Source organism: Colobus angolensis, unplaced genomic scaffold, assembly GCF_000951035.1.
Source record: "Colobus angolensis palliatus isolate OR3802 unplaced genomic scaffold, Cang.pa_1.0 Scaffold92, whole genome shotgun sequence".
Lineage (NCBI taxonomy): Eukaryota > Metazoa > Chordata > Mammalia > Primates > Cercopithecidae > Colobus > Colobus angolensis.
The window spans coordinates 3851402-3923490 of NW_012123154.1; positions in this window are offsets into that span (position 1 = coordinate 3851402).

Sequence of the window (72089 nt, forward strand, 5' to 3'; positions counted from 1 at the left end):
CACTAAGTTTTGACAAAGATGTGTATAAACAAGAATCCTTGTATACTGAGGATGTAAATTAGTACATCATTGTGGAAAACAGTATAAAGATTTTTCAAAAAGTTAAACATATAACCACCATATGATTCATCAATCCCTCTACTGGCCATATAGCCAAAGGACATGAAATCATTATGTTAGAGAGATACCTGCACTCCTGTGTTCATTACATAATTATTTACAATAGCCAAGATATGGGATCAACTTAAGTGTCTACCAACAGATGAATGGGTAAAGAAAATGTGCTATAAACACACAATGGAGTACTGTTCAGTCCTAAACAAAGAAGAAAGTCCTGTCATTTGGGACAGCATAAATAGACCTGGAAGACGTTATGTGAAGTGAAAGAAGTCAGGTACAGAAAGAGAAATATTGCATGATGTCACTTACATGCGGAGTCTAAACAATGTCAAACTCATAGAAGCAGGCAGTAGAATAGCTGTTATTAGGGGCTTTGGGGAGGATGAGTAAGACTAGGGAGATGTTGGTCAAAAAATATAAAATTTCAGACAGAAAGAATAAGGTCAAGAGATCTACTGTACAACATGGTGACTATAGTTAATAACAATGTATACTTGAAAATTGCCAAGAGTAGATTTCAAGTGTCCTCACCACACACATACAAATGATAAGTATGTGAGATAATACATATGTTAATTATACTGATTTAGCTATTCCACAATGTAGACATATATGAAAACATTATATTGCACACCATAAATATACACAATATTTGTCAATAAAAATTACATATAAGGATAAAATAAAAAATAAAAAACTTAAAAGTGTGAAGACAAAATTAAGAATTAGAATGATACAGTACACTATGCAAAATTTTAAACACAAAAGTATTACATGATTTTGAATACATACATATATAAGTAGTAAAAATATAAAAATAAGGCCATGAAAGATACACAATAACCTTAGGGTAGTGGTTAGGGAAGGTAATGCACTGCCTAAATACCATTTAACGTATACATGGTGATGATATTTTTTTGTTGGAATTTATCTGATAAATCTTTATCATTTAATTTTCAAACATTTTGTCATTGTGAAATTGTGTCACTCGTAAATGGTATATAGATAGATTTTGTTGTATTTTAAACAAATGTAATAATTTCTATCAAACAAAAAGCCCGAAACCCCTAGACATCAGAACTCTTCTTCAGGGTGACCTCAGCTGCACAGCTGCTCGTGGAGCTGCCTGAGAAGACTGCCAGGAGCCAGATGTGTGTCCCTGGGACTATTTCCTGGGGCAAGAAGGGTATTATCTCATGATGTTCTCCATCCCGAAGACACTGATAGGGAGTGGGTTCATGAAACTTCCACCACATAATGCTTTACATAAGACATACTTGGTAAAAAGTAAATGGAGTAAGAGACATCTATTAGAATCTTATTTATTTAATCATAGCACATGTAATTTAATACAGATCAAATCATGGCCTTCTAGAATTGAACACATCTTTTTCCATAATGTGGAAAGAATAATACATAGCATTATTTAACCTCACATTTATTAATTCAGCATGTGTTTACTTAATACTTATTGAGTGCAAGACACTGCTAGGCACTAAGTAATGTAGTACTGACTTGATTTTGATCTTCAGGATTTTACATCTCTTCAGAGTTGATAAAGTTACACAAATATCTTATATGTCACCTTACATTTGTACAGCGCTGTTGAAGTCATTAAGTGCTTTTTCACATACTATTCTACTTAATCCTCATCATGCTCTGAGATACTTTTTATTTTCCAAGAAAAGCACACATCAGATAAATCACATGGATAGCAAATAGCCAAGAGATTTAAGCCCATGTTGATCTGTCTTCAAATCTCAATGTCCAGTCCCATCAGGCTGCAAGACATCCCCTTTGTAGTGACACTAGATGGCTCACTAGTCCCTGAATAGCCCATTATCTGCTTTCTCTTCATTTTTGTGCTTTGCAGCCCTCTGGGCTTACAATCTCCCTACAATACCTATCTCTTAGGCCTCCTTCAAGCCCTGTGAAAAGCACTCAGATCTCATCAGTGAGAATCAGGTGCTATACTCTCTAATTTTCAACAGCTTTCTGGGTATTTCTCCTAGGTTACTGATTGAATTTCAAGGAGAAGCAAATAAACTTTTATTCAGCATAACTAAGTTTTGGACACACAGTAATGCTGTGAAGTATTATTATCATGTTAAAAGTAATTTAGGGCAGTAATTTAAGATACAAGTTCTAGAAACTGGCTTCACGTGTTCCAGTCCTGAATCCATTTACTAGCCAAGTTATGTTGTGAGATGATAAAAACACTCAACTTCAAGGACTTTTGAAAGGATTATATTAAATATTGCAAAGGACAGATGCATAGTAAATGCTCAAGACATGTTAACTATTATTAGTTAACATATAAAGAGACTGATGCTAAATAAATTTATTTAACCCTCCTAAGGCTAGTAGGGTAATAAGTGGTAGAGACTGGATTGAAAACAGATCAAACTCCAAAGCCTATGTTCCTTTCTTGAGATCAATAGTATCCAAGCTTTAAAATCACATCTTTATATCAGTAGGAAAAAAAGGGCAGGCACTCCTAATATTAATTAAAAGTTTTATCTGTAATACTAAGATAATACATTATGTACATTAATAACACAGAAAGGAATATAAAATGTAAATATAATACTGGTTATATTTACACTTTATTTGCTCCAGATTATTCTCTTTGAAAGGCTGCCTCTTTGTGAGGGCTTGTCTAATTCTAGTTGGTAGCCCTAACCATAGTGTATAATATAATATTTTGCCTATAGTAGATGCTCAATAAATGTGCATAAGAGTGGGTATAAGGTTTTACTCTATGCTGGAAAAAAATAAAACTTAGTCACTGCTGTCACATACTGACATATTTGAATGTAAATGTGTTCAAAAGTGGCATCCTTGAACTGATTTTTAATATATCTGCTGGTTTCAGCTGCTAAAGGTCGAGCTTCAGTCATCTTCCTCAGAGCATTAGTTAAAAGAGAGAGTTTGCTATAGAGTGTGAACAGCTGGCATCCCAAAAGGGCCATTTGCAAGGAGAAGGAGAAAGGTCCTCAAAGGCATACACATCCCATTCAAACTTGTTTGCTTAATTCTCCTATCTGTAATTCCACAGAAAACAAATGCCACTACTGTCTCTTTAAAAACACTAGATCTGCTGGGGAATTTAAGGTTGTTTAATAAGCATGACGCTCATTTTTTTCTGATAAATGCAGTGAACTGTAGGTATAGATCTTCAACCTGGAGGGGATTGCCTATGGACTGGAGGGAAGCGTGTGTTTTATTTCCTTCTCCACCAGATGAGAGGGTATAAAAGCAGTCACCTGTCAACCCACTCCAGCAATGAAATTCAGCAGCCTATTGTCCCAATCACTGCTCTCAATCACTCTAAACGGTCTCCAGAGACAATCATTATTATAGGACATGTTCCTAAGAGTAGATAAATGGAACTCCACCTGCCAGCCTGCATAGGGAAAGATGGACATTCTTGGCCAAAAATATGAAAGGGCCTGGAGCTTTATTGACATTTACATCAAAAATAGTTAGCAATGAAAGCAGCTGTTGTGGCGTGCTTTCACCACGACGTGTTTGGAATATGCTGTGAATTGAAATACAGACCTCCTGACAAGCAATTTACCTTCTGTCAGTCTCCATGTGCTTGCAGCATTACTGGGTACTCGCTGTGATAGGCCACTTAAAGCTGCACATGTGTACAGTTTGGATGAAAGATTAACTACAATTTGAGGCAGGAAGTAACGAATTGTGGAGTGTCATTCATAATGGCCTACATTGTCATCTGCAGGGTGACACCATAGCAAGAAGGTGCCTCTGTTGTGTTTGCCTTATGGAATCAGATGTCATTCATTCTAATGAAGATCTGACTACAATTCTAATAAGCAGAGAGCAAGACAGCTCAGGACTGGAAGCATTAATCTGCCTTGTTTGTTGACATTACAGCTATTACTAAAATACCATTATGCAAGAAATTCTTTCAGAAGCCATTCAATGGGGGCAATTGTAATATAATGTATAACAGCCTGGAACAAAGGATGTGCCAGGAGTTAATTTCTGTATTTATTCTTCTTAGTTGATTCAGTACATTGAATTTCCCCCCTTATAAAATTTCTACTTGATGAAATATTATGATGTCTCTTGAGTAAAGTACTGATTGCTTTGTGTAAGATAGAATTCCTGTCTCTTCAATGCAAAGTTCTATATATTCCAAGTTTTGGTGGGAATTTCAGTGATGTAGCACTTATTATGACTGATGATTAAATACTTAGCTGCTCTTTTCCTAAAACTGTTGCCCCGAGCCGTGCTATCTGCAGCTCTAGAAACAATATTTAGGTGCATGATTTAGTCATATAAAGCGACTAAGTAACTGAAGTTGTTTTCCCTCCTTTGGCTAAGGAGTTCGTCGTTTTCAATTTGATAAGCTTCTCAACAGCGTAAGGTCAATGAGCCACTGCCAAAGGTGCTGTTTTAGTAATTTCTACAGAAATCAAACTCCTATGAGTCATTCATTACACATTTATTTTAAAAGGAAGACAGAGGGTTTCATTTCCCTCCCTAAGTTTGAGAGCTGCTCTCTGGTTCTTTTCTCTCTTATTAACATTTGATTCTTTGAGTTCCTCAGGGTAGTAGCTGATGAGGATGTGATTCACAACAGTTTAGTTTTTCATAACTCAGGTAGAAGGAAGGTGTTTAGTACAATGATGTTTCAAATATCCAACGCTTTTGCTCTTAAGATTGTGTATCCATGACTCCTGCAGTTGGTGGTCAATCCTTGAACCATCCAGGTATAGCTCATTCTATCCTTTTCACCCTCATTCACCACTAGAATCACATGCTGTATTTATACTTCTGCTTCAGATACAAGTGTGGTCTAAAGCCTTAGTAAGCTTGGGAATCTAAGCTTCCAACATGCTTCTGCTAGCCAAACTGCTCTAGGAATCTAAAACTACCAGCAAAGCAAGTTTTCTACCCCCTGCTTTGTTTAAAACAAACAAACAAAAAATGGTTATTATCACTGATCCCTGATGGATGCTGAAAGAACTAGCTAAACCTACTTTAGAAACATATTCCTGTTAATAACACTTCCAAATATATTCCTATGAGTAAAAAGATACACCACGCATTTCAGAGATCATAGATTCCAGAATCATTTGTTGTGATTGGCTCTTGGGCATTTGGCGGCTAATGCTGGCTCAGCACGGAAAATTTATGTGAGCTGAGTTCTAACAGGCCTGTGTGTGTTAAAGCAGAGGCAAGTCTGCGGATGACTTTTTCTTTCAGTGAAACTGCCTTAATTGAGTCTTTTTGTGTCTTCCAGCCAACAAATAGCTAAAGGAAATCACCAGCAGCTGTCTAGCTCCTGGCAGAGGTGGGCTTTGAGGCAGTCATGCAAATTAGTATGTTCCTACAGCCCCTCCCAAAACACAAAGGGACAGCAAACATCAAAGTTTCTATTAGTGAGTTACTTTTGCATCTCTACAAACTTAAGCCTCTTTCTAATTCCTATTGCTGCTGTTAACAATTTACCCCAAACTTGGTGGCTTAAAACACACATTTATTATGGTTCTGCAGGTCATAAGTGCAAAATGGGTCTTACCTGCCTAAAATCAAGTTGTCAGCAAAATTTCATTTCTTCTGCAGGCTCCAGGGCAGAATCTCTTACTTGCCTTTTCCAGCTTCTATAAGCTGCCTATGTTCCATGGCTTGTGGCCCCTTTCTCCCAGCAGTGTTCTCTAACTCTGACCCTCTTGCCTCTTTCTTTCCTTAATAGGATTCCCGTGATTGCTTTGGGCCCACCTGGATAACTTCCCATCCCCAAATCTTTTACATAATCACATCTGCAAAGTGCCTTTCACGTGTGAGGCGACATAGTCACAGGTTCCAGGGATGAGGACATGGAAGTCTTTGAGGGGCCATTATTCTGCTTGCTATACCTGCTTTATATAAATCCTTTCTGTGTTCACTGCCGTGTGTTTTTTTCCCCTTGCCACCTTCAGAGGTAGTCATGGCAGGCAAGACTATCACTTCCACTTGGTGAGTGAGGAACCAAAGGCTTGGAAACGTGGGTGATTTGCCCGACTCCACACAGGTGCCTGACGCAGAATCAGACACCTGGGATTGTAAAAAGAGAGTGAAATCACTTTTTAAAACTCTCTTCCTTTTATATTTTTATACCTGTATAAACAGAACTGGGCTGCTACAAGGCATGAAGGGAGGACTTGGCTCCCCTGGATGACATTGTGCTCTAGCCCAGGCTCTTTCCTATGCCAGCCTCTTGAGGCTCTGCTTTCTTTGGGCTTAACAGAGATTAAGTTCTCATTTCCTTTCTCAAACCTCCTGTCTGCTGGTCCTTTTAGGCCCATCCTCCCAGAAGCACCCTTACTCTTAAAGAATACTTCAGTTCATATCAATAAATATCATAAAAACAAACATTATTTATGGGGTTAGGTTGAGCTTTTGGAAGACTGGAGATCAATAAATGGCCATGAAATGACAATGCCCATAGTGCAGTAGTGGGACCTGGATTCAAATGGCAACAAATTCTTTTTAATCCAGGTGACCTTTTCCAGTTTACTTTGTGCTTCTCTGAACCTCAACATCCTTATCTTAATGATTGATTAGGATGACATATGATAGTACCATGCTAGTGTCCACCTAAATAACCAACAGAGAAAAAAGTTCTCTAAAAGAAGGAGATATTTATTTGGATTAAAGTATTGTAATGGGAATATGTATGCCATAGTAAACTATGGGTATATTCTGGGAGGCAAAGGAAGACAAAGGTTTTTATGAGAAAACTTTAAGGAGAATTACATGATTGTTTAAATAGTTATTATCCTTGGCTACAAAAATCATTAACAAGAGTGATGCCAGTCTGAGATTAGACATGCAGTTGCTGGGCAGATGTCCTTGCAGAAGTATTTTTTTGTGTAAGATTGTGATGGCCTTTGTTCAATGTTGTGGGTTTTTTACAATCTTTTGCAATAATTTTGTTATCAGTCATACAAGCATAAGGACCTTCTTTTCGTGGCCTTCCTGGCTCTATTTGCCAGGGTTTTCTTAATAGTAGTGGCACCATTTTGATTCTGACAACTTGCACCGTGGTATGTGGAATGTTTCATATATGTTCATTGCCTCCCCTTTTCCCTTATTGTCCTAAAAGAAAAAGAGAGCAGCTGAATTATGAACTCAATAGGGACATTTGCACATTAATAAAATATCACTTAATTAATATTAAGTGATATTTAACACCAAGAATAAAACTAAAAACTTGAAATCTCTAGCAATATGGCAAGTGCAGAGGTGTTTCTAAGTGAGCACCTTTTGGCTATTTGTCAAATCTCATATTTGGGTGTAGACACCAGATTGCAGGGAATTATAGTCATTCTAATAAATTACACAGGAGATTACTGCAGATATGTGATAAAAATGACAAGCTAATACAAATCTCTTTTCTTAACACAAGAGAATTAAGAGGATATGACAAACAGTAAACCAAAAGCCCTTGGCTATCTGCTTCATTCCACCAAAACCTCATTCATTTATGATTTGCCCATTCTTTCATTTATTTGCAATTTCTTGAACATTTACTTTGTGCCACCTACATGAACCTAGTAATGCCATGACCAATAAAACTTAGTAGTTTTCCAACATGGCATAGACAAGCAATAACAATGGATGCAAACGATTGCTATAATAAAAATATACTAAGATGTTTTGGAAGCAAAGTGGAAGGTCATCCATTCCAGTCATTGAGAGGAGTCAGAGATGTCTTCCTGGGAAGGAAATATCTGATGTGAGAGCTGAATAGAATGTAGAAATTACCCAGGTAAGGAAAGAGAAGAACTAGGGTACTCCAGGCAAAACCAGAGCATTCAAAAGCTTGAAGAAGAGAGCACATGACATATTTGAGAACGGCAATATGTTCTTATGGCAAGAGCAGTTCTTAAAACTCTAGGAACCTTGCCGTCCTTCTCTGCCTCCCCAACCCCAATAACACTTTAGAATGGCAAATGTGGACCTCCAGAGATTCACACCGTGTATAGTCCCCCAAGGAGGACACATAACTGTTTTTCTTTCAGAGAAGATTCCCCAAATGCTTTCCAACTAATCTATAAATATTTCTCCCCTCAGAAGCATTGACCACTTTCCCACACTTCTGTACCATATTTTGAGGAAAACGGCCTCATGCTTCAGTCCCTACCAGAGTGCCTACAATCTAATTCTATAAGAGTAGAAAACATGGATTGAAAAATAAGCGGGCGGGCCCCTATATAGCTACATGAAATTAAGCAGAGAGCGCTCCAGCTCTTTGCTTTTGGTCCCACAGGCTTGGAAATGCTTGTGGCTATACATCTACCAAGTGGACACTGTTTTGGGAGTCATCCAGAAAACTGCCCCTTACCTCCCTGTCACCATCTATACTTTCACTGTAACAGAAGTAAGTTACCAACTTCTATAAGACAGTCAGGTAAGAGGCAGGAATTTGTGTTTTTTTAATTAAAAATATTTAATTAAAAATAAAGTTTATGTATATGTGAGATATACAACATGATCATTTATATACATGTCCTTAGTGTAATCATGATTACCACAATCAAATTAATTAACATACCTATCACCACTAATGCTGTACATTAGATCTTCAGAAGTATTCATCTGTTTTTGTGGCATATTTTTCTTCTAACATGTTAAAACTAAAGCCTACATTTTGCAACTTGAGTATGATTCCTTTTGTTGATATGTCAGTGAAATAAAATAAATAACTCATGCCTATTTTTATACAGTGGTTCTTGGTAGGTGAAAGACCTTATATTTTTAATTCTAGGGTCTCTGAAATAGGTCATCTATTCGGATTCTTTTTTTTTACTCTAATTTATTTATTCTAAAAATCCATATTTTCCCCTCATTTTATCATCTCTGCAATCTGGATGACTCTTAAAATCAGTCTTCTCACAGTTGTCTGACAGGTAGCATTTGTGGCCTAGGTTTGTGAAAATCTTCCATTAACCACTTTACATAAAATTTCTTTTAAACCACCATTGAAGCACGTTCAATTAAAGAAAATAGAGGTATGTCACCTTGCAAATTAAATCCAAAGAAATTATAGTCTAAAATTTACCCTCCCCAATTTTGTATTGGCTCAGTCTCAGCTAAATGGTTCTGGATGCTTGATCTTCAAGATCTTATTTTCTTTTTTATTCCCAGAACTATTTATCATAAAACTGAAAGCTTGTACCCTTTGATCAACATCTTTCCATATCCCCATCCCCCAGACCTTAGTAATTACCATTGTGCTATCTGCTTCTATGAGTTTGACCTTTTTAGATTTCACATATAAGTGAGATCATACAATATACTTTCTTTTTTATGTGTGGCTTATTTCACTTAGCATAACATCCTGCATGTTCATTCATGCTGTTGCAAATGGCAAGACTTCCTTCTTTTTATGGCTGCATAATAGTCCATCATTTATATATAACAAGGAATTAGGTGTTGCACATCCTCTATTTTCACCCCAGAGAAGTATTCCCGACACACAGATAGAAACAGATCAAGATGCCAGGTAGTGGTACATGCTGGGGATTTTGAGTCTTTCATGTGCTGAATGATCAAAAGCAAGATAAATAGGAAGCCTCTTTCCTTAATTTCAGGTAGCCTTATGATCTGTCCGTTGAGAGCTTAAGAGCCAACAGAAGGGAATACAACAAGGTCTCCCCTCAATGCAGCAGAGCCATGTTAGATAAAAGTGTGGTGAACTCTAGGAGTTAAGTGACCTAGAGGCTGAGCATATAACTCTGCTTCTTAACTGTGGACCAGAGAACTGGGTTAACAAATTCCCAACAGACAGAGAATAAAACCACTGCAAACCTAGCTAATCAATTCCTTGTTGGTAAAGATTAGATCTATATCACTATCCCCTGTATGAATGAAAATGGAAAAATTAAACACACACACACGCAATCAAATGAAATAAACAGACCAAAGGCAAGGGGTTGAAAATAACTCGACAGAACAAAGAGAATGGAAAGACTCAGAGAAAGAAGAGAACTCTGAATGTGATTTACTACAGCTATAAGAAAAAATCACAAAGCAGAAATCAGAAAAAATAAATGGTTTCTTGATGAAGTGTTAAAAAAAAAAAAAGGAAGGGGGTTAGGGCAAGGAATGAGCAAAACTAATATATTAAAAGACAGTTAAGAGCTGGAGTCCCCAACCCCTGGGCCGTGGCCTGTTAGAAACCGGGCCGCACAGCAGGAGGTGAGCAGTAGGCAAGCAAGGAAAATGTCATCTTTGTTTACAGCCACTTCCCATTGCTCATGTTACCACCTGAGCTCCGCCTCCTGTCAGATCAGCGGTGGCATTAGATTCTCATAGGAGCATGAACCCTATTGTGAATGGCACATGCAAGGGATCTAGGTTGTGTGATCCTTAAGGGAATCTAATACCTGGTGGTGATCTGTCACTTTCTCCCATCACCTCCAGATGGGACTGTCTAATTGCAGGAAAACAAGCCTAGGCTCCCACTGATACTGCATTACGGTGAGTTGTAAAATTATTTTATTATATATAACAATGTGATAATAATAGAAATAAAGCACACAATAAATGCAATGCACTGGATTCATCCCCCAGACCACTCCAGCCTCCCCAGTCCATGCAAAAATTGTCTTCTATGAAACTGGTTCCTGGTGCAAAAAGGTTGGGGACTGCTGGTTAAGAGAATATCAGACTATTACAATGTGTATTTTCATCTGGATTCTCCTTTTACTAACAAATAAATTGTTCAGTAAAATGGATTTTGACCTCAGGGTTGGGAGCTGCAGTTGTAATACCCACAAAAGAAAAGGAGAGTCATCAGCTGTGTGAAGCATTGAGGTGGGGCCCAGCTTTCTGCATATTCAAGAGGTACAAAAAACAAACAAACAAACAAACAAAACCCTGGTCTTTGAATAAGGAGCAGGAAACACCACTAGAAATTTGGGAAATGGTAAGGGAGCTGGCTAATTCGGAGGGTGGAGTTGGGATGTGTTAAAAACAAAGTAAATAAAAAATAATACTCTAAAACAATATAAGAACACAGGTGTGGGATAATTATCTAAAGGACAAATAGAAATGTTGATTAACTTTTCAGTTTTCTTGCTATGCATGTTAAAATGTAATGGTCAATTCTAAGAGAATGGAAAGGTAATGTACAGCTTCCAAAGAAGAGCCAACTGCTTAGTAGAGGAAAATAAATAGAATATAGGTAATCCCACAAGTCTAGTAGTGGGCAGGAAAAAACAAAGCAGAGATAAACCATGGTTAGTAGAAACTTAAAAAAAAAAAAAGATATGAGTAAATGTCCCTTAAAAGCACAGACTCAGAAATATGAAAAAAAAAAAAAAAACCCAATCCAGCAGTAAATTGTTACAATATGTATGAAACATAAATCAGTACATGGAATGTTTGGAAGCAAAGGGATTAAATAAGATATTTCAGGCAAATTACTAAACAAAAGGAAACTGATGAGTTGATAATAGCAGAAGTCATAGCATTTAACATGATATGATAAAATAAATATTCCACCAAGTGAATATGACAATCATAACCTGCATTCATTGCAATCTTGTCTCCTATATACAAAGATAAAGTTGTCAAAATAATGAGAAATCAGCAAATCTGCAATCATAGTGGTAAATTTTCCAAGAGCCAAATTAGTAAGGATATATATTTAAACAGCAAAAACAAGTTTAATCCAACTGCAAACTAAAAATTAATTCTAAGTCACCCAACCAACTGAACACAAACCCTCTTGGGCCAAGGGGACCCCAGAGAAACCTGAAAAACAGAGTTCCCTTGGCCATGACAGGAAGGAGGGTTTAGGCGCCACTAACCGACATTAATGTTAAAATAAAGATCATAAGACAGACAAAACCAACTCTGTAGCAATGAGATACCAAATTATAGATAGGACCTAATGCTGTGGAAAGCAAGGGTTATGTCATGCCCTACAAATCATCAGATCTCTCTAAACAGTTTTTTTTCCCCAGTATAATAAGGCTAGCGTTCCATCATAAGATCGTTGAACAGGTTTTTTTTCTTTCTTTTATTATTATTAACCCAGTATAATATGGCTCACTTTCCAACCTGACTCTGATATTCCATCACATGACAGATACTAGGGCTCTTTGTCTTAAGCATCCCTTTCTTCTGACTTCAAGTCTTTAGACGAAGCTTAACTTTTCCAGTCATTTACCAACTGAAGAACCCCTAAAACCCACCTATGGCTTGTAAGCATCTGCTTTGAGATATCTCAGCTTCTCAAACCAATGTATATCTTCTGTGTATTGATTTATGACTTTATCTGGAATTCCTGTCTCCTTGAAGTGTATAAAATCAAACTATAACAAAACCACCTTAAATTTTTATTTCTATTTTCTCAGGACCTCTAGAGACTATGTATCTCCAGGCCATAGTGACTCATATTGACTTAGAATAAATCTTTTACAAATATTTTACAGAGTTTTGGCCGGGCACTGTGGCTCAAGCATGTAATCCCAGCACTTTGGGAAGCCAAGGAGGGTGGATCACGAGGTCAGGAGATCGAGACCATCCTGGCCAACATGGTGAAACCCCAGCTCTACTAAAAATACAAAAATTAGCTGGACATGGTGGCGTATGCCTATAATCCTAGCTACTCGGGAGACTGAGGCAGGAGAATCACTTGATCCAGGGAGTCAGAGGTTGCAGTGAGCCGGGATGGCGCCACTGCACTCCAGCCTGATGATAGAGAGAGACTCTGTCTAAAACAACAACAACAACAACAACAACAACAAAATTTTAACAGAGTTTGATCTTTCCATTAACACAATGGATTATTCTAAAGATGTTGTTAGCCTTTCTCTACAAAACAATTTTTTTTTTAATAGCCCAGGCATGGTGGCAAGTGCCTATAATGACAGTTACTCGGGAGACTGAGGAGGAAGGATGCTTAAGTTCAGGAGTTTAAGGTTACAGTGGACTGTGATCACACCACTGCACTCTGGCCTGAACAACAGAGTGAGACTCTCTCTCAGATATAAAGAAAGAAAGACACTGTTGCATTCCTAAAATAGAGATAATTTTCTTTTTTTTTTTTTTTTCAGCAGAATTGGAATAATTACAAAAAATTGGCCTGGTATATGGCTCCAAAAGGATGCCTAAAAATTATAAAAGGCTGGAAGTCAATAATGAAAGTATGTTCTCCACAATCATCTATTTGGAAAATAAAGCAAATCGGTATGATTCCGAGTTAAAAGGGAAATTTCTATTACAATAGAAATTTCAAAATATTCATGTTAGATAGTTACGAAGGAAGATAAAATGATTTCATTGCCAGGTGTGGTGACTCAAGCCTGTAATATCAGCAGTTTGGGAGACTGAGATGAGAGGATCTCTTGAAGCCAGGAGTTTGAGACCAGCCTGGGCAATGCAGCAAGACCCTGTCTCGACAAAATAGAAATAAAAATTTAAAAATTAGCTGAGTGTGGTTGTGCACAACTGTAGCCTCAGCTACTATGGAGGCTAAGGCAGAAGGATCACATGAGCCCAGGAGGTCGAGGTGCGGTGAGCTATGATTGCACCACTGCATTCCAGCCTGGGCAAAAGAGAGAGAACTCATCTCCCAAAAAAAAAAAAAAAAAAAAACTATTTCAGCCAGGCGCTGGGGCTCACGCCTGTAATCCTAACACTTTGGGAGGCCAAGGCAGGCGGATCACAAAGTCAAGAGATTGAGACCATCCTGGTCAACATGGTGAAACCCCATCTTTACTAAAAATACAAAAATTAGCTGGGTGTGATAGTAGATGTCTGTAATCCCAGCTACTTGGGAGGCTGAGGCAAGAGAATTGCTTGAACCTGGGACATGGAGGTTGCAGTGAGCCAAGATTGCACCACTGCACTCCAGCCTGGCAACAGAGTGAGACTCTATCTCAAAAGAAAGAAAGAAAAAATACTATTTCCTTGTACGTGGTTATTTTATGAGTCTAGTGCTTTCCTGAGTTTTAGTTGGTTTTGAGTCTCAGTGTTTCCTCATGTGTCCAGACCCTCCAGCCTGGTTGTTCTGTTCTCCAACCCCTCCATGCAGTAAGGAAGCGCTGAGGACTGTTCTCTTTGCAGGTCCCATCATCATTTGTCCCACTCAGCAGAGGATCATGCTGTGTGTGCCCAGATTTTTGTTCAGCAGCCAACTCCAGGACCCTGGGATTCTCTGGAGCTCTTTCTCCTCACTCCTCCCACCAACTCTCTGGTCGTCTGCTTCACAGATTCCAGCTCTCTGAATGTTCCCTAACCCCAGTCTCTGTCTCGCCTACTCAGTCAATGTTATGTGGGATCCCTGCCCTGCACACTAAGTCAGGAAATTGCCTTTGGACAGAAAGCCAGGAAACTATTCTTAGAGACCACAGCCCTGCACAGCTGTTGTGAACTGTCTGAAAATGGTTTTACATATTTTTGTCCAGTTTTTAGTTATTTCCAACAGGAAGACTGGATTTGTCTGAGTTACTCCCTCATGGCCAGAAGCAGAAATGAGAACCACATAATTTTTAGCATTGTTCCCCCATTCACTATGTGAACGTGAAAAGGCCCCTCTTGTGATCTGTATTATTCAGGGTTCTCCAGAGGAACTTGATCTGGAGATCCATGATCAGCCATCTGCAAACTGAAAAACCAGGAAAACCAGTGGTGTCATGTGAAGGCCTGAGAGCCAAAGGACTGAAGATGTAGATTCCAGTCCAGGTCTTAAGATCTGAGAATCTGGAGTACTGAGAACAGAAAATCAATGACCTACTTCAAGCAGTCAAGCCAAGTGTGAATTCAACCTTCTTTCTCCTTTTTATTCTATTGAGGTCCTCAATGGATTGGAGGATGCCCACTCACATTGAGAAAGGCCATCTGCTTTACTCCATCCTCAAATCCAAATGCTAATCTCTTCAGGAAACACATTCACAGACACACTCAGAAATCATGTTTAACCAGCTCCCATAGCCCATTCAAGTTGACACATGAAATCAACCAACTTGGTTTCCAAACACATCTTCTTAGACTATACCTAATCTCTCCATATAAAAATAATGAGGCCATAATTCTACCTAACATGATACAACTATCCTTCATCCAACCAAACACACTAACCCTTTCCCCAGAAAATAAGGTAAAGTTCATTCAGATAAGTCTGAATGCTTCTCCCCCAAATTTCTCTGTCACCAGTTTTCCAATCATGTTGCTTTCAAGTCCCTGATCATACAGTCAAACCATTGGCCTCCTGACTTTCTAAGTAAAATGAATAACCAGGCTCACTGCTCAGAGTCCTGCCTATGGAGAGGATTTCCCTTCACTGCTGTCCTTTAGGGATGTCTTAGACAGGGTCTGTAGTGCTGCAGTTCTCCACTTTCAGGTGGTGCCCACACATTAGGCAGGACAATCTGTAAACCAGGTGGTTTTCTATCAACTTATTTTAAGAAACTCTCCATGAGGCCATAGGTGGAGGCTGGGAAAGAAAAGGTGGTTTAGCAGAAGTGAGGACCATGAGCATTTGGGCCACTTCTTCATGAAACATTTGTGCCTTCAGAACCTGCCCAGGCTAATATGTGTGCCACTTCCATTTGATGATGCAGTGCTGCTGCACACACCCAACTTTACGGCTTGGTGGGTCAGATAACACTAAGCTCATGATAGGAAGCTGAATGGCAACCTGATGGCCCAAAGTTAAGCATTCGATCTCTACTAAGGTCCAGCAGCAGAGCAAATGTTGTCTCTCAAAAGAAGAATAGTGATCTGCAGAGAATGGCAGGGCTTTGCTCCAAAATCCTGAGGGCCTGCACGGCAATTCACCTATAGAGCCTTCCTGTAGGCCACTAAACAGCATCATTAACTGACATCACTACTTCAAGGATCAGTGGATTCACTGGATCACATGGCCCAAGTGGCAGAGCAGCTCGCACAGCAGCCTAGACCTGTTGCAGAGCCTGTTCCTGTTGTACTGCCCACTGAACACTAGCAGATGTTTTAGTCACTTCATAAATGGATTAGATAAACACATCCAAATGAGAAAAGTGTTGCCTCCAAAATCCAGAGATCCATGAGTCATTATGCCTTTTTCTTTATTGTAGAAAGGGCCAGATGCAACAAGTTATCCTTTACCTTAGAAAAGTTATCTCAGCATGCCCCACACCAGTGGACCCCTAGACATTTCACTGAGACAAGAGGCTCCTGAAATTTTGTCAGATTTATTTTTCACCCTCTAGCTCATTAATGTCTTAACAATAATCTATAATAATTCCTACTTCTTGCTCCATAGGTTCACTCAGCATAATGTCATCTATGTAATGGATGAGTGTGATGTCTTGTGGAAGGGAAAGGCAATCAAAATCCCTGAAAACGTAATTATGACATAGTATTGGAGAGTTCATATGCCCCTAAGATAGGACAGTGAAGGTTATTGCTGGTCTTGCCAGCTAAGAGCAAACTGACTCTGGTGGGTCTTATTGACAAGTATAGAAAAAAGGCATTTGCTTGATCAATAGCTGCATAACAGGTACCAGGAGATGTGTTAATTTGCATAAGCAATGAAACCACATCTAGTACAGCAGCTGCAATTAGGGTCACCATCTTGTAAAGCTTATGGTAACCCACTCTCATTCTTTAAGGCCCATCTTTTCTCTGCACAGGACAAACAGGTGAGTTGAATGGAGGTGTGGTGGAAATAATCATCTCCATATCCTTTAAGTCTTTGATGCTGGTAATAATCTCTGCAGTCTCCCTGGGAATGCAGTGTTACTTTTGGTTAACTATTTTCCCAAGTAGTTCTAGTGACTTCCACTTGGGATTTCTCACAAAATGCTGAGTTTATTCCAATTACTCATTTCAGAACTGGGGAATTAACCATAAGATGCATGTGGGGACTCACTGGGCCCACTGTAAAAGGGAATTTAGCTAAATCTTCACTATCACTTGACCTCCATAAGCCACTATTCAATCAGGTAGACCACAGTAATGTTTTAGATATCCTGGAATTAGTGTCAGTTCAGAGACAGTATCTGCTAGTCCTTGAAAGTTCTGATTATTTCTTTTTACTCAATGCACAGTTACCCTGATAAAGGCTATAGGTCTCTTTGGGAAAGGTTGGGACAAATATTAATAGTATATTTTTTGGTGCTATAGCAAGATCATTCCTTAAGGAGATCCAACCTTTCCATTATTCAAAGGATTCTGGGTCTATAAAGTGGTTCAAGTCTGGAAATTTATTGGGGGAATATTACTCTCTGCTTTTATTACACAGATTAGACTTTTGCTCACTTGACCTAGAATATTTCTGGTTATATAGATCAAAAAAGAATTTAGTAAGCTTCCTATGCACTTAATTTCTAGAAACACCATAAACATGTAACCAGTGCTGTAGGCCTGCAAGAGTCAGATTATTTTAATTTCTGTCCTGACTCTGCTGTCCATTATGATAACCAAATCCACCTGACTTTGGTAGCTGAGTGCTGCTACTTGGCCCTTGCCACCCCATGATCCAGTTTCTCCAACTCCATTTAAGTTTCTCAATTCAGTGCCTGCAGTTCCTATTGTACTGTCTGGCCTATAGGGAAGAGTGATCACAGAACTCTTCAGGGATGCTAGGACTCTGCTCACAAATTTATTTCTCATGGTATTGGTGATGGACATTTCTTCTGGATCCTTGCAGCATGGATTAATAGGTCTTAAATGACAAATACCACTCTAACATTCCAATCTAAAAGTCTTTAAATCCCTTCTACATTAGACACAGGCAGATTTGGTATTTCCGATTTGCTCACTGTGGGCCACCTTTCGGTCCATGTTTCAGCCAAACAATTAGAAGGCCAACTGTTAGAACCCTTTCTAGCTTCCCAAGCTTCAATATTAAATGAAGAACCTCTGCTTAGTGGGCTCATATCAATAAATTCAGTTTCATCCATCTTTATGTGATTCTCACCATTATCCCACACTGTTAGCATCCATTTCCACATATATACCCCAAATTTCTGTCTGTATAAATTAGAAAATCAAGTAATTCTTTTGGAGTATAACACATCTCCTCATGGGTCATACATTGTGCCTCACCTTTAGGGACCGGCTAGAACTTGAGCCTTCTTATAGGTCTAGAAGCAAAAAGGGGTGCTGTGGATGGATCTTGAGGGGGAATCACCATTGTCTTGCATGACAACTGCCACTGGAAAGGACATTATAGTTTCCTTAGGCAATGTAGGGTTAAACCTCTCACAGAGGTGGAAAGACCAACACCACTGGGTGTGGGAAGACCTCTTCCACTAGCAAAGAAGATGAATCAGAATTTAAGGGCTCAATATCCCCACCTTCATCGGGGTCTTCCCACATGTCTCCAACCCAGTTTGCAGCATCCCATTCTTTCCTAATCAATACTCTAACAGTAGACACTCTGTAAGGCTGTAAGTTCAACTCATATTATAATTCAGCCAGTTGCAGAATAAGATTCTCTATATTTGATTTTCAGTAATCTCAGCCCTGCAACTACTGGGGATAAACGTCTCCTTTAGGGCCCACATGGAAACCTTCTGGGAATTCGTATGGTGCTTGAGGTATAAATTCAAATTTCTGAGCTCATCCTTTCTTTCATCACTTTATCCAACAATATTAGGGGCTACTGAGCAATGTTATTACATCCCTTGGTTAGGAACTATTTTGCATGTTTCTGTTACCAGTTCACATAATGACCTATCAGTGCTCACTTTACTACTACAAAATAGAATCAGTAGCATCTTTAAATCTAATCAGATCAGGCAATTGCAGAAACCTCAGAATCAATTTAGAAAACCCATTCTTAAAATTCTGTTCTTTAGAAGCACGGAACCACTTTTGGTATCAAATTCTGAATTAGTCATGCTTCTCTAGAAAAATAAAAAATATATATCTATATGTAATTATTGTGATGATGAAGTATTGGATTACGATTACAGAGGTTGAAAGGGTCCACAATCTGCAGTCTGTAAGTTGGTGACACAGGAAGGTCAGTGTTCAAGTTTAAAGGTCTGAGAGGTCTGAGAAGTGGAGGGGGAATGGTATTAATTCCAGTCTCAGTCTGAAGGTCTGAGAACCAGGGGTGCTGAGGATAGAGGATCAATGTGCCAGTTCAGGTAGTCAGACAGAGAGAGAATTCAGTCTGCCTCCACCTTTTCATTCTATTCAGGCCCTCAATGGATTGGATGATGACCACACACATTGGAGAAGGCCATCTGCTTTACTCTACCCACCAATTCAAATGCTAAGTTTATTCAGAAATATCCTCAAATATACACCCAGAAATAATGTTTACCTAGATATATGGGTATCTCATGGCCCAGTCAAGTTGACACATAAAATTAACCGTCACATGATAATTTTCTTTTTCTTTCTTTCTTGTTTTTCCCCCATGGTTTCAAGACAACTCGAAATTTGATTTCTAATTAAACTCTAAACTATAAATTCAAGATGACAGAAATATTTAAAATGAAAAACTAAACAAGCTGAAAATAAGAGATAATGTCATTCAACTCATTTAAGATGAGTATGAAGTGTGCCAACACCCACATAACCCCAAATACCTTACTTCTATCACTACGAAGCAAAAAGAAATTCTAGGAGACTGAGGCACTGGGTGGCCCCATAATTCCTTTACCCTACTCTTTCCCCAAAAGTCATATGTGGCAAATTCAATTGATACTTGCAAATGATAATCTCCATTGATTGTGCTCACAATTATCTTTTCCTGTAGTCACAGGACTACCTCAACCAAGTTACTACAATTTACATAGCTGAGCTCCTATTGTGCCTCAGTTTTTTTGTTATTACTATTCAACTCTTCCATTTGGGGACATGTACAATTTGGCTTTTCCCATGCTGGGGCAGTGATCTATAAATGGAGTATAAGTGACCTAGAAACCCTTGTCATGGGCTACTAGATGCTATTCTACTATCCCCACGTTCCTGCACAAATGCAGGTTTTCTCATGGGTGCTCCATAACTCCTCCCCTTCACTTCTCTCAATCATCCCTACTTACTCCCATAGCCCCTGAAAGATAAAACATTTCATTATAAGAAAAACTCCCTTGAAACTCCTTTCCCTCCCCTCTGATTTCCATTGAATAAATGAATGGAAATTCATTATTCAATGAATAATGGGGGATCCTTCCTTTGCTGCTGCCTAACATATTACACAGCTGATCAGTTAGCAAATGTGCTAATGGTTCCCCTCCCAGATAGATCAGGCCTTTCCTCTTGGAGATTTATTACATGGTCAGTGTATTAGATAAGAAAATTTCTGTGCTGATGAAGGAGTATGTGTCCTTAGCCTTCTGGCTAAATCTTAAGCTTATGGTCCCATCCCTATAAACTTTATAAATTTTTAACTTCCCTATTTAAAGTATATAAACTTCCCTGAACTTTATTCAGGGAAGAAAGTAGGGGGAGAAGATAAAATAAATCCAGCTTGTAGCAAATTCAGCATGAGTTCAGCCTGTTCTCTGACCTGCTTCCTCATAGCTGTTTAGTGCTGATTACCTCAGAATCATATAGATCCTGTTAAAAGTTCCCCCTAACTGCTCCATAGATAACAACTTGAACATTACAGAATGCTAAGTTTTTCATCTGAGATATTCTTTCAGGCTCTGCATACCTGTGAAACTACTGATGTCAGTTGGTCTGAAGGACCCCATGAGAAGCTAACTCACCAAAGAATGCAATTATCACATCCTGCTGATTTCATACCCCTTACACCAACCCCAATGACCCCAATTTTCAATCCCTTCACCTCCTAGAATTTTCTTAGAAGCCCCAGACCAGAACTTTTCAGGAAGATAGATTTGAGAGTCTCCTCCTATCTCCTCACTCCATGCCCTAAGATCATTAAACTCTTTCTCTGCTGTAAAACCTGCTGTCTCGGTGTAATTGATCTGTTACTGCTCAGTGGACATATGAGCCTGTTGGTGTGATATCACTCCTCTCATCTATTAGTTTCATGAAAATCATTTGAAGTAAGCAATAAGCATAAGCATAATTGTACCAATGAAAAGGTAAATAGGTAAAGAGAGAAGCTAAATGCTTAAGATATTTTTGGTTGAGTTTATGATAGCTTATATTACAAGTTTAGCCCAAACTTGGTATCAGTGAAAATTTTCTGTTTTGCTTGCTTATATTATATTTTGTTTTATTTTAGTTGGGTAAGTAGCATTTTGTATATTTTAGGTTGAAGATGATTTAAATACTAATAATTGTTATTTGTTGAATTTTAAGAAATTATCTGGGCTGGGCACAGTGGTTCACACCTCAATTCTAGCACTTTAGGAGGCCAAGGTGGGAGGATCACTTGAGGGTGGGAGTCCAAGACTAGCCTGGGCAGCATAGTGGGATCCCATCTCTACCAAATAATTTTTTTTAATAATAAATAAAAAATAGGAAATTATCTGAAATCATTTTCTTACATTTTTTAACTAAAAGATTCAATTTGAACATACTATTCTCTGTGCCCTTATGTTAGTTTCAAATTTTATGACAAAATCAAAACAATATGCAGTCTATATTTATCCACTCTTCATGGCATAACATGGAAAAATAGATTATGCAGATAGAATATTTTAAAATATAATAGCTACCAAGATTTTTAAAAGACAATAATTTACTTATTTATGAAAATGGAAAATAGAATCTTCTAAACTATACAGTTTTTCTGTTATGAGACTCCCAAAGAAACTCTGTAATAACATTTGCAAATGTTTCCATAAGAAGGAAAGTTTATGAAATGTGTTTAAATATTTACGGAATGTTAAAAATGAGGCATTAATTGGCAAACAACTTAATTAAAATGCTTTCTCAAGTAATTAGCAACAAATACTTCCCTATCTGTTTTGCATGCCATTTGTCTTGTTGTGTTTGTTAAGCCTGCCTGTCAGTCAAACTTTGCTTCAGGTAATTTTTTAGCTCTGTGGGGAAAATCTTCAAAAATTACATCTGAATTTAAAATATTTTGATTATCATTTTTATCTAACAAATTCTCGTTTTCACTTCATCTTCTATACGTCCCGGTAAACCACCACCTTGGGAATTTAGGGCCTGAAGATGAAATTTTGCATCAAGGCATTAGTGAGTTTCCACAAACACTCTCCAGAGAACAAACTGAATCAATCTAGAATCAACAAACAGTGCAGTTAATTAATGAGAACACCATAAGGGAGCTTTTTTAAACAATGTTGACGGCTGCTGCCTCAGGACCAATAGCACCAGAAGTTATTGCTGGTTTGAAAGAAGTGACTCTTAGGGTTCCCCCAAGGCACCTTTTGCTTACATTAGCTGTTTACTGCAACTTTTCCTTTTATTTGCACCCTAGGGGAAGTATACTTATTTCCTAAATTACTTTTTAAGTGATGCTTATTTCTGCCAGTAGCCTGAGGTACAGAGTGAAGGTACCACAGAGTAAACAAAAACAGAAACCAAGTCTGAAAGAGTACTGAGAAAGTCTGCAGAAAAAGATACTGGTTATTTTCCAAGCCACTAGTCCTGAGATGGCACGTGAAGCACGGAGGCTTCTCCCCAAGCCTGGTCTAACTAAGAGGGCAAGGCTGTTTAGGGAGTTTCAGTGGGGTGATGCTGTCAGGTGTGAATTATTAGAAAGATATAAATATTTACTTTGGGCAAGAAACCTCTTTAAAACTAAGACAACTAGAAATACTGGACCTTACAATAAAGTTTTGCTGCATCTCGGTATTAATATTTAGAGGCATTGATCCACGAAACAGCTGTTCCCAAAATGGAAGCTCCATAAAGACAAGCCCTTGTCTTTCCTTTACTGACTCTCCCCAGATCCCAAAACAGTGCCTGGCACACATGGTAGGCACTCAAGAAATACTGTTGAATGAATGATTGAATGACAGGACTGAAGTGAATGGAAATTGGTAAAATAAAATCTTAAATCTTCCAGTACTTCCACCAGTAACTGAGAGGCACCTGAAGAAATCAATAGTTTTTTTTTGAAATTCATTGTTTTTCTAGTTATGTATCATCAATATCTAATGCATGGGACAAGAAATACGACTTATACATTTCAGTTATTTGATAAGTATTTATAGAACACCTACTTGGTGTCATACATCATGCTAGACTTGGAGATCTAACAGCAATTAAAAGACAGACCCAGTTCCTGCCCTGAGTTTGTAATCTGATGGAGAAATCAGATCTTAGTCTATTAATTATACCAATACATAATTTTTAAAATGTGAAAAGTGTCTTGAAAACAATACTGGGTTCTATAAAAGCATAGAAAAAGGTTCAGAGGATATAAGTGGCCATATAAGGCCATTTTCTTTTGTGAAGAAAATATTTTAAATACAAGAAGAACAAATTAAGAAAGATGTAAAATTTAGGGGTTTACAAACTAAGATATTTATCTCAGCATCTTTTCTTGTGAATTAAAATCTCATCCAAACCTCTGAAATACAGAGTTTGTCAAGATGTCAGCTTCTTCAAACTATGTGTGCAGTTCCAAAACTTTCAAAACTTGTACTCCCACATAAGACTATTTTAGTAGAACAAGTAGGCATTAAATTCAGTGTCTTAATTCTCTTTCTTATAATTAAGATTTTTAAGTATCTTAGCAAGAGGAGAAGATTAATCATTTAATGAATAATAAAATATAGTTTCTAAATGTTTTGGTTGCAAAAAATGTGGCTTTGTATTAATAGCAATAATATAATAGAGAAATGGATATGTCAACTGCTTTCTCTGGACCAAGAACTATGCTATATTCTTATATTTATTTTTAATATTCAATTATATTTTAACATTTTTATTAAACTGTCAAATTTGGGTTTCCTTTCTACTCAAGAGTCCTGTTCTCAACTGCTCATTTTAGTTTTTTACCTGAGAATCGATAAGATGAAATATTACAAATCATGCTGGTGAACACTTTTTAAAATTTAAGGTAGCACTTGCCTCTCCTTTTATTTTTATTTATCACTATGTGCCCAATACAAAAACAGAGCTGTACATAAAGTTGCTCCATTGTTGAAAGTGGTAAATGAATAAATGAATAAGTCAGATATTTGGAAATACCTTGATTTTTATTGTTTGAGTATGTATATGCATGCTGGGAGATGGGGTAGAGGAAGATAGACTGTGAGTACCCTCGTGCATAATTCTTCCCAGCTCCTTTATTATAGGTTATATAGGTTATTTGCCACCTAATAAAATTAAATTTTATCTGATAAAAGTTGCCACAGTTTGTTAAGAGGTATATTTTTTAGATTCATGGAGCCATGAAGGTTGGACAAAACAAAAAGAGAAAAACAAGAGCAACTTGGAATTCTAGGCATGGTGGACCCAGTTGAATGTTAGGGAGCCTATGTGATACGACAGCAAACTTCTGATAGTACAGTGTGCATATGGGGGAGGGAGGAAAGTGGCTTTACATAAGTTACTCTATTTTATTCCACCTTTTATGCTTCAATTTGGAAATACTCAAGGGCTTATGTCTTGGTAAATGTGATTCTTCTCTTCACTTTGATATTCACATATCCTCCTAATCTCTTCCACAAATTTGGGAATTTCCAATAATAAGGCAAGTTGCCTAAACTAATGTGACATTGGGGTCACACCTGAATCAAATCAAACAAAAATGGTAAGAACTAGAAAGTCACAGATCTCCATAGAATAATTTATGTATTAAAGTAAGTGTTTTGGGAGATGAAAACTCACCTACTTTGTCCCCAAGGAGTTTGATGTGTACCATTCAATGGTCACAAAATTGAAACCCATAGATAAACAGTAAGTGTACCACAGAGATGGAGACCTTTAGGGGAAGGAGGAAAGGTTGAGGCATTTGTAAAATAAATTTTAAGGTTATAATATCTAGGAAATGCATTCAATGAGATATTGACTGAAACATGCATTAAGATACTAAAGATGATAGAATTGCATAAAATGAAGACTGTAAAATAATAGAAAGGATACAAAATGTATTAATAAAAATATCCAGTGCTTTAGGAGGCTATGGCTGGAGGATGACTTGAGGCCAGGAGTTTCGAGACTAGTCTGGGCAACATAGGGAGACCTCATCTCTTCAAAAACAAAAGAAATTAGCTGTGCATGGTGGTGGGTACTCATAGTCCTTGCTACTTGGGAGGATGAGGCTAGAGGATCACTTGAACCCAGGGGTTCTAGGAGTTTGAGATTACAGTGGGCTGTGATTGCACCACTGCATTCCAGCCTGAGTAACAGAGCAAGGCATCTTGTATCAAAGAGAGAGAGAGAAAGAGAGAGAGGAAGGAAGGAAGGATGGAAGGAAGAAAGAAAGGAAGGAAGGAAGGAAGAAAGGAAAGAAGCTCTGGCTCCATTTATGCAAACCAGTTATTCTTTGGCAAAGGGAAAAATTAATGTAAGACTGGGGAGCAATAAAAATGGACAAGAAGCAACTATGCTTCAACAACACATGATAAGTAATCTTTTTGTGAAACTAGTAATGAGTAAACAGGACCCTTGCTTCACGTCACAAATCGCAGATCAAAGGATTAAGTAGTTGTAGATGCTTAAATAGACTAATTGGGTTTCAGTCACAGTATATCTTGGTACATAATATTCAGTCTAAAAAAATAATAAAACAATATCAGATACCAGAGATTATTAAAAGACAAAAACAGAAGTTTTTAATGCAATAATCATGATCTTTACAAAAAGAAGGTAAGTTTTGATAGCATGTGCAAATATTAGTGGATCAAGAACACTTAATTTTTTTTTTTTTTTTTTTGAGATGGAGTCTCTTTCTGTTGTCAGGTTGGAGTGCAGTGGTGCATTCTTGGCTCACTGCAACTTCCAGCTCCCTGGTTCAAGCTATTCTCCTGCCTCAGCCTCCTGAGTAGATGGGATTACAGGCATGCACCACCATGCCCAGCTAATTTTTATATTTTTAGTAGAGACGGGGTTTAACCATGTTGGCCAGGATGGTCTCGATCTCCTGACCACCCGCCTCAGCTTCCCAAAGTGCTGGTATTACAGGCGTGAGCCACCGCTCCTGGCCAAGAACCCTTAATCTTAACATAGAAGTTCCTTAGGAAGCTCACAGAGTTTCACATAAGAAGTTCATATAGAAAGGAGAATTCCAATGTAACTGAAATTACAAAAAGAAAAAAAAATCAATCTAGTTCTACATCATTCTGCAGGGTGTATTCTTGATTATAAATGCCACATTGAAGAGCCTAGGATTCTTGAACAAATCTGGATTATTATACTATAGACTGGATTGTATCTAACCTAAACCCATAAGATTCCCTTTAGCTTCACAGCAGGATGTGAATGGTGTGAATTTGCACCATATTAGATTCCCAGATAGCCTCTTTCTTTGTGGGTGACTTGCTCTTTACTAGAATTCTATTGTTGAGGCTTGGCTAGAATTTAGCCAACCTCCACAGTGTCAAGGGCATCTGGGCATTTGCCCCAATGTGTTCAACATGTTGTCAGACCCAGAGATATATGTGCACAGAATGGAAAGTTTTGGTTTCACAGATCATTGGAAATACCTCCTAAGAAGAGAAGTGTCAGCTTGGATTAAATGGTTTCCAGTTAAACAGATGGGGTACCAGCCTCCTGGGTTTAAAACTGGCAGAACCTTTTAGGGCACTCAATAAAAGAATCAACAGTGTTTAAAGAGAAAGCAGAAACACTAGGGTCAAAAAATATGACATATTTTTGCATGCCAATAAAATAGTTGATAAATCTGCAAGTTAAATGTGCCAATAAATTTTATTCCTTGACAATGTAAAATTAAATAATGAAGATTATGGCTATCTTTTTTATTTCAAAAAAATTGTTCCTAGAGACGATCAAATTTAGCATCGAAATTCTCAATTTTGTAGGAAACTTTCTGTTTTCTATTGTTTAGAATTAGGATTATCCATGACAAATGTTGGTTACTTTCTCTTATCAGTCAACCAAGTCTCGAGCTACAAGTAAGGTTTAATGAAGAGTAGGTTCAGTGTAATACAATAAGCATATACTGGCTAGTTAACATGCTGCAGGTACTATGCTAGCTTCAAAACACGAATAACTCTCAGTTTCTGCCTTCAAGCATTTATTATTGATGACATTCATTCTACCTCTTCTTTTTTTTTTTTTTTTCCTGCTTCTACATTCATTATAAGGTAAAGACATTCCAGAAGTGAGTTCCAAACTGGAGATATTACCACTTTAAGAGTCTCAGAGACTGTGGATCCTCACATCCCACAGCTCCCTATTTGAATATCACAGATATAGTAAAAGGGTACCAGCCTACAATCCAATAGATATAACAGAGAATTTCAGGTGCTGTTGAGAAATCTGCATCAAGTGCAATGGAGGGAAGACAATGAGTTCAGTTTTATGTGTTTTTTCTCAGCTTCTTTTGTAATATCCACATAGACTGTCCAGCATTCTGTGTGTTTGGAGTTCAGGAGAGATTTTTACATCACAGATACAGATCTCAGGATGATCCACATACGGGTGGATGCAGCCATACATTCAGGTGAGCGTGGGTGTGTAAAGGGCATACTGAGGAAACACAGGTGGCAAAGGAGTCCAAAAAGTGAGTATGTGGTAAAAGTCAAAGGATAAAAGTATTTTCCCAACGGAGTTAAATGGTCTTAAATGCAGAAAAGATCAAATAATATAAATCCTGACAAGAATTAGTTGGGTATGATAATTTAGGTGTAATTGGTAACTTTTCCCTGAGTAGACTCCATAGCAAGGTGAAGAAGGAGCCCAGACTTTAGAGGGAGAGATAGAAAAAAAAGGTGACTATGAGGAACTTGTGAATTTAAAGATTATCTTTTGTGTAACTTGACTACAAAAATCCAAAAAGTTTAAGTAAGGAATTGAGGAAGGGAGTTATTTTTTGGTTTCCTTGCATTTGTTTCCTTTTATTTGATTAAAATTGTCATTAGTAGAATTATAGGATTATTGGAAAAAGTTAGTTAAGACTGGGAAATAGAGAAATCCAGGAAAGAATAAACCACACTTAACAGAAATCCCCTCTATGATAAAAAAAAGAAACTCATGAAACAGCAAAGACAAAGAAAAAAGACCTTATGTGAGTCAAAACTTTAGAACAATCTTAACTTCTTAAGACAACTAGAAGATATATCACATTTTGGAACTAAAATGTTTAATAACTCAGTAGTATAGAAACTGACCAGCCAATGAATTAAAACCCATCAAAAATATACAAATGTCTTAACCTTTATGTATCAAATAACTTTGCATTGTAATACACAACGCAAAAGCTGTTATGAATATAATGAGAACTGAACAAAGCCACAGTGATAATAGAGCTCTTTGAAAAAGTCTTCTAGAATTCCATAGCTCAAATAATCAACAGATAAACATACACATGATTTAAATAACTGGTTTGATTCTATATGCATGAAATATTTCCAAAATTTATGTACTAAAAAGCGAATCACCTTATTAGAAAAATTAGAAAGGCTTGTAGAGAAGAAATTCATAACAGAGGAAATACAAATAGATAATGTAAATAAGCAACATACCCAACCTTACAATTAATCAAATAAATGCAAAATAAAACACAAAATGCAAAATTAAGCAATCTTCCCTATCAGATGAAAAAAGATTAAAAACAATTATGCCCATTGACAGTAAGAATATAGGACACTATGAAGTCATTTACATTATTGGTGTGGGTATAAATTGGCAGTTATCTGGAGATAATTTAAAAATAAAACTAAATTTTAAATGTTTATACACTTTGGTCAAGAGATTCTACCTTTAATATGTTCTTCAGAAAATGACAGTTTAAAGGTGTATGTACAAGGATGTTCTCTGCAGTGATGTTAAAAGATCCTTAAATGGAAATCAATGGGAGAGTTTAAAAATTAAACGGCAGCTAAGCAAATATTAAAGAGAATAAATCAACCTTTTATGTACTGGCACGGAAAATGTTAATAATAGATTAGGTAAAGAAAGCCAGTTGAATGAAGAATAATAGATTATAATCCTTTTAAATAAATTAAAATGTATATATGTATACATGTAGCAGATAATAGACTGTGGGTTTTTTTTTTTAATTGAAATAATCTACCTTTATTTGAAGGCTTACTTAAGTATTTCTCTTAGGCAAATATGGAGCTTTTTATAATTCAGGCAAATATGGAGCTTTTTATAATTCAGGTAAAGTTATCATTTCCAGGTAAACAAAGCTTTCCACAAGGAAAGAAAGTAATCAAATTCTGCTCCCTTAGATCTGAAGTTACCTAAACCTAATGAGATGGATTAGAGTTGTCTCCTGAAGGTCTATGGCAGGGAAAGCTCCTGAAATAAAATTACTTCAAGAAAATAATGAATATGGTCTCATGACCAGGGCTGAAATCTTGAGATTTGTAGAGGAGAATTTTTCTAGTGGAGCTTTCAGGCAATCATGAAAGAACTTCAGACCTCACTGCACAAGTGTTTGTGCTCTAGGAAACCACAAAATATAAATTAAAGATAAATGCAAAGCATTTATCCCAACATTTTGAGTGCTCACTGGAGAGAAGTTAGTATTCAAGGTGCCTATGTTGTAACAGTGAATCAAAAATATAAACATCCTTGCCTTTATGGAGCTTACAGTTTAATGGGGAGAAACAATCAGTAAACAAATAAACATCTTTTCTATTAGGTGATGTTAAGGGCTATGAAGTGAAACATTGTGAGGAGCACCAGAGCAGAAATGAAGTATTGTTATCTCATGCTTAGTAGCCAACGAAGACTTGGTAAGGTGAATTTTAAGGAGATCCCTGAAGGAAGTGAAAAACAAGTCATATGGATATCTGGAAAAGAGAATTCCAGATTGATGGGATGGCAGAGGCAAATGTGCTGAATGTGCTTCTTATATGTTGGGGCTCAGAAAACAATAGCCCCAAATATGGCCCTCTGACACGTTGAACTAAAGACGCAGCCCCACGGTCTCTTTCTGACCTTTCCCTGTATCCCTGTCTCTCTGATTTTCTTATTTTCCCCCAAATAAGAGGAACTCTGTCTCTGGAATTTCCTTATCTGACTAAGAAAACTTTCTTTCAAAAGAAATGCAATTGTCTTAAGACCCTCTCCTTAGGAATCTCATCAAATTACCAGAAAAGATTTAGCATGGAGAAGAGAAGAGAGTAGGAGTTGTCACCATGCCCAGAAAGACTTTCATCTATTTTTCTGAGAGCAGCTCTAACAGATTTCCTGGAAAGCTTAAACAACATTTGTTCACAGTGAACTTCCAACCCTCACCTTCTTGCTACTTTCCCCAGAGTTCGGAGGAAATTTGTCCCAAACCATTGCTCTTTGGACTAATTCATTTTTCCCGAAAATTATTCACTCCTTCAGTCCTTGTGTCCTGTTGCCCTATGAAGACTGATATATAAGCATCCAGACCTCATTAGGTCATTGGATAATCATTCTCCTGTGATTCTCCCATCCTATAAGCACATTAAATAAATCTATATACATTTTCTCTCATTAATCTGTCTATTGTCAGTTCATTTTCGTATAAATGGAAAAGTTCAGAGTAGTTGAAGATGAGATATAGTAAAGGACCAGGCTATGAGGGGTGCTGTAAACCATTTTTAGAATTTGGGCTTTTACCCCATAAAAGAGAAGAGGTCACTGAAGGATATTCAGTAAAGGAGAACATTAAGTTGAGTTTAGCATTGAGATACTAGGTTTTCAAAGGACAATAGTTGTCTGCACAGAGGCCTCTAACAGCCACATTCACAAGTTTATAGACATTGTCCTTTGAGAGGGCACTTCACAGAAGCAGAAAAAATAGTTATAGCTGACTTTTAATGTAAATTATTAACTTTTATGTGTGCAGGGGATGGCTTTCACTCTTCCATAAAGTTTTAATCTTTTGCAGCAATCGTATTACCAGACAAAATAAAAAGGACACAATGATGAGCAAAATATTTTAAAAAGAAAATATAATGTCGAAAGGTAGCAATCTATGATCAAGATCACAGAAAAGAGGAAAGAAAATATGTAAAGAGTACAAGGGAAAGAGTTGTATTTTTAGGCGTATTGATAGTAGATTTGAGGAATTTCCATTAGGATGTCCTTAATCTCTTCTGGAGCATATTAAAAAGGTTAATTTGCTTACAAAACTTTCTAGATGTTGGAATTGGGGACTTGAAAAGATTGGCAAGCATTTGAAATAGCTGTAATGGGAAATGGTGCTGGGGAAACAGCTGAAATTGAGGACTGTAAAAATATAGAGTCAACATTGCTCATGTTTATGTGATGTCTTCCAGCAGTCCCCCAGCATCCCAGTAATGACAGTAGAGAGGGCAGATGTTCGGATTAAAGCAAGTTTCTAAATTGCAGTTTGACATGGACCAGGTTCTGGGAAGCCATGATGTACTAACAGGGATGAAATTTGTCACCCCACCTTAAGCAAGTACACAAGTAGACAAAATGCGTGAAACACGATTCTCAGATATTGTCGATAGCCCAAAACAATGATCCCTGAGAGAAAGAAATGAGGTGAGACCTGTAGCTGCTCAAGCTAACTTCCCATAGAAACCTTTTAGACTGCTTTTAGACTGCAGTGCAAGAGGAAACCCACTCAGGCTCCAGAGGCCCGGATGAGTAGAGGAGGCATCATTAGGAGTTCAGGAAGGTCTAGGTGGCTAGAATTTGTGGTGGGAAAAAAAAATAACTCAGAGAAATGAACTGCATGGGGATGTCTCCAGAGATCTTCAGATGGTTTCTCTTGAATGTTTGACTAAGAAGTGCTCTGTACATACATGGTGGGAGGAAAGTAGCAGAGGCTGAGGAAATAACTACAAGAAAGAAAAGGAATAAGAACGATAATCCTTGGAATTGAAAATAAGATTAGGAAGATTCTATGTTCAATCAGGCAGAGTAGAAAGATATCCACATATAAGAGGAATCAAGTAGAATCTAGAAGGATATTGCCTTAGTAGTGAGGCTCTGAACATGTCCTATAAAAGCTTAAAAATTAGCTTCAAAAGAAACAAACTGATTCCAAGTAACTTCACTGTGTCCTAAAACAAAGCCCAATAATATTAAAAGAAATATAAATTATAAAAGTCTCAATGCCTACCATCCAAAACAGAAAACACCATTGATTCAAAGAAGCAGGAAAATAAAACTCAAAAACAAGAGAAAAAATAAGCAATAGAAATAGACACAGAAATTGCACACTGAGAGAATCATCAAATAGTATTTAACACTGTCAAAGAACATTAAATCTACTATCACAAATATACTCCACATGCTTTAAAAAGTAGAAGAAATTATGAACATGATAAGAAGGATAAGGAAATATATTACAGACTTTGAGCGTGAAAAACACAATATATAAAATTAAAAATTCACTGGATAGAATTAAGAGAATATTAGACACTGCAGAAGAAATAATCAGTGAACTATAAAACATCGAAATAGAAACTATCCAAAATAAGACTCAGAGAAAAATACCACTGAAAAATGAACAGAACAAAATGAGCATCAGAGGCCTGTGGAAATTGCCAAGTGAGTAATATAGTGTAATTAAAACCCCAGAAGGAGAAGAGAAGGGGGACAGACAAAAAGAGAAGAAATAATCATAGAAAATTTTCCAAACTGAATGGAAATTATAAATTCACAGATCCAAAAATTCAACAAAGTTCCAGCCAAATGAAAATGAAAATACTACACCAAAATATATCAGAATAATCAGAGAAACAGCAAAAAAATCTTATAAGCATACAGAGGAGAAAAAAAGGTATCTTTACAGTATAAAGGACCCAAATCCTGTCAACCTAAAATTCTGTGCCTATCAAAACTGCCTTTTGAAAATGAAGGTGAGACTTTCGGCCTCCACTTTGAATGTAGAAAGCTGAAGGCAGTCTTTCTAATTGAGGAGAATAAGAAACAAGAAAAAGACAATAATATACTAAACAAGAAAAAAGCCAATAATTTTTTGAATAATGAGAAAGCTGAGGTCACAGGATAATGATCTAGCCTGAAGGCTAAGGAGAGGTAGGTGCTTCCAACAACAACAACAATAACAAAAATAGCATGCAAGACCTACTTATCAAGGGCATACCCAGGGTCCATACAAGCTAACAAGAAGAATCAAGCTAAAGGTTTTAACAAATGCTAAGTTCTGTGAGTGGCCTAGTGTGATAGTGATATTATAGAACTTATGGGAGTCACAGACATAGGAAAAGACAAATTCACTGCTGGGCTCTTTTCTTCTTCACGGATCTCACCAGGTACTCAAAAGAAAGATTGGGAACAGGGAGAGAAACTGAAGGATACCTTCTTTGTTGAGATCTAGGGGAGGAGAGCAGAAGCTGCTGCAGAAAAGGCTCAAAGCCTGCCCCAATCTTTCTATCCTTTCTCCTCAACACACACAAAGATTTCTTAAGCCACTGAGGGAAGAGCACATATCACCATGAGGACACATGTGAAGACCCATGAAAACTGCAAAAAGGGAGCAAAGAAAAAAATTGTTTCCACTTCTGGGGAAAAGGCAGGGAAATATCCTGGGCCCAAGTCACTAGGGAACCCAGCAACTGGAGGAAGAATAGAAGGCCCCAAACCTGAGACTCAGATGCACCTGCCTAAGGTACGTATCTGCCTTGGATGGAGCCTAAACCAGGACACCAGAGAATGCCCCCTGCCCACCAACACAGGGCTAGCAAATTGGCTCAGTTCAGCAGACGTACCAGTGAGGGGCACTGGTGTTTACTGGGTTTGATGGTTTGAAGGACCTTCCTTAGGGAAGGCAGTTTCAGTAGAGTGGTGGAGGGTGACAAAGAATATTCCAATGGATGATAGGAGTCAATGGAAGGTGGGAGGTGAAATAATGCATCCAGGTTTTTTTTTTTTTTTGTGAAAGCTTAGTGTGAAGCTAGATAGGGCTAGAGAAAATAATATGTCAAGGAAAGTGGTTTACAGGCTTAGCCCAATTAGAAATGCTCTTTTGAATTCTGTAGTTCTGCCCTTGAAAAATTACAGTGTCATTTTTGGGTGTGTATAATTGATGCCTCCTGTTCCCCTGTGGAATCAGGACCTCTAAATTCATAGTTATGCATTTAAATGATGAATTATGATTTTAAAAGATGTAAACCTTTGATATGGTTTGGCTTTGTGCCCCTACAAATCTCATCTCAAATTGTAACCCCCATGTGTAGAAGGAAGGACCTGATAAGAGGTGATTGGATCATCAGACTGGTTTACCCCATGCTGTTCTCATGATAGTGAGGGACTTCTCATGAGAGCTGATGGTTTTAAAAGTGTTTGGCAATTCCCCCTTCTCTCACTCTCTCTCTTGCTGCTATGTAAGATGTGTCTTGCTCCCCCTTCACCATCCACCATGGTTGTAAGTTTCCTAAGGCCTCCCCAGCCAGGCAGAACTGTGAATCAATGAAGCCTTTTTGGTTTATAAATTTCTCAGTCTCAGATATTCTTTATAGCCGTGTAAAAATGAATGAATACAACTTTGTGATGCAAACTAAAGAGAATGGCAAGAAAATAGTATCTCTACATATTTGGTGGCATTGTACCTTTCTACCCTATTTCAAGAAAACGTCAATGCACATGTTAATCTTCAGGATGAGTCTTATTAAAAAAAAAAAAAAAACTGAGAAAAGCAAAATTTTTCACCAGTTCCCTCGTTCTTTATGGTCCTTATTTCTCACCCACTGAGCTGCTCAGGGGCCACCACATGGCCTCTGGTTACCCAGTGTCCTTTCCTGCAGCTCTGCATAGGCCTGACCATTCTAGGTGAAACTCTCAATCATGGTTGTATCTCTCCATTCTCTCTCCTATCAAGACTTATCTCAGTGGCTTGTTGTCCTGAAAAGGCTGTATTAATAACACAGATAGGAAAATGAATTAATTCTATCCACATAAACATGTTAATAACCAATACAAGCAAAATGTTTTAACCCATCCTCAAAGCACATGCAATTTATTAGAGGTTAATTGTTAACTGAATAGAGATTTTTTTTTATGGCAGAATGTTATACCTTGATGAAGACTTGAACTAGGAAGGTAAATATTAGAAAAATGATATTTTTCTCTAAGGTTTTTAAGGATTTGCGGATTATAAAAGTTTCTCAATAAAGTAAAATGCTTGGGTATGGAAGGCAGAAGACAGAACAACTTCCCTGGCCACAGCTAAATCTTTGACCTACTGCAACAGAAAGTGATTTTGTTATCTGGTTTTGTGTATATGTATATGTGTGTGTGTGTGTGTTTGCTTGTGGGTGTTTTTTTCTAAGTAGATTGTTTCCCAGAGATTCTAGGAAAATAAAAACGAATACGTTTTTTTCAAACCACCAATAATGTTTTTTCATTAAATAGCACCACGTATAATTTTCATCTGACATATTACTATGATGAGTACAAGTTGAAAAAATTCCCCTTTTGACTCAAAGCTAGAGGACATAATAACAATTAATAAATGTTTAACACTTAAGAAATTTTTAAAAATGCCTAAGAGATATTCACAATGAGTCTGCTAACTTGTTTACGTGTAAAGTTTATAGTGAACATTTAAAAGAGATTTGTTTTTCTTTACTCTTTAATTGCCCTCCAACTGGTATAGCTGAAAAAACTATAAGAGATCGTGGCATCACTCAGTCTTACCCTCAAGAAGTACAACTCCAGGCAAAATAAAACCTCTCTAAGCCTGATAGGAGAAAAATAGAGGACAAAGTTTTGATTCTTTTTCCTCTAAGGAAGAACAGTGATAGGGACTAATACACTTTTTTCAGATATTTTTTACTGACTCAACACAAACACAGCTAGAAAAAGCATTTCTTTAAGAAACAAAATAAATGTTCTCTCTCTTTCACTGTCTGACTCTCTCTCTCTCCCCCCACCCCGTGTGTGTGTGTGTGTGTGTGTGTGTGTGTGTGTGTGTGTGTGTATGATTCTGGTTTTCATCTTTAAATATTTCTCATTATTTGCAAAACAAGACACATTGTGTTCTTCAGAGTGGAGAATCTGAAAAAGACCAAAAAGACAGGGTCCTTGCCTTTAGAGCAACTACATAGGTTTCCAGGATCTCAATTCTGCCCTTGTCATCTAGATTGTGATAGCCAAGTTAATTAGCCTCTCTTGTCCTCAATTTTCCTATTATTAGAAAAAAATAAGTTAAACGAGATCATTTTACTCCTCCTTCCAGCTTTAACATACTAAGATGTTTTGTTCTGTTCCACTCCATTCGCATACCTCTGGTTCCACTAATTTAAGGCTTTGAGCCCCCTTCTCAAATCTTATGTGGAATATAGAAGTCCTCAGGTATAAATTGGTATCAGATAGAGTAGTAACCTGGCCATGATAAGTTGATAAATTTGTTCTGCCCCATATCTTCACCTAATTATACATTGATCACTATCTTCTATGTGTACCATCTAGCTTAGTCCACAGTTCATGCTCATTTACCAGCTCTTTTATTTTAGATTTTAGGTTGAGGAGGTACATGTGCAGGTTGTTTCAGGGGTATATTGCCTGATGCTGAGGTTTGGAGTACGATTGACTCTGTTACCCAGGTAGTAAGCAATAAAATTACCCAATTGTTTATAGTATCCAATAGTTTTTCAACACTTGCCTCCCCCACTTCCACTCCAGGAGTCTCCAATGTCTACTGTTCCTGTCTCTACGTCTATGAGTGTCCAATGCTTAGCTCCCACTTACAAGTGAGAATATATGGTATTTGACCTCCAGCTGCATCTGCATTGCTGCAAAAACATTATTGTGTTCTTTTATACAGCTGCATTCTATTCCATGTTATATAGTCCTATATTTTCTTTATCCAAGTTGCTCAACTGTTGATGACCAACTAGGTTGATTTTATGTTTTTGTTATTATGAATAGTGCTGCAATGAGCATATAACTGCATGAGTCTTTTTGGTAGAACAATTTATTTTCTTTTGGATATATATCCAGTAATGGGATTGCGGTGTCAAATGGTCATTCTATTTTAAGTTATTTAGAGATCTCCAAACTACTTTCCACAGTGGCTGAACTAATTTAGATTTCTACCGAGTGTATAAGTGTTGCCTTTTCTCCACAGCCTGGCAAGCATCTGTAGTTTGTTGGAGTTTTTGTCTGTCTGTTTTTGAGATGGAGTCTCACTATTGTTGGCCCAGGCTGGAGTCAATCTCATCTAACAATGGCACAGTCTCGGCTCCCTGCAACCTCTGCCTCTCTGGTTCCAGCAATTCTCCTGCTTCAGCCTCCTGAGTAGCTGAGATTACAGGCACCTGCCACCATGCCCAGGTAATTTTTGTATTTTTAGTAGAGATGAGGTTTCACCACGTTGGCCAGGCTGGTCTCCAACTCCTGACCTCAGGTGATCCACAGCCTCGGCCTCCCAAATTGCTGGGATTACAGGCATGAGCCACCGCGCCTTGCCTTTCGGTTTTTGTTGTTGTTGTTGTTGTTGTTGTTTTGTTTTGTTTTGTTTTGTTTTTTTGAGACCAGAGTCTCTGTTGCCCAGGCTGGAGTGCAATGGCGCCATCTCGGCTCACTGCAACCTTGGCCTTCCGGGTTCAAGCGATTCTCCTGCCTCAGCCTCCCAAGCAGCTGGGATTACAGGCACCCACACCCACATGGCCAGCTAATTTTTGTACTTTTAGTAGAGACGGGGTTTCACCATGTTGGCCAAGATGGTCTCGACCTCCTAACTTCATGATCTGCCCACCTTGGCCTCCCAAAGTGTTGGTATTACAGGCATAAGCCACTGTGCCTGGCCCTTGGCTTTTTAATGATAGCCATTGTGACTGGTGTGAGATGGTATCTCATCATGATATTTATTTACATTTCTCTGATGATTAGTGATGTTGGGCATTTTTAAATGTTTGCTGGCCACTTGTATATCTTCTTTTGAGAAGTGTCTATTTTGCCTACTTTTTAATGGGATTTTTTTTTCACTTATTCAGTTATTTAATTTCCTTATGAATTCCGGATTTTACACTTTTGTTGGATGCATAGTTTGCTAATATTCTCCCATTCTTTAGGTTGTCTGTTTACTCTGTTGATAGTTTATTTTTCTGTGCAGAAATTCTTTAGTTGAACAGGTCCCACTTTTCAATTTTTGTTTTTTGTTGCAATTGCTTTTGAGGACCTAGTCATAAATTATTTCCTAAGGCTGATGTCCAGAATGGTGTTTCCTGGGTTTTCTTCTAGGATACTTATAGTTTGAGGTCTTACATTTAAATCTGTAATTCATCTTGAGTTAATTTTTGTACATGGTGCAACATAGGGGTTCAGCTTCATTCTTCTGCATGTGACTAGCCATGTATCCTAGCACCATTACTGAATAGGGAGTCCCTTTCTTATTGCTTTTTTTTGACTTTGTCAAAAATCAGATGGCTATAGGTGTGTGACTTTACTTCTGGTTTTTCTTTTTTTTTGTTTTGGGTTTTTGGGGGACAGGGTCTTACTCTGTCACCCAGGCTGGATTGCAGTGGCTTGATCACAGCTCACTGCAGCCTCAATCTCCCAGGCTCAAGCAATTCTCCCATCTCAACCTCCTGAGTAGGTAGGACTACAAGCACAAGCCACCACACTCAGTTAATTATTATCATCATTATTATTTGTAGAGACAGGGTTTCACTATGTTGCTCAGGCTGGTCCCGAACTCCCGGGTTCAAGTGATCCTCCTACCTTGGCCTCCCAAAGGGCTGGGATTACTTCTTGGGTTTCTATTCGGTTCCATTGCTCTTTGTGTCTGTTTTTGTACCAGTACCAGACCGTTTTGATTATTTATAGTGTAGTTTGAAGTTGGATAATGTGATGCCTTCAGCTTTGTTCTTTTTGTTTAGGATGGTTTTGGTTATTCAGGCTTTTTTGGTGCCATATAAATTTCAAAATAGTTTCTTCTTATTTTTTGAAAAATGATGTTGGTAGTTTGGTAGGAATAGTTTAAAATTTGTAGATTGCTTTGGTTAGGATGGCCATTTTAATGATATTGATTCTTCCAATCCATGAGCATGGAATATTTTTCTATTTGTTTGTGTTGTCTATGATTTCTTTCAGCAGTGTTTGGCAGTTCTCCTTGTAGAAATTTTTCACTGCCTTGGTTAGCTGTATTCTTAGGTTTTTTTTTTTTTTGTGGTTACTATAAATGATATTTCATTCTTGATTTGGCTCTCTGCTTGGATGTTGTTGTATAGAAATGCTACAAATTTTTGTGCATAGATTTTGTATCCTGAAAGTTTACTAAGGTTTCCTATAAGTTTTAGGAGCCTTTTGGCAGAGTCTGTAAGGTCTTCTAGGCATAGAATCATATCGTCAGGGAAGAGAAATAATTAAACTTCTTCTTTTTCCATTTGGATGCCTTTTCTTTCTTTCTTTCTTTCTTTCTTTCTATTGTCTGATAGCTCTGGCTAGGACTTCCAAGCTCTTTTAAAATTATATTAAAAAATACGAAATTATTATTTGGTGGTTTAATTTAAACTTTAGAATTTGAATATTTTGTTTACTATAAAATCTCTAATTGTTTATATCTGACAGCCATATATTTTCATATTTTCTGCAAAAGACTCTTCTACTTACATGACTATGCTAAGTGACAGTTGACAAGAAGGTTCTCAAATTAATGATCTAAGCTTCCATCTTAAGAAACCAGGAAAAGAGCAAACTAAACCCAAAGCAATAAGAATAAAGAAATAATAAAGATAAACAAAGAAATTAATAAAACTAGTAAAGAAATGTAAGTAGGACAAAATTAAGGTAACCAAAAACTGGTTCTTTTAAAAGATCAATAAAATTGATAGACGTATAGCCAAAACTGCGAAGTAAAAAAAGAGAAAACACAAATTACCAATTGGAAAAATGAAAGTGAAAACATCACTACAGACCTAATGAATATTATAAAGACAATAATAAAACATTACCAAAAATTGTGCCAAATTAGTTCAAAAACTTAGATGAAATGCAAACATTTCTTAAAAGATACAAAGTACCAAAACTCATTCAAGAAAAGATAGACAACCTGAATATTCCTTTATCTATTAAGGAATTGAATCCATAGTTTAAAATCCACTAGCAAAAAATATATTTAGGCTCAAATAGCTTCGCTGGTGAATTCTATGAACCATTCATAGAAGAAATAATGCCAATATTATATAACCTTTTCCAGCAAACAGGAAAGGTGGGAAGACTTCCCATATCATTTTATGATGATAAAACCAGATAAACATATTATTAGATAAATCTCTGGTAATAAAACCAGATAAAGATATTATTAGAACAACAGCAACAACAAACTCTAGACCAAATATCCCTTGTGAATAGTTATGCAAACATTTTCAATATATTTTTAAATTGAATCTATATATAAAAGATAATACATCATGACCAAGTAAAGTTTATTTCAGAAATGCAAAACTGGTTCCCCATGTTAAGTCAACATAATTCACTATATCAACAGTCTATTTATCTAAATACATGCATAAAAAGCATACCTTAGAGAAAGCATACCTAAAGAAATTATTAGTGTAGAGAAAAGATATAAAATATATACCTAAAATACATACCATATAAAATTATCTCAAAATGAATCATAGACCTAAATCTTATCCAAACAATACCTAAACTAAAGTAAATCTAAAAGAAATATTAAGAAAAAAATTTAAGAAAAAAATACATTTAAGAAAAAAATTTATTTAGGCACATATTTCTTATATATGTCAACAAAATCATAATCCTCAAAAGAACAATTGATAAGTTTGACCTTATCAAAATTAACAACTTTAATTTATTGGAAGAATGAAAAAGCAAGCCACAGAATAGATGAATATATTTATAAATCGCATTACCTGATTAAGGACTTATGTCAAGAATATATATAAATGCTCAAACACCAAAACATAGAAAACAAACCAGTTAAAAAAACAAAAGATTTGAACAGATACATCAGTAAAGAAGAGATACAAGTGGCAAAAATACACATGAAAAGATGTTCAATATCAGTAGCCGTTAGGAAAATGCATGTTAAAATCACAAGAGATACCACTATGTACCCATTTGAATGACTACAATTTTGGAGAACCAACAACAAAGCAACAATACTCAGTGCTGGTGGCAATATGGACCAACAAGAACACTCAAACTTTGTTGATGGGGATGCAAAATGGTAGAGCCACTTTGGATTACAGTTTGCAGTTTCTCATAAAGTTAAAGATGTACTTATCACATGATCAATTTCATTCCTGTGTATTTACCAGAAAGAAATAAACACTTATGCTCATGTAAATTTTAGACAAATAGAGCAACTTATTTCATGATCACTAAATCTGGGGGAAATTCAAATGTCCTTCAGCTAGTGAATGGATAAACAAACTGTAGTACAACCATATAATTGCATATTACTCAGCAATAAAAATGAATGAATTATTGGTATGAGCAATAAGATGAATGAATTTCAAATGCATCGTGCTAAATCCAAAGGTCACAAACTACTTGACTCCATTTATGTCATATTCTGGAAATGGCAAAACTGTAAAGACAGGTATCTGGGAGAAGGAAACGGGTTCACTACCAAGGGTCATGAGAGGAGATTTGGGTTGGTAGAACAATTCTATAACTTGATTGTGGTGGTGGCTGTGCAACTGGATGCATGCATCAAAGCTCATAGATCCACATACTTTCAAAGGTGAATTTGACTATATGTAAATTGATCTCAGTAAATCTGACTGAGAAAACAATAACGGAAGAAATCATTATAAATAAATGTGTATCTGTAGGTCAACTTTTTCTGCATTTTAGAAACTTTAAAAATTAATCTCATAAAAAAAATATGCCCCTTGACTATCACTCCCACTTCTGAGACTCTCTTTTATTGACATATAAAGTAGTAATGCATGGAGATATAAACATTTGCATGTTTATTACAGTATTGTTTGGATTAGGAAAAGTCACTAAATTAATGTGTTAAAAATTTAAATGACAACCATTAGGAAAATGATTAAATAGATAATAGAAATATATAATAATCTATTATTTATTATAAGTAATATATAATATAATTATAAATATGATATATATATACCCTATGAATATTGTGCTTTAAAATTACAGAATAATGTATAAAGGATGATCTCATTTGGAGATTAAAGAAGAAAGAACAAAAGAGAAAAATGAGAGAAAAAGTGAAATTAGTGTAGAAAAAGGTATAAAATACATACCTGAATATATACAGTGGAATACTATTCAATCCCCCCAAAAAGAAAATTCTGTCATTTGTGATAACATGAATTAACCTGGGGGACATTATGCTACGTGAAACAAACTGGGCACAAAAGAACAAATAGTGCATGAGCTCACTTAAATGTGGAATCTAAAACAGTTGACCTCATAGAAGCAGAAAGTAGAATGGTAGTTACCTGAGGCTGGGGGGTGGAGTGAATGGGGAGATACTGGTTAAAGGTACAAAGTTTTAATTAGACAGGAGGAATAAGTTTTTGAGATCTATTACATAGTTGGTACTATAGTTAATAATGCATTGCACATTACAAAATGGCTAGGAGAATAAAATTTCAAATATTTGCACTACAAAAATAAGTATTTCTGGTGATGGATATGTTAGTGATTTAATCCTTCCATGTTTTATGCACATATCATAACATCACTTTGTATTCCATAAATGTATACAATTAACATTTTTTAACAACAAAGAAATACATGCCTAATAACATTTGTCCCTTTAGGAAAGTTGATTTGATATTAATTTTCACATAAATATCCATATTATTTGACTTTACAATGGTCATACATTGCTTTTTTGAAAGAACAATATCCAATATATTCAAAGTAACTAAATGAAACATCTTTTTGTGTGCTATAACAAATAGAGTTCCTATTAATGAGGTAACAAAAAACAACACATCTTGATATTCGGTACCAAAGGAGCTACAATTTCTTAAACTCCTAGTAGCACCATGATCAAGAGCATAAACTTTTTTTTAGAAGGCAAACTTTTATTTTTAACTTTAAGTTCTGGGACATCTGTGCAGAACGTGCAGGTTTGTTACCAGGTATGCATGTGCCACAGTGGTTTACAGCACCTATCAATCCGTCATCTAGGTTTTAAGCCCCTCATGCATTAGATATTTGTCCTAATGCTCTCCCTTCCCATGCCCCCCACCCCCCAAAGAGGTCCCAGCGTGTGATGTTATCCTTCCTCCCTGTGTCCATGTGTTCTCATTGTTCAAATTCCACTTATGAGTGAGAACATGTGGTGTTTGGTTTTCTGTCCAAAGAAAGGTTTTAGTTTGCTGAGAATGATGGCTTCCAGCTTCATCCAGGACCCTGCAAAGGACATGAACTCATTTTTTATGGCTGCATAGTATTCCATGGTATGTATGTGCCACATTTTCTTTATCCAGCCTATCACTGATGGGTATTTGGGTTGGTTCCAAGTCTTTGCTATTGTAAATAGTGCTGCAATAAACATATGTGTACATGTGTCTTTATAGTAGAATGGCTCCTGAGCTCAATCCCTCAGTTCAAATCCTGGTTTCACCATGACTAATTGTGTGACTTTAGACAAATCACCTAACCTCTCTGTGCCTTAATTTCTTGTCTATAAAATGGGGTTAATAATAAGTTTATGATTCATAGGATTTCTGTGAATATTACATGCACTAGAACATGAAAAGAGTTAAGTACAGCACCTGATACATAGTAAACACTCAGTAAATATTTGCTCTATTAAGAGTCTGGTGAAGTCTGAGGCTTCAACTCCTTCTAAACTAAAGTTTTAAAAAGGTTAAATGATCATAATTGCTTCAACTAGATATCAGAATCTAAGCAAGTCTCTGTCTTTCTCTATCATTTGAGGGAAATAAATAATTTTAAAAATCCATACATAGAATCTCCACAATGTCACTTTTAAAAATAAAATTCTAACAAAATCATAGTACTGAAATTGTCCTTTCCCAAAAAAGGAAAATGTACACTTTTACTCATAATGTGATCTGGTATATTAATCCTGACACTTTTCACCTTTACTTCATCTTCTTACCAAAATTGTGCCCAGGTGCAGAAAAGGGTTTGAGTTAGTAGAAGGGAATTCACTGCCATCTAAACTCCATATGGTCACAAGAGATACCAGAAAATGAAAAAAGTTTCGGTCAAAAAGACACTCGCAATAAAACTGAACTTTTAAAGCTACATCTGTCATATTATTTGTGCCACATGAATCATTTGGTTGCAATGAGGACAAAAGGAACTTGGTGCTAGGACCGCAGTGTGTGTGTATCTACATGTGTGCCTGCCTGTGTGCCTCTCTCACAGAAAGTACATTATGCCACTCAGATTTTGCCAAAGGTGGAGTTGGACCACATAATAAAATCTAGTGTTTCACAATCAAAACCTTGGAGTTTAGTCTCCATCGGAAGAAATCATTTGAACTTGGACTTGGTGCTTTTGTTGACATTTTTCTATGACCATGAAAAAAGATGTTTCTATCTTTTCCAAATTCGCTCCTTCTCTTCTTCCATCCTCCTCTTGTTTGTCACTTTTAACAGGGAAACTTTGCCGACAATAAATGCAGCCGAACCATGAAAAAAATAAATAAATAAGATGGAACTGCTCTGCGACTCACATGGTGTGGCTACAGCAAAGCAGATCCTAGAGAGTTGGAATCATATCATCCTGAGCATCTGCACCACTCCTCCTTGGAGAGTGCATACTAATCATCTCTCTTCATGGTCAGTAACCACATAAGGACAACACCAGACGATGCCAGTGGTGTTGGTCCTGTAGCATTTATATGCTTCCCTGAAAAGATAGTCATGCCAGATATTATTCGTCAACCTTGTCCTTGGTCTTCTCTCTTGATTGAGGCAGATGTTTATTTTCCATCTGTACTATATGTCAGTGCAACTGCAGCCTTCATCTGGCAAAGGGTGCCTGTAATATTATGAGGCCATCACATAAGCTGCTGGAAAGATTATTCTGGTGAATAAAATCAGTTTATGGCTAAAAACATTTATTCTTCATTTTGATAAGCCCTTAACAAATGGAAATTTGCTTCCTTACACTTTTGCCAAGCATAGGACCATGTTTATTTCTCGGTATATGGGTCACGAAGGATTCCCAGCTGTTAGCTAGAGTCAGTTGTGCATTGTTGCACTCAACAACATCTGTTTCACAAAAACAGTATCCAGCTTTTAGCACTCAAATGGAGGTTAGACCATATGCCGGCAGACCACTTAGTTTTTACCTTGGGAACCAACTTTGCTCTAGTCAAGGTAACAGAGGAAAAACTGAATATTTAAATGTTATCAGGCTTCAGTCACATCTTCATATGTGCTTGTCATTTCCCACTATATATAGTAAAATTAGTTCCAAGCATATACTGCAAGCTGTTCCTCTTTTTAATTATTAATTGGAAGAAAGTTTGTTTGCAAAACAGTTGAAATGTATTTCGTGATAGATGCTGTTGTTGAAAGTAGTACCGTAAGATAATTTTGTAAATAGAGCATTCAGTTAAAATGTCAATTAATATTAGCAATGGTCAAAAGAAAATCAGACTTGTAGCACCTACATAAAGTGTGACATAATGGAAAGTTACAGAATATCAAATATCTTCTTGTGCTGCAAAGTTGTCTTTATTGCTTGACTTTCTGCTTAGTTCCCTTATGCTAGTCATTCTAATTTTTTACAAGAAAATAAGAAGTAAAATATGTGCCTTTAGTTTGTTTTATGAGACACTTAAACTAAAAAAACACATATTCAAATGCATATTGGTTTTCACATTTATATCTCTCTTAGCACAGTCTTCAAATCCCTGCAAAAGATGCCTCACTTATGTCCTAGAAGCCTAGAAATAGTTTATCAACACTGGTAATCTCATGAATTATTTTAGAATGTTTTCATGGATAAAGAATATTTTTAAAATAATACTAAAGAACATTGAAATTCTGTCTAGTTTTTTTTCAAATTCCTCAGTTTCAAAAATGATTACATGTTTGTCTGTAAGGCGCTTTCCAAGTGCTGTGATTTTAAGATCGTACATAACTATTATTCAGTCTATTTCTTTTTTAATTCTACAGGCAGAAGTATTAGTTTTTGAAGGCTGTTTTGACATTGTGAAAAATGTTAAGAAAAGAGATTTTTCTGAGTTGAAATTTTAATTGCGAGGCCAGAACATCAAGAGGTTCTTATTTGAACCTGAATTAGGGAACATCTTATATCTCCTGATCTCATTTTCAAAGAAAGTAAGAAATATGTTCATTGGAGCCTCTCTGTAGAGGCTTCAGAACAACCAAGCTAAAGACCATTCAGTATTGAATATCTCTAATTATTAGATTGTTCTGATCCTCCATCTATGAATTTGCATATAAGATTATAAATCCATCTCTGGATTAATCACATGACTAAATAGCAGACATGAGATGAATTATTACCACGTACAGTTCATGGCAGTCCTTAGCTTTGGTTACCTTCTATTTTACAGAATTGTCTGCTTAAACAGCTAAGTCCAGGTCAGCCCTGGGCAGAAGTTTGAATTGATCCAAGTTCATCTTTGGACCCTTCTATAGGTAAGCCTCTCTCTTTCAAATAGTTATCAAGAAAAGCTCTGAAACATCTGCTAAAAAAGAAAAATTCACACCTCCCCCAGACCCTTCCAGAGGTAGTTTTTTTGTTTGTTTGTTTTTTGTTTTGTTTTGTTTTTTGTTTTTGTTTTAGAGGCGGAGTCTTGCTCTGTCTCCCAGGCTGGAGGACAGTGGCATGATCTCGGCTCACTGCAAGCTCCGCCTCCTGAGTAGCTGGGACTACAGGAGCCCGCCACCATGCCCAGCTAATTTTTTGTGTTTTTTAGTAGAGACAGGGTTTCACCGTGTTAGCCAGGATGGTCTTGATCTCCTGACCTCGTAATCCGCCCACCTCAGCCTCCCAAAGTGCTGGGTACAGGCATAAGCCACCGTGTCTGGCCTAGATTTTTGTTTTAACAGGTAAACTTGGGAAGCAGGAATGATGAAGATGACAGTGAGAATGATAATCAATAATGAATAACCTTGTCTATAAACTTGGCTCTGTCAGCAAGTACTAAGATAAATAAGTGTGAATGTTTGCTGCCCACATCTCAACAACTTTGGTTATATATAACAAACAGAAATCTTGACACAATAGTATTGAATTGATTGTAAGATCTATTGGCCCATTATGCCTTGGTTCTATTCAAGCCAGTAAAAGAGAAGTTAAAGCCATTTTCTCCATCTCTCTGGGGCCAGGAAGTCTTTGTTCTCTGCAGCAGTGCATGTGCCATGCCAAAAGCACATGAACACACATGCCCGTGCATGGCAGGAAATGGCTGTACAAACCTTGACTCTATACAACTTCAGCCTTTAGTGCTGATGGCGTTTTGATTTCAATTCCAAGGAGAGAGAATCTGATTGTCCCAGGTGGACTTATGTGTCCAACACTGGTCTATTCAGCTGTGGTCAGTGGTGCCATGACCATATAAAAATAACATGGAGGCTACTAGGCTTACACTAGGAGTTGTAAAGAGTAAATAGTTCTTATAAATGAGATCGTAGATCAAGAATGTATCAAAACAAGGGTCTCTTATGCACTCTTTCCTAGAGATGCTAATGAGTACTAAACTGTCTAAAGTCACCTTTAGAAAGCAGCTAGGTGTTGTGGTTGAGAATGTGGACCCCACAGTGGCCACTATTCAGGCTTAGAGCAGGCTCCAGCATTCTCCATATAACTTAACGTCAATGTGCCTCACTCTCCTGTCTTATAAAATGGGATTGCATTTCTCATGGGTTTGCTGGGAGGATTAAGTGAGTTGCAAAGGTCTTAGTACAGTACCAAGCATACAGTTAAGAACTACATAAATGTAGGTAAATGTTGCTTAGGAAAAATAATAAAAATGAAAACACTTAGAAACATAGGAAAATGCTGGTTCTGGGCAATGTAAATCCTGCAAATGTTTCTTGATCATTTGGGGTATAAGGGATACACCTCTTCCTTAAGGAAGCTATAATGCTGAGAGATTGAATCATAAATGGCTATAGGGCCTGAAAAAAATCAGTCTATGAAATAGATTTGTAACAGGAGGAGGAAAGAGCTAAAATACTTCTTGTCTCATTGTAAACATGACAGTGGAACTCTTCATTTGTTCTAAGGCATTTTCAGTACCCTGTGGGCCTTTGATAAACATTAAAAATATTGAATATTACTTAATTTTCCTTGCTGATAAAAAACCAAAAACCTTATGCCACCTAACAGAACAGCCTTCACTAAATAGCAATATATTTGGTTATTTTCCACTAATTAAATATTGCAAGATTTTATGGGAAAAAAAGAGGAAATTGTCTCTCTCAAAGAGATTCTGATATTACCCAGATATGATTGTAACAAACATACAGAAACAAGGGTACAGTTTGCTGCCCGGTAAGGAAGTACATAAGGAATGTTTATTAGGAAAAGAGTATGATGTTGGGGGATGGGGATAGATTGGGGGTGAGGCTAAGAGAGGGAACAAAGCCTGTCCATATCACAGAGTGCAACTTAACAAGTATCATTCAAGTGCTTATAGTACAATTGGCAAGTTTACAGGTAAATCTCTTTTTTATTTGCAATACATTAACGTTGCTTCTTGAGATGTCTATCTTGCACACAGGCTGTACATTCTTGGAGGTCTGAGAATGTGCCATTTCATCAGTCTTGCTCCTCTTCCGCCATATACTTGAACACAGAAAGTAATCAGTAAATATGTAGAGAAGTGAACTTGAGGTACAGCTTTATTGGAGTCCTAACCTAAGATGCTTTAGAAGAAGGACATGCTGGAACATTAGCAGCAAGCCAGAGGGGATGAGGAAGAAGTAGGGTTCTTGTGATAGTTTGCTAAGAATGATGGTTTCCAGCTGCATCCATGTCCCTACAAAGGACTCAAACTCATCCTTTTTTATGGCTGCATAGTATTCCACAAACACCACATGTTCTCACTCATAGGTGGGAACTGAACAATGAGATCACTTGGACTCGGGAAGGGGAGCATCACACACCGGGGCCTATCATGGGGAGGGGGGAGGGGGGAGGGATTGCACTGGGAGTTATACCTGATGTAAATGACGAGTTGATGGGTGCTGACGAGTTGATGGGTGCAGCACACCAACATGGCACAAGTATACATATGTAACAAACCTGCACGTTATGCACATGCACCCTAGAACTTAAAGTATAATAATAATAAAAAGAAGTAGGGTTTATTTTCTAAAGCTGAGCTGGCCTTAGAACTACCCTCTGGAAGAGGTCTTATGAGCATGACAAAACCAAGCTTGATTCAGATCAACCAAACACATTCCAAAAGATTGTCAATTATGAGGGGAGCATGGTAATGGGTTCCATTCCAAACCACTGCTCAACGTTATATCATAGAGATTTGGATGCTTGTCATATGGGGCAGGATGCCAATGAAGTCAGGACTTTAAAAGCCTCTGGAGAGAAAGTGACCTGAGTTAGATAGAGTATCAGAGCCTCAGCCCAGGAAACATGTTCAGGTTCAAATCCCATTCAAGGAATTGAAATGTTAATCAGAAAATATAGGAAAAGTTCCAGTTTGGACAAATACTACAAGATTTGGGGATGATTAAGATTGGCAAATTCATGAGTGACAGGATTCATCCTGGCTTGTCAGATACCAGGCTTGCAAGGATATACCAGCCTGCTAATGCATTGCTGACCTGGATTCTGACCTGCTCAAGCATTAGGCAAGTCGGGTTCTGCCTGCAGAACAAGAAGAAGGACTAAGGAAAACAATGGCTAATGTTATGTGAATCACAGAGGAAGATATGAATTAGATTATAGAGAAGTTAATGCACAGAATCAAAGATGACACATTCCTTAGCAAATGCAGGACAATAGGGAGAGGTAGAGTAGTGGAACACAAGCCAGGCTATCAAGGAGAGCACTCTGTCACTTGAGGATGACATTGTTTGTACTGTGGCTCATCTATTGATTAGGAAGGAGTAGAGGGAGGCAGAGAGAAAAATGGGAGGGGCACACCATTTGCCTTGGGAGGAGAGAGAAGATGACCTCATGGCTTCCTATCTTGAGATCTGGATGGCAATCTCATGACTAGAGTATAACTCAAGCAAGATAAAACATAGTCTTTAATTCCTGTTTGGGTACTCATGCTCAACTTGAGGCATTCTTTATATGATCAACTTCTGCTATGAAAAGAGGTCTCTAAATCATGGCACTTTTTAAAAAACTTTTAATTATTATGGGTACCATAGTAGGTGTGCATATTTATGGGATATGTGAGATATTTTGATACAGGCATGCAATACATAGTAATCACATCAGGGTAAATGGAGTATCCTTCACTTCAAACATTTATCATTTCTTTGTGTTACAAATATTCCAATTATACTCTTCTAGTTATTTAAAAATGAATAATAGATTATTGTTGACTGTAGTCAGCCTGTTGTGCTATGAAATAGTAGTTCTTATTCATTCTATCTATTTTTTTTATCCATTAACATTCCCAACTACCTTAACCCCCATTACCCTTCCCAGCCTCTAGTAACCATCCTTTTAGTCTCCATCTCCATGAATTCAATTGTTTTAATTTGTAGCTCCCACAAATGAGTAAGAATATGCAAAGTTTGTCTTTCTGTGCCTGGCTTATTTCACTTGACATGATGTCCTCCAGTTCTACCTATGTTTTGCAAATGGCAGGATCTCATTCTTTTTTTAAGACTGAACAGTACTCCATTGTATATATGTACCTTACTTTTTAATCCATTTATCTGTTGATGGGTCCCTTGGTTGCTTCCAAATCTTGGCTATTGTGAATAGTGCTGCAATAAACATGAGAGTGATGATATCTCTTCGATATACTGATTTCCTTTCTTTCGGGTACATACCAAGCCAATTCATGGTACTTTTTAATGTATGTTATAAAAACAGATGAGTTCATCTATTGAAAACATTTCAATTAAAGATGCAAACAATGAACACATTACGAAGAATTAACAACTCTGTAGAAATTAAGTCTTTCTGGTTTCCAAAAAGTTAGTTGGTTCTTGATATAAATGAGTCCTGCAAATCTGTATACTGAACTCAAGCAGCCTGTGGGAGGAAGGTGGTATTTGTAGGATTGTGTTTTCACATAAATCAACAAGGACATTCTCAAATAAACCACTTAGTTATCATACATTCATTATCATATCAATTCATTTTTTAAATTAACAATCTGCTGTAATCAAAAGAAAGGATGAGAAACAAAAGGCAATCTGAAATAACAACACTCACTAACCAGGCTTTCATAAGACACTCTGGAAAACATTAGTCTTTAAATGTTGATTGATAATAATCTTACTTCCCCAAATAAAAAGAATTTGCAAGTGTTTATCTTTGGGTAACTGATAGAGACTGAGAGTAGTTTCTTAAGAAGCTCTAGCAAAACCACTTCTTTCCCTTTTATCATTAATCATGATTATACAAAGCTCTGAGTAAATTTAAATTGTGCTGTTGAGAAAGTAGAACTGGAACATGTATTGGCTATATTTTTCAGTTCTACTTTCAAACTTCCAGAAAGTCCTCCAAGTGTTCTTTGTATGTCTTTGATTCCTCTTCTCTCCATGATTCCCAAGGTATTTAGAGATGGAATGACCATTTAATGCGTGGTCCAAATCAGGAAACAGAATAAAAGGGGATAGCACTAAGAATCATTTCAGGACAATTAACATAACTGGGATGTAGCATTACTCTATTTAGAGAGGACATTGAACTCATCTTGCTCTTATCTTATAAAACGACTTATAAACTCCTTTCACATTATTTTAATCAAATTAAAGAATTTTCTCATTAGCCCCCATTTAAAAAATATAGATAGTAACAAAATACTGTCTTTAGGAACTATACGAGTTCTGACCCGTGAGCACAAAACTGTTAAAGGCAATCGTAGCAAACACATTCTTGAACCTTGGTACAGTCACCTGTTTCTCCCTTCATTTATCCATTCGTGGCTAGTTATTGAGACTTTCCTGGACTTGGGATATAATGAATAGTGAGACCTACACTTAGCTGTCATATGAGGCTATTGTCTGGTGAGCAGACAATTGGAATGCAGGAACATAGGACTGTGCTGAGGTCTGTTTATGACACTGAAGAAGTACCTCAGAGGGTCATCAGACCCAGGCACGAGGGTGAGGGTGTTTGAGGGACAGTTTCCTGGAGAAGCAAAAACTTAGTGATGAGTTCATATCTAGGTGAAGGGAGGTGCACAAGAATGGGAAGGGAAGGAGTGAGGAGAGTATTTCAAGCAAGAACAGCATATATACAGGCCTGAGGACAGGTTGATCAAGCAGAACTCAATGTAGTTCGGTGTACCTGGGGAATTAGTCAGTGAGGTAGTGGAGGATAATGTGAAGAGACTGCAGATTCTCAGGACTGTGAAGAAAAACTAATTTGGAGCTCAAGGCCTAACATAGGCTAGAGATGGCAGGAGTCTGAATTAAGGAAGTAGCGATGAAAATGCCAGACCATCGGGACTCAAGGGAACTTCCAAATGCCATACTGTATTCTTTACATTAGGCAGAAACAGAAGATATTTGTTCCCAGCTGTCTAGATCCTTTAAACCACACAGTTCTGCCTGAGAACTCTAATGTGTGTTCAGCTTCCATGTCAAGTGTCCTGCAGCCAGAGCACCGAGGGATGGCACCTGACATGCCCTTGCTGTGTGGAGAAGCTGGCTCCCCTCTTCCTTACTTGAGCAAGTACCATGCACCTCACAGGGGCCTCCTGTCATCCCCGATTCCCATGCAAAGTTGTAAGAAGGTTTCAGTTTATTTCCTACCTCTGCATTTTGTGTACCATTTTAAATGAAAACTAAATTTTGTTTAAAACAGAACAAAAAGTACTTTCCTGGGGTACCTAAAAACCCCCTAGAAAATGGAAGCAATAGGGCAGATGATGACCACTGTGAAGTTAACCAGGACATATAGGAGCAGATGTGAAAGAGGGGAATTTGATCAGTTCCATAAAAAAATAGTTCATCAGAAGGCCAGCATCATGTACCAACTGAAACCACAGAAACCCTGTGAGTTGCAAACTCTTCTCAGTGACAGACAGCTGAGGACCATGACACCACCTCTCAAGTGGCAGCTTCTCTCTCTTCCTTCCTTCCCTTCCCTCTGATTGCCCCTTTCTTTTCACATGGCCTTGACATTTTCCTGTAACATCCTGGCATAGTCTTCTGCCTTCAGTCTGTCACTTTCATTGTATACAGTCAAGTGACAACTGAGAATTTTTTAATACTTGATGAAAATCATTAGCTGCTAATGAGTTATATTAAACCAAGTTTGTGTAAGTGGGGTTGATACTAGCAACGCAGAAAGCAAAATATTTCATGCTTCTTCATAAGAAATGTACATCTGCGTCTGCATACTTTAGTACAGCTTAGTTAAAGTGCAGTTAAGAACAAAACATTTAACTGACCATTTACTGTGAATGGGTCCCTGTGCTAGACGCTGGGCTTCAAGGCTTGTGATTACTCCATTCCCACCCCTGGGGAACGCATAGCAAAGTAGGGGGATTACAAGAAGTCATCATGTACAGGGTAGGGAAAGCGTTAAATGATGCTGTGTAGATGATTCAGAAAAACCCTTTCTCATGAACGTAAAAAGATTTCTGCTGTTTTTTTAGTATCAAATCCTCTTTCACTGACGTAGATATGGGCGTGTGTGTGCGTGCACACTTGGTAAAAAAATATGATGGGAATTTTCTGAAGAAAGTGAGAAAATGAAAGTATTTTGTGATTGATTAGTACTTTGGCCCTAAAGAAACCTTAAGTTCCCTGATGTTCTGAGGCTGATCAACTGTTTGCTCCATCTTGATCTGGGAGGAGGCTTGAAGGAGGCTTTATAGTCTGTTGTGAAATCATCTTTGTAGATTAATCATCCTTCATTTGTCTTGGATCATTGGTCCCAAGATAATCCGTTAAAGCTGGAAGTCCTACCTTCAGGAAAAAAAAAATTGTCATCCAAATTTTACATAGAATTGGAGGAAAAATTTTCTTCTCCAAAAATCTATGTAGAATTTACAGATTCCCTGACGCCTATCCACAGAATCCTGTTTAAGAACCCCAGGTCTGCACTGGACTTCTCTTCAAGAAGACAGAGAGCTGATAGAAGAAATAATCACATTCATGTTTTATTCCTACTTTCTAGCAAAGGGTCTGTCAAAAGATTTTAACAAATAACTGATAGTAATATGACAATATTGGTATTTATCTTATAACATTTATTAAGTGCTTACTGATTGCAAGATTCTTCTCTAAGCAAGGTAGAGTTAATTTGATGCTCACAGCAACCTTTCTGGTCAATTTTATTATCTTCCTTTTGCAGATGAGGAAACAGGTCAGAGAAGCTGTGTAATTTCTTCCTGGTATAAGCTCAGATGTAATAAAGCAAGATTCACACCCAGACATTCTGATGTCAAAACCCATGCTCCTAATAACTACATTAGGGAAAAAATGAATTAGTTAATTAAAATCCTGTCCAAGTGTCTTAAACCTTAAAGTTCCAAGTATATGATGTATCTTCTTTAAGTTCTTCTGTTGAATACTTATTTAAACTTAGCTAAGAGATAGTAACTCAGATTTTCTATGGTTCAAATTTAAAAGTAATAATTTATGCCATTCTACAGATAAGGAAAAAAATGCCACCAAATCTTAGCTTTTCCAGTTTCATGGATTATCAATACCAGTAACTTCCCTATAGGTTTTGTCATTCATTCCTTGTTAAGAACAACAACAAAAATCTGTGCTGTGTTTACCAAGCAAAAGTTCCAACACCCAGGATAAAATAAACACCCATGATAATAAATTCTTATCATGAAGTTATTTGTAAACGTGTAAACGTGGATCATAGGTTTTTCCAAATGGGCTATTTCCAACAGAGAAATGAACACAATTATGAGATCCTTGATTCCACTTTTCTTTTCAACTGGTGTTTTTATTATGATTTGTTGCTGTCTTATTTTCCCCACTTTTAGTTCTTTATTTCATTTAAGTTCTCCCTAACCTATAAACTTGGTGAGCTCCCTATAACGAAAGTAGGAAAGATATTAAAAAATAAGATTTTCCAGGTGGGTTCTCCCAAACTCTCAGCTCTCTCATTAGAATAAAGGTTTTACAGTTACATCTGCATGGTTCTATTTAAAGAAGAAGAAGAAAAAAAGGTATATAAAAAGGTAAGATAGAAAATAGTCCTCAGTATGTCATCACTCTCTACCCACCATCATCCAGATGTGCAACGGCATTAGAGAATGGTACAAAGGCTCATGGTGAGAGCAAGTATGTGTGCACTAAAACGAAACGCTCTAAGTCCCTTTATAAAAACATCAGAAGGCCTTTTCCTTCAAAAACTGAAGATGTCCTTACCTACAAATGTGTCATGCCAAAAGCTTTCATTCCATATATATATATATATAATGTTTTGTTTGATACTTAATTTATAAAAATTAAACCCAAACAGTCTGTAGGGTGTATGTTGTGCCACTCACTATGTCCATGTGTTCTCATTGTTCAGCTCCCACTTATAAGTGAGAACATGCAGTGTTTGATTTTCTGTTCCTGCATTAGTTTGCTGAGGATAATGGCTTCCAGCTCCATCCATGTCCCTGCAAAAGACATGATCTCATTCCTTTTTATTGCTGCATAGTATTCCATGGTGTATATGTACCACATTTTCTTTATCCAGTCTATCATTGATGGACATTTGGGTTGATTCCATGTCTTTGCTACTGTGAATAGTGCTGCAGTAAAAATATGTATGCATGTATCTTTATAATAGAATGATTTATATTCCTTTAGGTATATATTGAATAATGGGATTTGCTGGGTCAAATGATATTTCTGGTTCTAGGTCTTTGAGGAATCACCACACTGTCTTCCACAACGGTTGAACTAATTTACACTCCTCCCAACAGTGCAAAAGCATTCCTATTTCTCCACAGCTTCGCCAGCATCTGTTGTTTCTTGATTTTTTTTCTGGCTGTTGTGATTTGGTATCTCATTGTGGTTTTGATTTGCATTTCTCTAATGATCAGTGATGTGGAGCTTTTCTTCATATGTTCCTTGGCTGCATAAATGTCTTCTTTTGAGAAGTGACTGTTCATGTCCTTTGCTCACTTTTCAATGGGGCTGTTTGTTTTTTTCTTGTAAATTTGTTTAAGTTCCTTGTAGACCCTGGATATTAGACTTCCATCAGATAGATAGATTGCAAAAATTTTCTCCCATTTTGCAGGTCGTCTGTTTGCTCTGATGATAGTTTCTTTTGCTGTGCAGAAGCTCTTCAGTTTAATTATATCCCATTTGTCAATTTTTCCCAGTACCATTTATTGAATAGGGAATCCTTTCCCAATTGCTTATTTTTGTCAGGTTTGTCAAAGATCTGGTGGTTGTAGATGTGTGGTCTTATTTCTGAGTTCTCTATTCTGTTCCATTGGTCTATGTGTCTGTTTTTGTACAAGTACCATGCTGTTTTGGTTACTGTAGCCCTGTAGTATAGTTTGAAGTCAGGTAGCATGATGTCTCCAGCTTTATTCTTTCTGCTTAGGATTGTCTTTGCTATACACGGCCCAGGATGTTTTAAAATCGTCTTTCTTTTGGCCTCTTGTCTGATTCACTTGCTATGGAATAGGAAGGAATAAAAAAACAGATGTCAAAAAACTATTCAAATTGAGTGTTTCCTTATAAGTTTGAAAGTTGACATTTGAAATTTTATTCATATTGGATGAATCTCATGTGCAATTCCCAGGCAAATAATGTGAGAAATCATGCTGGCTCCTGAAATAGCGTCATTATTTTATGTATGAAAGCATAATAAATCAATATCCTGAAGAAAAGAGGACAGTTTTCTATTTATTAACTTTCCTGTGAGAATGAATTTACCATTCAAAAGACACTTCATATTATGTTTACATTAGTCAACGTGTCAAGGTCATGCTTACAGTAAAGGAATTGTCTCCTAGAAGAGCCACATATTGCTAAAAGTAGAAACAAAATAACTTGCTCCTAGAGCAAGGAGCTCAGCAGAAAACCCACCATGTATTCATCCATCTGGAGATGGTTACTGAGCATCATTCAAGGGCAGGCACCCTTCTGTGTATGAGAGATAAAGCAGGAGGAGCAAGGCAGGCAAGCTCTGGTGGAACTTAGATGCTTGGTAAACAGGTTACCAAGCTATTAATAATTTCAGCAGGTGATAAGTTCTACTTGGAAAATGACACTGGGAAATAGGGATAGAATGCCTGGGGGAGGTTAATCTGAATTGGAACATCAGAAAAGTCCTCTAAGAAATGCAATTTGAGCTAGACCTATAGGTTTAGAAGGAGCCAGCTCTGAAACGCTCTGAAGGAAGAGCACTACAGACAAAAGGCATAGCAATTGCCCAGCCTGTGAGGCAGGAGGGAGTGGTAGATCAGAGGAATGTCAGACTGGAAGGAAGAGAAAGTAAAAAGGAAAACTGACGCAATGGGGTTAGAAAATGAAGCAAGAAATGTAAGCAAATCTGGCCAGGCTGTTGAGGCAGTCTAACAAAGATTTTCTTTGTAGACAATGAATGGAAGAGGAGATAGTGGTATGTGTATATCTGGCATCAAGTCTCTGTCCCTGTAGAGTTCTTGAAGTTGAATTTAATTCACCCTATACACAAACAATCTGACAACAGACCCTGACCTAATCATTCACCTTTTTCTGTGTGCTTCTTCTCTAACTTGTCCCACAGACCCCCATAAGCCCTTGGTTCTGCCACTCTGCAGTTCACTCTTGGGCTCCTTGGCACTTCTAGCTTTAACCAACAGTTCCTTCTCTAGTGCTGTTTTGTCCTGGGTCTTTGTTCCCAAACACTATCTGTTGAAAGAAATGTGTCTGCCCTCAGCCCAAGTCAAAAGTGACCTGGGTGGCTGAGTCTGTCCATTCAGCTCTTTATGAAAGTAAGACAACTAGACAAAAGGAAGACACCACCCTCCCCATTTTAGCCTGGTGACTGCTGGATGGATGGAAGATCTATGGGCAGGAAGAGTGATCTCCATGAAACAGAGTCCAGAACACCCAGAGAGGACAACAACTGCCAAAAGCAAAGACCATGGCTGTAGCCTGATGTCAATAACCCTCTTCCACCCAGGGGGTGGAAGTTTTGTTTGGTGTATGAAGTCTCATATTTTCGCTGTTGAGGTTGCTGTTAGAAGTCTCCACCAGTAGACTATAACCTGTAAGAAGAACATTATACTCTTATACTCTTTTTTTTTTTTTTTTTTTTGAGACGGAGTCTCGCTTTGATGGCCCAGGCTGGAGTGCAGTGGCGCAATCTCTGCTCACTGCAAGCCCCGCCTCCCAGGTTCACACCTTTCTCCTGCCTCAGCCTCTTGACTAGCTGGGATTACAGGCGCCCGCCACCATGCCCAGCTAATTTTTTTGTATTTTTTAGTAGAGGCGGGTTTTCACCGTGTTAGCCAGGATGGTCTTCATCTCCTGACCTCGTGATCCACTGGCCTTGGCCTCCCAAAGTGCTGGGATTACAGGCGTGAGCCACTGCGCCCGGCCTATACTCATTTTTTAAACTTTGACAGGTTATACATAGTAGTTATTCAAGTTATATTTACTAAATAATCAGAGATACACCCAATAATTTATGTTCAAGGATGTCCATCACAGGGTTATAATGGGAAAATCAGAAAATATCTAAACATTCAAAGACGAGGGAATGTGTAAGTCAATTATGGCATGACCATAATACAGGGTTATTTTATATCATTAAAAATTATGTTTTAGGAAAACGCGTATTAAAAAAAAATTCATGACAGACCCCTATATTTGAAAAAGGATATAAAAGTTGTGTACTAGAATAAAATTATGGGTCTGTGTGTGTGTATGTGAGACAGAGAGAGAGGGAGAGAGGGAGAGACAGATAGATAGCATCATATCTTCTATTTTCCCTTCATATTTGCTCTTGACTTTATTCCATGGGGTGATGACAGCCTGGTTTGTCTGGGACACTCCCAGTTTATGTTCACTGTTCTGAAGTTATTGGCATTATTAGTAATTCACTCCTACTCACTCTCAAAAGTGTCCTTATTCTCTTAAGAGATTTATAGATTTTAAAGTCACCCTCCAGCCCTGCAGCTAGGGTGGCTAAGCTGTGTGGACTTCAATAAGTGGTCTCTTGCCCTTTGGCTTCTGGCTAGGTTACTCCAGGAGAAACAGGTGATTGACCCATAAGGGGAGGAGAGAGAGACTCCTTCCCACAGTCTCCTCCCTGCAAAGTCATTCTGAACCTGCAATATACCTCCATGGAATCAGGCAGGTGTCTTCATAGAGCTCCTCCATCTCCCATCCTGGGAACTTCTCTCTCCCTTCACACTCTCATGTTTCTAGGTACTAACAGGTTCCTTGCTGTTTACACTGTCCCTTCTTATTTCTCTACAACCAGATCACATCTTATAAATAGTGTCTTTCTAAAAAGTGTCCTTAAATTGTCCCCAATGTGTTTTCTTCTGGGAACCTGGTTGATTGATACAGACAGCAACAGAGTTACAAAGACAGAGAGAACAAGAAAAAGGGTTGCCAAAATATTCTCAGTGTTTATGTCCGTGGGGGAGAAAATGTAAGTGATATTGGTAGGGGGAACTTTGTGTTTTTGTTTTGAATGTTTTCTAATTTTTCCTCATTTAGCATATATTTAGCATTTAGCAAAATGTTGCAAAGTAAGGTGCACATTTGTTGAATAAACTAATGAATGACTGAAGTACCATTTTCCCACCTCTAGAATCAGAGTTTGTGTTCACACTGGATTCATGTTCAAACTAAAATGTGCCAATTATTATTATCATATGTTCAGTTTAAAGAATATTATTATTTATACTTGTCATTTATCAAACCATCGCATGACATTCTGTCTATGTGCATTATTTAATTCCTACAACAACGAAGAGGTAGATGTTATTAATCCTATTTTATAGAAAAGAAAATGAAAACTCAGAGAAGTGATATAACCTGCCCAAGGCCACTTAGGTAATCAGAGGCAAAGCCAAGATTCTAGCCCACCGCATTACACTTTCTCCCATAAATAATATAGACATGAATATAGACAAGTTAACTGGAGCATGGCATAAAATACCTTTGAGAACAGACTGTTCTTTTGTTCTAAGAAAAAAAAATTAACTAGCCTTTTGATCATACAAATATAAAATAGGAACAGATTCTATTCTCTCTGTCTCTCATGAATGGGCTTTAGCTAGGAGATTTTTGATCAAGGATATTCTTGTTAGTGGTGACCACAGAGCTTGGAGACATGGCCACACCCAAGGTGAAGGAGAAAAGCTGCCAGTTCTGGATTCTTAGAGTCCTATCTACCAGGTAATGTGGTATGGTTTTTGTGCTGTAATTCCCATTTGTTATTTTTTTAAAAAAATTGAACATTTATTAGACATTTAGTGATATTACAGAAACATTGATCTTTTTTTAGGTGTGATAAGTTTGTGATTATGTTTTAAAAATCCCTATGTTAGGGAGATACATTCTGAAATGTTTACAGAAGAAATAAATCAATGCCTGAGATTTGTTTCAAAATAACACAGGAGCGAGCAGGATGGGTTTTGGGTTGTACGTGGTAAGACCTGCCCATGTTTGGTCCACAAGGTTCATTGTACTGTTCTGTGGGCCATTGCATAAGTTTGACATTCTTGTTAATTCAAAAGAGTATAAAGGGACCCGGCAAGGTCTGAGTTCCCCCTTCCCTTTCAGTCCCGCTCAACTGCCTCCCACCCCTGTCAGGTTAACCCCACAGTCTGGGGAGTGTCAAATACATGGTCTTCAGTGTATCTAGTTATGGGGCATAGTTTGTTCTCACCCCGGCCAAAGAGAATAATCTGTGTCTGTTTCCTCACTTAGGTTAAAGTGAAGACAGAGAAGGCCAGCAGAGGTTGTGGAACAGTGGTCCAGAGTGAGACCACCGGCCAAGGCAGGTGACCACCAGAACCAAACTTCAGAGCACGTAAGCATCCCCAAGAATCCAGAGATATGTGGCAGCAGGGACAGCACCGGTGTAAGACTGGGGTGGGATTTCTGTCTGTGTTAATTTAAATATAAAAAGGAAATATGACTCCTATGATCAGTTTTAATGAGTGTATGAATATAGGATACATATTTGTAATCTTGGCCAATTTCTTAAGTCAAAAGTTATGTACCATTAAGTTTCTTTGATCATTGGGGTTGATAATGAGGCCAGATGTGGTCTAGTCTGTCCTATTGATATGTTTTACTATTGCAACACCAGTAAGAAAAAAATAGGTGGAATTATTATTGCTTATAGTAGTTGTAACTATTTTTAGGGCAAATACCTCTATTGCTTGCTTCTTATTCTCAAAATTGTCTTGGTAATTTGGGAGACGGTTTTGCTTACCAAAAATTTTTAAATGATTAAGTTATGTTCTAAAATTTTCTTTATTAGTATTTTCATTAGAATCATAATGACTTTCTGATTAATTTGGGGGTAGAATTAACATATTAAAAATGGTAAATCCTCTAAATCCACAAAGTTTGTATTGCACTCAATTTATTCTACTCTTTCAACCTTGCCCAGTAAAAAATTTCAGTTTTCCTCAAATACTTTCTACACATCTTTGTTAACTTAGTGTTAAATATTTTAAATTTTGTCATTAGGAATAGAATTATTTCTCATGGTGGTAGGTGGCAATTGCTAGTATACAGAAAATGTACTAGTTTTGTAATTACTTCATAAGATGCCATATTATTGAACGTTCATTTTAGTTTTATTAGTTTTTACAGTTGAATCTCTTATGTTTTACAGAATTAGAAATAATATAAATATGAATTAGCTCATTTCAAGTATCTATTCTCATTGCATATTTTTCTTGTCTTATATTAAATAGAATTTTCAGAACAAAATCTAATAATTGTGTTGATAGTCAATAGATTTCCCTTATTCTTAATGTATAGCAAGTGACTCTAGTGATTACACATGAGTAGAGAACAACAGTCTAAGATGATGATGCAGGGCTAATCTATCAGGGGGTATTGTCCTTTTTCTCCGACTGTATCCTATTTGAATTTGTTTTGAAACACAACATTTTACTTTTGATGACAAAAAAGATCTCAATATGAGATGACTGGGAAGGTCCTGAAGAAGTAAAATTTTCTTCCTTTAGTTACTCCCATATATCCCCACTGAAATTACCAAAATCTTACATATTTATATGTATGCATTAAACTCAAATGAAAGAGTGTTGCAATACCTAAAAATATATGTTTGTCTTTTCATGTGTGTATGTGAGTATATTAATATTATGAATTTTCCATTGTTCTAATTCAGATCTTCATTTTTCCTCACCTAAAGTCAATACATGGTATTCCCTCCACCACCCTGAACAACCCTGTCCAATTCAACCTTGGTAACAATGTCACTGTTTTATCTTAAATGCAGATTTGGCTGATTTGCTACCCTGATGAAAACTTTTAAGCACTCATACATGCACAGGGTTAATGTTAAGCTCCTGGATTCAGCATACAGAGCTCTAGGTGACCTGCTCCAGCATCTCGCCTTTGTGTCCTGCTTTGTCCCTACCTCCCACCTGCCCTTGTGCTTCCTAGCACTCACTCCCCTGTCTGGCAGGCTGTGCTTCTGCCCATGCTCTGCTCTGCCTGGAATGCCTTCACTTACTTCCATTAGACTTGGCTGACATGGTACTTCCTTCAGGAAGCTTTTTTTTCCTCATTTTTTTAAATGAGGAAACTGAGTCTCAGAGAGGTTCAATGATTCTTTTAATGAAATGCTATTCCACTTATTTTCATGAGCTAGACTTTCCAAATGAATGAGCTTGTCATATTTTTTACTTCCTCATTTTTACCTCTGAAAACATGCATCCTTCACTTTAAGAACTTCTCTCTTTTTATTTCACTAGGAACCCTATTAAAGAGACGAAAAGGCTAGCTTTTGCAACCTACTGTCAGATAGCAAGTAGCACATATTCTAACAGTTCCCTCTAAGTGTGTCTTCCCTAATGACAGGCAGACCCACTCTGATTCTAGAACTCTTTCAGTGTCAGTTGCTGAAACAATCGCTCTAAGAAATGCATTCGGTAGATCCTTCCTTTAACATATGAAAGGAAACATATGAAAGCTATCTCTACTAGATAGCTCCCCTAACCAGAGTTCAAATATTAGCAAACTTTATCCATCTGAAACATAGTCAAGGAGCAGAGAACAACCCAGAGTGCTTTGAACAGTTCAGGCACAGGGAAGGAGTACTGATGTACATTCACTTTGCTACTCTATAAACTCCCTTCCTCACTCAGAGCACATTTACTCCTATTTAGCAACTCCTATTTGTTTTCAACAAATCTGTTTCTGTTGTTTCAAAGCCCATTTCATATAAATAGTAGAAAATCACCATAGAGAAAAGCAGTCATTTCCCTCAGATATGGTGGCATGCACAGGAAATGACAATTGAAAGCAAGGGAAGAAAACAGGAAACTGCAAAGGCATGGAAACTGTTAATATCAATTAGCAAAATGTTTAAAGAGACATTTGTCTAGGATCAACACAGTAGATGGTTTTTCAACTTGATATATTCAAATAAGGAAATGATGAGAACAAGAGCTTCTGACCAGTTCTCACTGCTTCAGCCCAGGATCCTGAACTCTGACCCTCGCAGGTAAATGACGTGTTGTTTAAATTGCAATTAAGCTGTTTAAGACAAAGTATAAAGTGGATTTAAACAGTCCTGCAGTAGTACAAGTAGAGTCACAGCAGATGACAAAAAGCATTTTAATTAAAAAGGGAAGCAAATAGTCTCAAACCAAAGCTTGCAGTAAGCCAAGCTCTTGATGTTAACTTCACAGGTAAAGTTTTGAACATGGTTTACTTTTCTCCTTTCTCAAGTTTGCCTAAGGCAAAACAGCTTTACTCCTTCATTACTGTCTGCAATAAGTGTGTTGTGTTGTTTTAAAAATAGCTGTTTCGTAAGGTGTATACATGTGTTTGAGTATGTGTGTGATTAAGTAATTCTTTATTGTGGCAAGGAGCTACTATCACTGATGAATTGATTTCATTTAGCCAAATTAACTCTGTTAGTTACATGAAAGATTAGGCACTATTACCTTATACTGTTATGCAGAGAGCTACAGAGAAGTACAGAAATGTACATCGAGGGCCAATTACACGTGAAGAACTACTGATAATTATGAGAGCTGGTTAATATTCCTGAATTATTAAGTCTGACAGCATAATCCTGCTTTCTGTGTTGCTTAGTCTATTGTACCAGATGCTTAATGCATAGTAAAATGTGGCAGTGTAGTAGAAGTTAATGCCATTCTGCAAAATAAAGAAAGTTTACTGTGTGGAACACGAAATGCAGCATGCAGAAGTCAAAAGTTAGAACTGATTTTAAACAAAAGGGTGCCTGGAAATCTGAAAACTTACTAAACTTCAAGCATTTCTCTTATTTCCGCATGCAGTGGGGGATAGACGGCTGCAGTCACCTTCCACCACAACAGCTGGTTAGCGATTACCCCCTCTCCTATCCCTGTTACTGTTTGGCAAAGTCCATTTATACAATGATATAATAACATGCCTTCCCTCAAATGCTGAAACTGCTGTGTATATCCCTTTTGACAGTTCATGTCCAAATATTCATTGGAATGCTCCCACCTGCAAAGGCATTACTTTGGGGCCATGGGTCATTTACCATTAAGCTGACAGTCAGCCCTGGTTCGGTGAGGATGATGATGAGCTTTGTTTTTTAAGTATTCAAAAACAATTTCCACAATGCAGCATCAGAGATAAGTGAGAACCATGCACTTGACTAAATGTTTGGTTTGTTTTTTTAAAAATGCTACTTATAAAATTCATTGACATGAGGGAGAAAAATTCACAAGGGGCATTTATGCATGGTATCCTACAGATGATTATAAAAATTGATTAATATTTTTGAATTTTTAACTCTGACAGTACAATCTTTTTTTTGTTTTGTTTCTTCTGCTGACTTCAGATGCTTCATGCAGAGTATAATGTGCCTCTAACATTTTCTGCTGTTTTCATGGGTAGAACACAGAAAGTACACGCTATCTGTGTGTGAATATGAAGACATATATAACATATAAGACAAAACAGACATCTTAAGAATTTTCACTCTCATTTAAAGTGGGTGGAATCCCCCATAGAAAGAATAAGTAGGAGGAAATTTTCTATGACCGGGGATGGCATTTCGTCTCCTAGATAATAAAATGTGTCACTTCTGTTAGTTGGTATAATTAGTTGCAAAGGTGATGAGATATTACGTACCAGATTCTACCCACTCAAACTGAAATTTCAGTTGATATCAAGTCTGGTCAGTGCAGTTTCTTAATATAATAGCTAGCATTTATTTAACTCTTACAATATGTTAAGGGCACTGCATGAACCTTAATCTCCATGACACCCCTGTTAGGTGGCACTATCATTATTATAATAAATCATTATTCTTATTCTACAAATCTTTAATCCAACCGAGGCATAGACAAGTTAAGCAACTTGCCTAATATCACACAGATAGTTAGTGGTAGATTTGAGATTTGAACTTGGGGTATCTGGTTTCTGAGGCCACACTCTTAAAACACATATAAACACCATCACCATGGCCAGCCTGCTCCCAACACCCTAATTCTTCCCTTCTCCTTACCTCCAGCCTGTTATCTAGTACAAAAGTCATGGCTTTAGTTGATGGAGAGAGATAGAAAGCCTGTATCTTCTTGCTTATAGAAGATGGAGATAAAAAATGTGTAACCATAAGAAGAGGCAGACATTTTTGTATGCTCTTTAACAGGGGTTTACATTTCATGGCATAAAGGAAATATTTCAGGTAAATAGAGTCTCTTATTTACCAGGCCACTCAATTCTACCATCATTAATTGCTGGCTTAGTCAAACAGTCATAGAATTTTAATTTCAAAGAGGCTAAGCAATCAAGAAAGCAGAAAATGCTGAGACTAGAGATGTCTGTATTTAATGCCAGCTTATGCATTGTTACTTTTGCAACAATGGCACCATTGGTTATATCAGCATTCATTTATTTTATCTTGAGATAAAATGAAATAAAACTACAAACAACTTGAATTTGTTTATCTACAAAGTTGGCCAGGTAAGGTGGCTCACACCTGTAATCCCAACACTTTGGGAGGCAGGAAGATCACTTGAGGCCAAGAGTTTAAGATCACCAGCCTGGGCAACATAACAAGGTCTCATTTTTACAAAAAAATTAGAAAATTATCTGGGAATGGTGGCATGTGTCTGTAGTCCTAGATACTCAGGAGCCTGAGGCAGGAGGATCATTTGAGCCCAGAAGGTTGAGGCTACAGTTAGCTATGATCACGCCACTGCACTCCAGCCTGGCTGACAGAGCAAGGCCCTGTCTCAGAAAAAAGTTTTAAAAGCCTGTCAAAATCCATGGTTTTAGACTACTTGATGTTTTACTTCCAAATTCTGGAAGATATTTTTAGGCAGAAAAATAAGATTTTATATTAGCAAACTATTTCAAAGAAAGAATAATATTTCCTGTGTATATATAAGGGGCTAATATATACCAATTGTTGTTCAAAAATGCTTTAATATGGTTTGTATTATCACAACAACTGTCATCAGAATTTCTTTTAGGAATAGACATGTCTTTCCAAACAAAGACAGTCTTTGAGTTGTGGGGAGAAGGGAGTGGTGAATTACTGAAAGGAAGGAAGAGAATGTATATTGAGAGACAACGAACAGTTTATCTCAGAATTACATGCCTTACCACCTCCCCTTGTTGCCAGAATGGTCAGTAAAGTGTAATAAAACTCAGGAATATTCTATGCAAGGGACTGTCTAGTGAGTGTGAGCAGCAAAGAAGGACTGAGTTTCCAGCTGAAGTTCACATGTTGCAAGCAGAGGCAACTTGAGCCAAAAAGTTGAAGAGGCTGGGAGAATGCTTATTCTCTATGAATTTGTAGAAATCTTGAAGATAACTTTGGATTCCTAGAAGTTTGGGAATTGAGATGTTGAAGGCAATTTCACCTGGAACATAAGTGGTAGAGTAGCCCCAGCCTGATCAAATCTGCGTCCTCTTATTAACATTTGGAAGATGCTGCAATTTGGATAGACAGGAGTCTTTATATTTGGAGGTTTAGGGCACACAGATAAAACAAGCAAGAAGGGCAAGACTATTATTATTCAAGTTCTAAGAAGAAAAAGAGAAAGAATAGATTTGGGATATTTGAAGATGCTCTCTATGAGAACTCTTCTCCCCTCCCCTCCTTCCCTCTCCTCCCCTCTTCTCTCCTCTTTTCTTTCTTTTGAGATGGAGTCTCACTCTGATGCCCAGGCTGGAGTGCAGTGGTGCCATCTCGGCTCACTGAAACCTCCGCCTTCTGGGTTCAAGTGATTCGCCTGCCTCAGCCTTCTGAGTAGCTGGGATTACAGGCCTGTGTCACCATGCCAGGCTAATTTTTGTATTTTTAGTAGAGATGGGGTTTTGCCATGTTGGCCAGACTGGTCTCAAACTCCTGACCTCAGGTGATCCTCCCACCTCAACCTCCCAAAGTGCTGGGGTTACAGGTGTGAGCCACAGTGCCTGGCCGAGAACATTTTATTTTCAATATGTCTAGTGATATAGAACACTAGGCCGCACATTTGACTTTGGGGAAGTGGTATTTTGGAATTCAATAGCACAGTGGTACTCAATGATGACTGAACATTACGTTCACCTATAGAGCCTTAAAAAAAAAATCCTAAGGCCTGGCTCCATTCAAAACCAATTGAAGCCAATTTTCCAGGACCGGGGCCTAGACATGGTATTCTCTGTGTTGTATTCTAAGCACCAATTGATTCTAATATCTAGTCAGTGTTGAGAAACACAGCATGAAGGAATGTTCTATTAGTATGACATGTTCCCATGGAGCATATTAATTAGGCTTTCTACTGATCATACACTAGCAGTTTCAGCTTCAATTATTTTTTATTGATTAGGTATAATTGTAACCTGGAGAACTAAAACACTTCCCTAGATTGAGAAACTAATTTAAGAACTTCAGACACACCTTGGATTGCTGAAATGTTGAAAGCCAACCAGTAGAATATTATTTTCATTAATTTTTGTTACAAAAAAGGAAAGTGTATTATGTAACATGTTTGTACATTTAGCCCTTTGATAAATATTTTTTTCTGATAATGCAAGCATTATCTTGCAACTTTGGATCTTTGAATTCCTTGTAAGGTTAAAGAGGGTATAATTGGAAATTTGCACATATGCAAAACGTAGTTTGAAAGTGGATATCTTTCAGAAGCAGATGATGCAAGTGGTAGACTTTGCAAGGAGAAAATAGTGTTTTCTTTAGTTAGAAAAAATTTAAATGATAATGTCCCCACTTTTTATAAACTATATTATCTAGTGCATTATCTCACCAGTTGCCAAATTTGGGATATGGTAACATTCTCAGATGTTTAATCTCTTTTTTCATCTGAGGATTTTCAAGTGTGTTGTGACTTGAATATATTATTTTGAGGTTTAGAATTGGGATGTATTCAATTATATCCAACTAGATGGTAGGTACATTCAGCATGCTGGGAGTAAATATAAGGTACACCCAATACTTGTAGATAACATTGGTCTCAAATAATTTAGACTAATAAAATATTTGATTATTTAGAAAAATGTCTTACAAATTAAAGCCACTGGCAAATCTTAACTTTAATTTAAATATATATCCAGAATTTAACTACTTCTCATTCAACTTGCCAGACAAACCACCTGTGAGTCCCTATACATTCTGGCCAGTTATGCCAAGAATGCAAGGCCCTGACCACCCTTCACTCAGGACCTTTCTCAGGGTTGTGTTTGTGATGAGCATCCTGAAGGGTTGGGGCAATCCCACCCCCTAGGACAAAGAGCAGGTTTGCTTATTGCCTATTACTATTATAAAAGAGATGGATTTCCCAAGCTCAGTGTTCCTCAGCTGCAACACATGCCCACCAATTATGTAGCATTCATCTGGGCCTGTCCATATTGCCTCTAAGGGACTTGGCAGGACAAGAGGAACTAACACAAACATAAAGCTCATGCTGGTTGCTATGCCCTGGGTCATAAAGTCCTTTGCCTCTGACCCAGGAGTCTCATATATTCTGCCAGGTTCTGTGAAACAGTTACAGTTTAACATATTAGAGTATAAGTGGAGTAAAATCAAATCCGAGACCCCTGACACTCATCAAATACCACGCTAGCCAAAGACACCATCATCTCTTACCTGGATGACTACAGTGGTTTCCTTGGTCTCTCTACTTGTGGTCCTTTACCGTCTGTTCTCAACACAATCCTCAGAATGATTCTGTCAATCATGTCTAATTATGTCACTCCTCTTTGTAAAACACTTCAGTGAACTCTTGTCTTATTCAAAACGAAAGTCACAATTCTAACTATGACCTAAAAGGCTGGACATTATCTCTCTTGACCTCATCTCTTATTACTTTCATCCTTTTTTTCTATTTGCACTGTCCTCTTTTCCACCAGACACACTTAGAATTTCCTGAGTTATTCACTAGGTTAGCTCCTTCATTTCCTGCAGGTATTAACTCACTTTCTCAGGGATGCCTCCTCATCCACCCTCTATAACATTTCCACTGCTCCACTCATCCCTCAGCATTGTATGTTTTATCTTTTGCTTGTTTTGTTTTTTCTTCTTAGCCCTTATAACTTATCTTTTTTATTGTCTGTCTCCATCATTAAGATATAAGATCTGTAAAGGAAGGGGATTTGCCATTTCTAGAATAGTATCTGATATATAGAAGCAATAAATATGTGTTACACGAATAAATGAATAAAAGGGTCTTGTAAAAGTAATCCAAAAATATTGAATACAAAAGAATAGGAAGCTTATTGAATATCATAATCTAGTTGAAGCAAAAGATGTATTGAGGGACAGTAGATGATTGTTTCTAGAATGTATTGCTGCATTACATACCATCCCAAAACTTAGTGGCTTAAAACAACAATTTATTATTTTTTCTCACAATTCTATGGTTTGACCACCCTCAGCTGGACAGCTCTTGATTGGCATCTCTCATACACTTGTGGTCAGATGAAGTCTGGGACTATAGTAATCTAATGTTGGCTGGCATTATAGGTGGCTCACTCCCAGGGCTGGAGGCTGATGCTGACTCTTCACTGTGAGCTCAGCAGAGCTTGCAACTAGCAGGAAAGAATGTTCTATTAATTAGTAAGTTGTACTTTACTTTGTTAGAGGAAAAGTTTGTGACGTTTTCCACCCGTCTAGGGCATATACATCCTCTAAACCACCCATTTCCTAATTTTTTTTTCTATACGTACTAAATCACATATCTGATTCACTATTAGTACCCTCAATGGAGAGTTCAAGTATTTCAGTACTTGAGAAAGGCAAATTAACACATTGGCATTTGATTTACATATCCACCCTTGTCATGTTATTCAGTGTGAATCTATTCTAGACAATCTGAATTATTCTGATCTGCATAAAATCAAATTTCTTCACTTACAAAACCAGAGCCCGGTGACCCCACTAATAAACTTCCACCTTGTGAGGTGCCATATCAGCAGCCAGCTGATCTTCCTTTATGTCATACTTATCTTACTTCAACCGAAGATTGCAGGAGTTTCAACATGTATTATTTTTCATATAAAGTAGAGAGCATTACTATTGATAACTCTCCATTAAACCTACAAAAAATCTTATTGCTTTAAGTTTTCTCTATATTCAGTATAGACTGTAGTAATGATTTCTTTATATTTTACACATCTGGTTATGGCACTTAATTTACTTAAAATTTAAGTCTATTGAGTTCTTACTGTGTGCTAGGCATCGTATTACATGCCTTATATGCATCATCTCACAAGTGGAACCTTTTACAGCAAAAGAAATAAAGCCACAGGAAGGCTAAAGAACTTGTTAAAAGTCACTCAGCTAGTGGTAGATGCTAAATGGCCCTATTTCTTTAATTATTTTCTATAATCTACCTTGCTTTGTATTTTTTTTTTTTTTTTTTTTAAAATGGAGTCTTGCTCTGTCGCCCAGGCTGGAGTGCAGTGGCCGGATCTCAGCTCACTGCAAGCTCCGCCTCCCAGGTTTACGCCATTCTCCTGCCTCAGCCTCCCGAGTAGCTGGGACTACAGGTGCCCACCACCTCGCCCGGCTAGTTTTTTGTATTTTTTAGTAGAGACGGGGTTTCACCGTGTTAACCAGGATGGTCTCTATCTCCTGACCTCGTGATTCGCCTGCCTCGGCCTTCCAAAGTGCTGGGATTACAGGGGTGAGCCACCGCGCCCGGCTGCTTTGTATTTTTTATTATTTGAAAACCCGATACACAATTTTAAAGAAAATAAGAATTGACTACAGAAATTTTACATCTGCAATGCCAGTGTCAGCATTTATTGTGACTTTTACTTTATAGGCATATTATATATAAATTGTTATATATCATATAATGTATAATTATTTGTATAACACATATGTGATTATATTTTTAAACTTAAAAGTAGTCTCTAAAAATTCCAAATTAAAGCAAGCTAATTAGAAATTCAGCTTTATTTGCTGGACGTTATTTACAAAAAAAGATTACAAGAAAAAAATTCTAGTATTTCTTCATCAGAGAGTATGGTCTTGTGTAAAAGTAAACAGCCAGCCTAATCTGTTGGATTCATACTTTGCTAAATTGGGGAGAAAATCAGCTATTTCACAAAATATATTAGCCCATTTTGTGTTGCTATAACAAAATACCATAGACTGGGTAATTTCTAAGGAAAATAAAGGTATTTCTTACAGTTCTGGAGGTTGGGGAGTTCAAGATTGAGGGGCCCACCTCTACAAGGGCCTTTGTGCTGTTTCATCCCATGGTGGATGGCAGAGAGCATGAGAGGGCAAGAGATTGAAATCATTCTATCAGGAACCAATTTCCGAAGCAAATAGTA